This window comes from Sarcophilus harrisii, chromosome 3 (genome assembly GCF_902635505.1).
Source record: "Sarcophilus harrisii chromosome 3, mSarHar1.11, whole genome shotgun sequence".
Lineage (NCBI taxonomy): Eukaryota > Metazoa > Chordata > Mammalia > Dasyuromorphia > Dasyuridae > Sarcophilus > Sarcophilus harrisii.
The window spans coordinates 379,625,745-379,697,833 of record NC_045428.1 but is presented as its reverse complement, the minus strand read 5'-3'; the positions used below and the strand labels follow the sequence as shown (position 1 = coordinate 379,697,833).

General features: G+C 34.5%; 1 protein-coding gene across 2 annotated transcripts; it reads right to left on the bottom strand.

The window, feature by feature from the left end:
* Positions 1 to 39,294: 39,294 nt before the first annotated feature.
* Positions 39,295 to 61,409, bottom strand: SLC40A1 (solute carrier family 40 member 1). 2 transcript variants are annotated; one of them, XM_023499331.2, is made up of 9 exons: positions 60,993 to 61,409; positions 56,034 to 56,172; positions 55,201 to 55,268; positions 51,478 to 51,637; positions 49,616 to 49,731; positions 48,000 to 48,126; positions 44,324 to 44,569; positions 42,800 to 43,459; positions 40,678 to 40,991 (listed from the first exon to the last, which is right to left on the bottom strand). In XM_023499331.2, the coding sequence occupies exons 2-9, from the start codon at positions 56,074 to 56,076 to the stop codon at positions 40,678 to 40,680; spliced, it is 1,734 nt and encodes a 577-aa protein (XP_023355099.1). In that variant the 5' UTR covers positions 56,077 to 56,172; positions 60,993 to 61,409. The 2 variants fall into 2 exon arrangements, with proteins under 2 accessions (XP_003764089.1, XP_023355099.1); XM_003764041.4 differs by lacking the exon at positions 60,993 to 61,409 and having other exon boundaries at positions 39,295 to 40,991; positions 56,034 to 56,429.
* Positions 61,410 to 72,089: the final 10,680 nt, after the last annotated feature.

The following is a 72,089-nucleotide window of genomic DNA, read 5'->3' as shown; positions in this document are numbered from 1 at the left end:
TTCTCTTGTCGCACAAGAAAAATCAGATTCAGAAAGGTAAAAATAACCTAGAAAGAAAAACAAAAATGCAAGTAGTCCACTTTCTTTTCCCAGTGTTCTTTCTCTGGATGTAGGTGGTTCTGTCCATCATTGATCAATTGAAACTGAATTGGATCTTCTCATTGTCGAAGATATCCACTTCCATCAGAATATATCCTTATATACTATTGTTGTTGAAGTGCATAATGATCTCCTAGTTCTGCTAATTTCACTCAGCATCAGTTCATGTAAGTCTCTCCAAGCCTCTCTATATTCATCCTGCTGGTCATTTCTTTTTTTTTTTTTTTTATTTTAATAGCCTTTTATTTACAGGATACATACATGGGTAACTTTACAGCATTAACAATTGCCAAACCTCTTGTTCCAATTTTTCACCTCTTACCCCCCCCACCCCCTCCCCTAGATGGCAGGATGACCAGTAGATGTTAAATATATTAAAATATAAATTAGATACGCAATAAGTATACATGACCAAAACGTTATTTTGCTGTAGAAAAAGAATCAGACTCTGAAATATTGTACAATTAGCTTGTGAAGGAAATCAAAAATGCAGGTGTGCATAAATATAGGGATTGAGAATTCAATGTAATGGTTTTTAGTCATCTCCCAGAGTTCTTTTTCTGGGCATAGCTAGTTCAGTTCATTACTGCTCCATTAGAAATGATTTGGTTGATCTCGTTGCTGAGGATGGCCTGGTCCATCAGAACTGGTCATCATATAGTATTGTTGTTGAAGTATATAATGATCTCCTGGTCCTGCTCATTTCACTCAGCATCAGTTCGTGTAAGTCTCTCCAAGCCTCTCTGTATTCATCCTGCTGGTCCATTTCTTACAGAACAATAATATTCCATAACATTCATATACCACAATTTACCCAACCATTCTCCAATTGATGGGCATCTATTCATTTTCCAGTTTCTAGACACCAAGAAAAGGGCTGCCACAAACATTTTGGCACATACAGTCCCTTTCCCTTCAAAGGGTATATACAGTTTGATAACTTTTTGAGTATAGCTCCAAATTGTTCTCCAGAATGGTTGGATCCATTTACAACTCCACCAACAATGCATCAGTGTCCCAGTTTTCCCACATCCCCTCCAACATCTGTCACTATCTTTTCCTGTCATCTTAGCCAATCTGACAGGTGTGTAGTGTTATCTCAGAGTTGTTTTAATTTTCATTTCTTTGATTAATAGTGATTTGGAACACCCTTTCATATGATTAAAAATAGTTTCAATCTCATAATCTGAAAATTGTCTATTCAGAGTCAATTCTCTATATATTTTGGAAATGAGGCCTTTATCAGAACCTTTAACTATAAAAATATTTTCCCATTTTGTTTCTCTTCTAATCCTGTTTGCATTAGTTTTGTTTGTACAAAAGCTTTTAACTTGATATAATCAAAATTTTCTATTTTGTGATCAATAATGATCTGTAGTTCTTCTTTGGTCACAAATTCCTTCCTCCTCCACAAGTCTGAGAGGTAAATTATCCTGTGTTCTTCTAATTCACTTATAATCTTGTTCTTTATACCTAAATCATGAACCCATTTTGATCTTATCTTGGTGTACAGTGTTAAGTGTGGGTCCATGCCTAGTTTCTGCCGTACTAATTTCCAGTTTTCCCAGCAGTTTTTGTTAAATAGTGAATTCTATTCCAACTATTTTGGATCCAAAAGTTGGGATCTTTGGGTTTGTCAAATACCCGATTGCTATAGTTATTGACTATTTTGTCCTGTGAACCTAACCTATTCTAACTAGTCTATTTCTTAGCCAATACCAAATAGTTCTGGTGATCATACTTTGTAATATAGTTTTAGATCAGGTACAGTTGGGCTACCTTCATTTGATTTTTTTTTCATTAGTTCCCTTGAAATTCTTGACCTTTTGTTCTTCCATATAAATTTTGTTGTTATTTTTTTTAGGTCATTAAAATAGCTTCTTGGGAGTCTGATTGGTATAGCCCTAAATAAATAGATTAGTTTAGGGAGTATTGTCATCTTTATTATATTCACTCAGCCTATCCAAGAGCATTTAATATTTTTCCAATTATTTAAATCTGCCTTTATTTGTATGGAAAGTGTTTTGTAATTTTGCTCATATAATTCCTGACTTTCCTTTGGTAGATAAGATTCCCAAATATTTTATACTATCAACAGTTATTTTGAATGGAATTTCTCTTTGTATCTCTTGCTGTTGGATTTTGTTAGTGATGTATAAAAATGCTGAGGATTTATGTGGATTTATTTTGTGTCCTGAAACTTTGCTAAAGTTGTGAATTATTTGTAATAGCTTTTTAGTAGAATCTCTGGGCTTTTCTAAGTATACCATCATATCATCTGCAAAGGGTGATAATTTGGTTTTCTCATTACCTACTCTAATTCCTTTAATCTCTTTCTCAACTCTTATTGCCAAAGCTAGTGTTTCTAATACAATATTGAATAGTAATGGTGATAGTGGGCAACCTTGTTTCACTCATGGCTCTCCATTTAATTCTGCAGCATATCTGAAGTCATCCTTCAGTTCATAAACAGCGACACAGTGAATGATCTAAGAAACAAAGGGAAGAAGCAAAAAATGGTCTATTTTGCCTTCACAAAACAATCAATCTGGGAGAGGAAAAACCTCAAAGTTTCTGGCCAGAACAGAAACAAAAGCTACCAGAACCAAATAAGCAATATTGGGATCTATTATTGGCCAATCAGTATGGAATGGATGTTGCCTCAGAAAAACTGAGACCTAGAAAAGACCTTACTTTAAAAAGGCTAAGGTCCCCCACTCCAGGGGCCATCTCCAGTTGTCCTGATCAGTGTCTTTCCAGTAGACCTCAATGAGTCTGGAGGAGAGAGGGAGGCAGATGACTTTGCCCAGCCCTGTTCTCCCTTAAAATCCAATTCACTTGCAAGTCACATAGTCATCCTGATGTCATTGGTCCTCTTCAAGAATGAAAGATAAACAACCACAGTGATAGAGGGAGAATCCACCCATAACAATAAAGAAGAAAAACCTCTATACTTTGGTAGGATTGATAAAGAATAAAATACTCCCAAAGAAGAATTCCTAACATGGCAAACAGGCCCAAAAGCTTTAGATTGTGTTTACAATCTATAAAATAGGAAAGCATTATTCCCATTTTATAGAAGAAACTAAGGTAATAAAGTTATAGTATTAATAACCTAAATTTAAATTTTATTTCTACATTTACAAAATAGAGCCAGACAGCAGTCAAATAAAATTTTGAAGTGGAAAACCAATAAAAGGTAAGAATAAGACATTTTTTCCATTCAAAGACAACTCAGGAGGTCAAGAAGAGAGGTCTGTGATACAGAGATGGAGGTAGCACAGAGCCCAAGCAACAGCAGCCACATCAGAAAGCCCTTGCTGGGCAGCAGTCCCGAGGTGGTAAGGGGAGGTTGGACAACTGGTCTAAAATAAATTACAGGGAACTCTTTGCTGAATCTAGGGGCAGCTGGCACTGATTGGCAACGCAAAAAAAGCCTAAAGTTTGCAATAGTGTTTCCTCACCCCAGGAGAACAGAGCCCAACTTTAACATAAAGTTCAAAGTAAGAAATATTCTGGAAAAATGAGTAAAACAGCTTTTGCTAGTAGGAAGGACAGATATAAACTCAGAAGACAATATGAAAACAACTTCAAAAAAAAACTTCAAAGAAAAATCCTACTTGGACCCAAGCCCAACAATAATTCCTAGAAAAATAAAAGAAAGAGATAAGAGTTGTAGAAGTAAATTAGGAAAATAAAGGAGGGTGATGCAAGGAAATTATGAAAAGAAAATTAATAGTTTGGTAAAAGTAGTGCAAAAAATACTGAAAGGCTGGAGCAATATTTATTTTTCTTCAGCTAAAGTAAAAAAGTAAAAAAAAAGCAGAAGGTAGTAATCATGATCTCATGCAAAACAAAAGCAAAAAAAGACAATTAAAAGAAATAATCAGGGGAATTATATTTTGCTAAAAGGTACCATAAGTAATATCAAAATTTTTATAGCAAGTTTTATGACAAAGGTCTCATTTCTAAAATGTATAGGGAGTTGAGTTAAATTTATAAAAATATGGATAAGTTTTCTAAATGATAACTAGTCAAAAGATATGAAAATAGGAAATATTCAGAAGACATCAAATCAATCTACAATTATATGAAAAAATGCTCTAAGTCATTATTGATTGGAGAAATGCAAATTGATCCAAATCTGACCTATCACCTCACACCTATTAGAAATGAGAAATGCTGGAGAGGTTGTGAGAAAATAGATACACCAACAAATTGTTGGTGGAATTATGAACTGGTTCAATCATTCTGGAGAACAATTTGGAACAATTCCAAAAGGACAATAAAACTGTGTGTACCTTTTGACTCAACAATACCATTATTCAATCTGTACCTCAAAGAGATCAAAGAAAAACAAAAAGGACCTATCTTTACAAAAATATTTATTGCAGCTTTTTTTTGAAGTGGTAAAGTATTGGACACCAATATGGAAATAAGTTTAGAAGAGGTCCACATTTTTAACATATATTGGATTACTTGCTTTCTAGGGGAAGGGGGAGAGGGGAAGGAGTGACAAAAATTTGGATTTTGCAAGGATGAATGTTTAAAACTGTGCATATATTTTGAAAAATTAAAAAAAAGTTTAAAAGCTTAAAAAAAGAATTGGACACTGAGAAGATGCTTATCACTTGGAGAAAGGTTGAACAAGTTGTGACATATGATTGTGGTGGAGCACTACTATGCTTTAAGAAAAGTAGAGAGGAGTAGTTTCAGAAAAACATGGCAAAACATATATGAATTGATACATAATGAAGTGAAAAGAACCAGGAATTTTTTTATTGCAATGTTGCAATGATTATCAACTGTAAAAGATGTGGCTACTCTGTTCAATATATTGATCTAGAAAAAAAATCCAAAGGACTCTTGAAAAAAATTCTATCCACTGCCAGAGAGAGAGCTGTTAAACTCTGGATGCAAATTAGAAGTATAACTTCCTTGTTTGCTTTATTTTTAACTTTTTCTTGCAATATGGCTAGTATGGAAATATGTTTTGCATTATTTCACAGATATAATCAATATAATTTTGCTTGCTTTTTCAATGGACAGGGGAGATATGGGAAGGAGAAAGAATTTTGGAACTCAAAATTTAAAAAGGAAAATGTTTAGAAAACATAAAAATTTTAAAAACAACAACAAAAATATTGGCAAACTATTATCCTCAAAAAAACAAACAAACAAACAAAAAAAAACCTGAGAGGTGGATAAGTAAAGTAAAGTAGAGATGATGTAATAGTAGACATCATATTACAATAAGAAGAGTACTGTATTTTTCAGTGAAAGAACCAATTCTTGGTTCTCTTGCTTACTACTTAAATAAATCACTTTATTTCACTGGACCTCAGTTTCCTCATCTGTAACTGAGATGATTGACCTAAATAACTTCTGAGGTCTCTTCCATCATAATGTGATTTATGACACAGGTAATACATGAGCTGAACATAAATTATGCCATATCCTATAAATAACAAAGTCAATTGTGACTTTGAATGCTTATGCTTTCAAACTATATTCTCATTTTAAACTATTCTTTTGATAGACTAATAAAAGTCTCTTCTATCTCTTCTCAGTTTCCTTATCTCTAATTGAGGGACTTAAATTAAATGACCTATAAAGTCTCTTCCATCTCTAAGCCTAATGATTTTACACACTAAGATTCAGTAAGATTAAGTAATTTCTTCCTCATTGTATGGCTCGGAAATGAGCAGAGTTGAGACTCAGATCTAGATATTACAGACTTGATGCCTTTCCCCTGCACCAGAATGTTTTTCCAAAGTTAGCCTCAAAGAGAAGTTAACATCAAATAAATTGGTTCCTCTGAATGCAGATTAAATCTTACCTTTTAAAACTTTATTTTTCTCTTTTTCCCCCTGTGTTTACTTTTGTAATACAGTTAATATAGAAATGCGTTTTCTATGACTTCACATATATAATTGATGTCAAATTGTATGCTTTCTTAAGAAAGTAGGTAGGGAGAGGAAAGAGAGAATTTGGAATTCAAATTTTTTAATGAATGTTAAAAAATGTTTCACATGAAATTAGGAAATATTTCCCCGAATTAATAAAAATATATTTAAAAAGAAAAAAATGGGATGTTTCCTTATTGAAATGCTTCAGCTTTTTTTACAATTTCACAATAAATGCTGATCCAGTAAATAGTTTATGAACTCCAGCCATAAAGATATAGGTTTTTATTTTCTTTCCCCATATGCTTGAAAAGATTTTTCTTTTCAAAGAGAAGCCCTGAAGCTTAATTCAGATTTAAAGAAAGAAGCACTTCAACTAATATCCTTGGCAGAACTGGCATCTGTGGTTGGATAAAAACACAGAGTCCTGCCAATAAAGAGAGGGAGGCAGGGAGTTGAACTTTGCCTTACATTTCAGTCTAGGAATCTGCAAAACTTCTAAGGTTTTAATGTTATGTTTTCATTCCATCCAACCCACAAAAGGCATCAGATTTATAAGAGGTCTGAGAGAGTCACTTTTCTGACTGAATAGTCTCATTGCCTCAAAACAAGTATTGTTTGTGTGGCAACAAAGAGACTTTGCTCCTTCTGGTTCCCCTTTATAAAAATCAATTCCTTTATTACAAATGAAAAATCATCTCCAACCTCCATCTAGCACTTTATGGCTTACAAAGAGCTTTCACTTCCATTCTCTCATGTGACCTACACAATACCCCCTGTGAGATGGAAATTATTGTTTTCCCAATTTTTTGTTGTTCTTCTTGTTGTTTCTTATTTTATTTTTTCTCAATTATATGTAAATTTTTTAACATTTCTTTTTTTTTTTTTTTTAATTTGAGTTCCAAATTCTTTCCTTCCCTTCCTCTTTTCCCCAGTCCTTGACAAGGCAGGTAATTTGATATATGTTATGCATGTGAAGCCATGCAAAAAATTTTTCCAACTTAGCCTTGTTGCCAAAGAAAACAATGACAAGAAAGGAAGGGAGGAAGGGAGAAAGGGAGGGAGGAAGAGAGGGAGGAAGGAAAGAATGAAGGAAGGAAAGAAGGAAGGAAGGAAGAAAAGAAGGAAGGAAAGAAGGAAGGAAGGAAGGAAGGAAGGAAAAGAGGGATGAAGGAAGGAAGGGAAGAAGGAAAGGAGGGAGGAAGAAAGGAAAGAAAGAACAGAGGGAGGAAGAGAGGTGAAGGGAGGGAGAAGATACAGGGAGAGGTGGAGAGAGAGAGAAAAAAAGAAGATAGACTGAGAAAGAAAAAGAAGGAGATAGACTGACTCTTAGTGTACTCCTCATGTTTAATAAGTATGAGATTAGACATTGCACACTCCTAAACATTTTGTACTAGCTCTGACTTTACCACTGTCCTAGCAAAACTATTTCTATGATTGCAGTGATACATTACATTCACACTGAAAATGCTGAGTCACAGTGATATGATGTTGTCATGCAATGCTGTCCTTAAGGAATGAAGGAATCAGCTATGATGAAAGCCAAGAGATGTTTAACTAAGTAATGACCAATAATAGAACTCGATAACAGTCTATTAATGGTGAATAAACTATTCAACCCTTCACTTGGGCTCTACTGACTCACCTCAGCTTCTAATGAGACATACTAGAAATCTATTCATTAAAAAAAACTTTCTATTTTTTGTTGGCTGAAGGGACATTTCCAATCCAATCCAACCCAATCCAAAAAGCATTTGTTAAACAACCATCATATGCAAGGTATAGTATAAAGGATACTTTGATAAAATAAAAAATAGTTCCTATTTTTTATGTAAAATAGTTCTTATATGTAAAATAATGGTAATTCATTGAGGAACTTATGTTCTATTTGGAGAGATACATTATATAAAAAGAGATGACAATTTGAGGAGTATGATCTAACAACTAGGGAGATCAGAAAAGATGCTGATTTGTCCTTCATTCTCAAAGAGGACCATGACATTAGGGAGATGATGCCATGACTTGCAAGTGAATTGGATTTAAGTGAGGAAAGGCTGTGCAAGGTTACTTAGCTCACCCCCTTCCCACTCTCCCCCCAAGCCATTTGGGTCCAGTGGCAAGATATATATCAAGATGACAGGAGATGGTCCTGGATGAAATGGAAGAGGGAGATCCGGAAGAGCTTCCAGTAAAAGATAGCTGATTAACTGAGACCATGAAAAAAGCAAGGGAATTCTAAAAATGGAGAGGAAGGAATGCATACTCTAAACAACTGGAAATATGCTGTATCTAAAACATTGTAGGCTCACCTACCACAAATCAGTACTAGTCATCTTTTCAGCTACGTGAAGAAGTTCTCTACATAATGAAACTGGATTAATAACTCCTAGGAGATTTTTTAAAATGCAAAATAAATTTTGACTATTTCTTACTATATATATACTATTAGTATATATATATATATACATATACAAATATATACATACTATATATGTATATATATGTTATATAAATCTGGAAAATTTCAAATATGATTTGAAAGAATTATTCAGATTCATAGGGTCTTCATGTAAGGAAGTAAAACAAAAATGACTGTGAGCTGTCTCCCTCACCTGGCACCATGTGTCTGTGAACACATGAAATCTATTTCTTTTGTCTCTTTTGTATTTCTTTTTTCCTTATTGTAGGTGAATGACTGTCCTGAGATTTATGTGTCCAGGACAGTTGATGAGAAAAGAAGTTACATTAAAATCATCTAAAGTCACACAACAATTGGAGCCTTGGACGTAATGGTAACAGTATCCAAATCTGGTAAGAAACCAGCTCTTAAGTGTGACCTGTTTTTCCCAGGCAAGAAAAGAGCCAGAACATCTCAGTAAGAGAACAAATTATCCATCGATTATACCATATTTTGAAATGAGCTTTATGGCCTTCTTAAATTTAGGAAGAAAGGGATTCACAGGGTTTAGAGGCACCTTATCCAGGGTTGCAGGAGAAAAGTTTTTACAAACTAGTTAAGTTGGGTTCACTCTTCCCAGAGACTGAATGGGTATAAAGGGGAAGATGTACCTCCCTTGTTGGGGGGATATTTTGTATGTCTTATCTTTTTCTCCATTTTCTCAGTAAATATCCTTTTGTAAAATCTAATTGATACCAACTACTTAATTGATATTAGGGGAGTAAACTGGATGGCTGCATGTAAATGATAATTTTAGAAACTCCAATCAACCAGAAACACTGAAGTATGAAGCAGTCAGTCCCAAGTTTGTGGACATAAATAAGCAGCACATGACAGTCAGACAGTAGTCCTGGAGGGGATACTGGAAAGAGCTTTAGACATATCCTAATCCAATTCCTTTATTTTACAACTACAGAAATTGAAATCCAGAAACAAGTAAGTTGCCTTGGGAAAATCAAGTATTTGGCAATTAGAGGCAGGTGTTCTTTTTCCACAGTCCAGGCTTCCTCTCCTGCACCAGAGATGTCAAACTCACAAAATCAGATTAAAATGTAATTGGAAAATGTCTTAAAAATAAATAAAAATACAATACAACATAAATAACATTATTTTATGGTTTTCTAAGATGATAAGCTGTAGGAATCTTTCTGCTTGAGTTTAATTGGTTGGTTGGTTAGTGGTTGTCCTTCATGCTGGAAGAGGACCAAAATGTTATCATTATATTAGAGTGGAGTTACAGCGTGGGAGATTGTGCCTGATCAGACCAATACAAGATCAGAATGCCCTGCCACAGGTGAGACACAAATAGTTCATATGACACAAATCTGTTACCAGCCCCATTTACAACACTGGTTTCTGGAATTGTTTCTTTCTTTCTTTTTTATTTAATAGTATTTTTTCGATTATACTCATCTATGTAAGATTTTCAGCTCCAAATTCTACTCCCTCACTCCCTTTCTCCTTCCCCTCCCCAAGGCAGCAAGCAATCTGATATAGGTTATAAATCAACAAAGATTTATTAAACAGCTGCCCTGAGCAAAGCTCTATGTTAGGTACTAGAGTATAGAGGTGAAAAAGCCAAGAGTAAGTGTGAAGATGAAGTAGTTTAAAAAATTAAGTAGGAGAGATCACTTTCCATTGAGAGAATTGGGGAAGGCTTCATAGAAAAGCTAAGGGTGATTGAAGTGGACCTAAAATGTGGACCTTCTTTTAAAAAAAAGGAAATTATGGGATGTTAGGATCATAGTTTTTAGAGCTAGAAAGGGTTACAGAGGTCACGGGTTCTAATACTCTCATTTAATAGATGAGAAAAATGAGACACATAAAGGTAAAATGACCTATTCATTATAGTTAGTTAATACCATTCAAGTAGTTAGTGAAAGAGCCAGGATCTTGCAAATCATAGGTTTACAGTTAAAAGAGATAACAGAGATCATCCTAGATTCAGCCCTTCCATTTTACAGATGAGGAAACTGAAGCCCAGAGAAGTGAATTAATTTGCCCAAGATCATATAGTTAATAAATATCAGAGCTTGGATGCAAACCCAGGTCTGTTGACTTCAAATTACCAGGTTGAGAGTGGGAGGACAGCTATTTTGGGTATAAAGACATCTTTATAAATGTCCAAGGTCTGAGATTGGTAGCATTAGTAGTCCAGAGGTGTAATGTAAAATAACGGTAGAAACATAGGCTGAGGCTAGATGTATAAGATATTTGGTACTAGTAATAGCTATAAAAGAAAGATAAGATTTCTTTCTCCCATTTTTCTATTTCCATTCATACCCATTTCTCCTCTTCCCCTACCCCCCTCCATCTCAGGGAACTGGGTGGGTTATGCCACAGGAAGTTTTCTTACAAAGCAGTGGTGGTTTTTTCCTAGGACACAGCTAGATCAGGAAACAGCAGCAGCAGCAGTCAGGAAGTGCACTGTGCCTTCTTTTGGGTCAGTACTTCCTATCCTGCTGATATCTAGGGGCAGGAAAGTAGTCCATAAAAATGAGAGGAGGGGAACTGTTTTCCCAATGTCTGGTGGGTCCTCTTTTGTATCTCTAAAATTCCTATGGCTTCCCTAGGTAGGAGCAAGTGCTAGGTACAGCCCATAACTGAAAAAGGTATTCTATTGTGGGGCCATGTGTACATTTAAAATATCTGAAATTACACTGAGTCAAAACATATTAGAAATATGGCATAATGACATACTTTGTCCTTTCTGTTTCTAAGTTAAAATATCAAATTTCATGGTCTTCATCTATCCTAGAGTAACAAATTATAAGTGATTCCCATTTATTCTCCTGTCTGCCCAGGGTTCTTATTAAATGACTCTAAAAGAAAAAGACTTCCTGCCAGCCTTTTTATCTAATATCCCTTGTTTAGAATCACTGTGTTTAGATTTCTTAAAGGTAGCTGTTTGACACTGGAATCTAATTCAGGCTATGTGACCCTATATTCTCAGACAGTACTGTCCAATGAGTTCCCCTTTATAAATGAGGATGTGAATATAAATATAAATATTACTCAGAATACTGCTTTGAAATAACAACTATACTCCTATTAAAATCTATGATAGATTGATACCTAAGACTTACCTGTTTCTTGATTTGATACTTGAATAAATTCTACCAATTTCCCTTTCAGGACAGAACAAAATTAATTTGCAAGCAGGAGATGTGGTAGGTATATTTATTGTCTTTAACTGGGCTTCCATCTCTTAAGGATGGCCATTTCTTTTCCAAGACAGTTTTAGAATAGCCAGTCTTAGTATGTTGTAATAGCAATAATAACATTTCATCTTGACATATCCAGGAGGGACAAACTTAAGTGTTCAAGATATATACTCTTCAACTGGTTAAATTTAATGGGTACTAGAATGGTCTGCATTCTGTGTTTCTAGGTTTTTCCATTCTACCACATTTCCAGTTGAAAATCCTAATAGATCTCTTTACTTTACTTGTAGATATGGAGGAGAATTGGGAAGAATTATGAGACAGATGTATGGATGGAGACAAACTCCATTCCTCCTTCCTCTCTCCCTACTTGATTTAAATAGGGGAACTAAAATGTCAGAATATTGAAGCTGTTAGTAGAGGGGAAAATCCTAAAAGTCAAGTGGTCATCAAAAATACATGGGAACATAGGGTTACTATTTTCTGATTATTCAGAGTTCAGAATGTTAACAAAGAAGGTAGAATCAAGATTTTCCCTCTTGCGTGTGAGCACACACACACACACACACACACACACACATCACATCCTGAGTAGATCAATAAACATTTATTAAGCAGCTATTATGTGCCAGGTACTATACTAAATTCTGGAAATGCAAATATGAAAAAGAAAGGTAGTCCCTGCTCTCAAGAAGCTTATAATTTAAGGGAGGAAAACAACACACAAGAAGCTGAAGGGGAGGTGAGGAGGGAAGATACAGCCCTCCAGATACGATGAAGAAATCCAAAGAGAGCACCCAAGTAGGAAATGAAGAGATGGCTAACTGAGTGCCTTCCTCAAATGAAAGATGCGGGAGAAGTTCTCCACCCTCCAATCAGAGGAATCTTCAAGGGCAAAAGCACCTGATAAGGGATGATTCCACGACAGACAAATCTTACACATTGAAAAAGACCTTCAGGATCATTGAGTCTAACCTCATTTTCCAGATGAAGTTATTGAATCTTAGAGAGATTAAGATATACCCAATATATATTAGGGTAAGGATGTGGATCTGTGTCCTCCAATTCTAGATCCTCTATGCATTCCACTTTGCTTTAATTCCATTGTTGCAAACCTCATAAAAGGTGCTGACTTCTAATAGGATTAGAAGTCCAGAAGTAGAAGGCACCACAAATATTTAAGCAACTTCTGTGACCCCTTCCCAGGCAATTAACATAGAGAGACCAGAAATCTGGTAAGGGATAACAGACTCTAGATTTCATATAGTAAGGTGTTCTGGTAAATCCTGAGCAAGTGTCATAGGACCTTTCAAAAGTTCAAAGATCGATGGTGTGATCAGAGTTTGATTTGGATCCAGTAGAACCTTTAGTAAATGAGCACAGACCACGTGATATAATTGAGGTGAGTGGCACAGTGGTGACTTTAGGAACAATCAATGCAATAGAGGGTAAGAGGGCTAAACCTGGGAGCAGGAGGAGGCAGAATAGCCTTTGCCAACTGATGAGTCATCTTCTTGAGCACAAGGAAAACTGTGCTTTATTTTGCAGGCTACCATAAAGAGCTTTCTGTGTAATCATTAACAGCTGCATCCTGAGCATTATTTTAAGCCAATTTCAAGAGAGAGAGAGAGAGAGAGAGAAAAACAGAGAGAGACAGAGACAGAGAGAGAGAGACAAAGGTACAGAGAGACAGAGATAAAGAGAGATAGACAGACAGAGACAGAGACAGACAAAGACAGAGTCTGACAAACAGAAACAGAGAGAGAGAGAGCATGATCGAACATATTCTTTAATTTTATAACCTCTAAGGAAAAGAGATTGCTTTCTATAACCAGTAAATCTTCTGTGTAATTTTCACATGATCCTGTGTACTCTGCCTTCCTAGTGAAGATAGACAGGATCGTGAGAACTATTTCATTGTAATTTCTAGTCCTAAAATCTAATTACTAAGGCACATACATGGAGCAATCCAATTACTTTCTGCTGAAATACTAAAATAGGAGCAGAAGGCAGAAGCAAAACTCAAGACTATTTTATCGATATCCTCCTCCAAAATCTTGAAGTTTGTAAAATTTAATATATATCAAACTAATTATCAATGTCTTGCCATCTCTTTATCCTATAGTATCAGAGGCCATATTTCTTCTACTCCCCCTGAATTATAAAGACATATTTTCCAGCAGCAAAGCAAAGTAGGTCATCTACCAGAATCCTCCTCCTCCTCCTCCTCCTCTTCTTCTTCTTCTTCTTCTTCTTCTTCTTCTTCTTCTTCTTCTTCTTCTTCTTCTTCTTCTTCTTCACCTTCAAATAGTTTTTAAATAGTCTATATACTTTATCTTATTTGAGCATCTCAATAATCCTTCCAAATAGATAATAAGGTATTATGTATATATTTTTCAGATGTAGAAATTAAGGCTAAATAAAGTTTAAATTTTTCCCTAGGGTTCCATAGCTAGTAAATATTAAAACAAGACTTACTTTAGCTCAGGTCTTTTGACTTAAATCCAATGTTTTTTCTGCCAGACCATGCTGTTTTTGATAGTATATAACATTAAGTAATGGAATAGTATATACCATTAAATAATGTCAAACAAAGATATAAACAGGAAAAAGAGAGTCCCTGTTCTTAAGGAGCTCACATACTATTTAGGAGAAACAACACATATCTAAAAATCCAACAGTAGAGTATATGGAAAGGTCAGTAAATCCCACAACTTGTGGTCCAGGTATCCTTAGGTATATTAACATGGCAGATGGCAGTGCCCAGGCACCTGGATGGTGCAGTAACAGTATAGTAGGGAAAGCCTGAAGAACCTTAGTATTCTATTTGAGGAAAGATGTTAAAGCCTAGTAGTTTTTCATCTTGCTGGCTAGATTTCAGTCAGTATTTCCCATATCAGGCAATCTGACTTCCAGAACTGGTGGAGAATAACATGAAATCAGCCTGGAAAGATAAATTAGAATCAGTTTGTGAAGTGACTTATTTGCCAAATTAGGGACTCTGAATATTTTCCTGTACACCGAAGATTTTTAAGGAGAGGATCACAGGACAGAGTTATACCTTAGAAAGATTATTTTGGATTTTCATATAATCTATACTTATTAGGACTATGAGACTTTTGAAAATTAGCATTAACAAGGCAACTAAAAGATATGGGAGATGGAGCACCATACCTGGAGTCAGGACGATCTGAATTCAAATATAGCCTCAGCTACACTTATTAGCTTGGGCAAGTCACATAATTTCAATTGTCTCACCCAAGAAAATTAGCATTAGCTGACCAGGATGGCTGTCTGTCCCTGTAATCAATGAGTTTCCTCAGTTCCTTTTCAAAGATATAATTATCTTAAACTTGGATTTAAAAAAAAATAATGATACTAGATTATACTTATCATGACATAAATCATTTTAAATCACTTTATCTAATTGGATCCTTGTATCACCACCACCACCTACCACCTGCATCTTTCCAAAGCTTAGCTACCTTGCTGACAGCTAAGTGGCTCAATGGATAGATAGAACACTGGGCTTGAAGTTAGGAAACCTGAGTTCAAATTTAGCCTCAGACATCTACTAACGATGTGACCATAGTGACATCACTTAACCACTGTCTGCCACAGTTTTCTCAGCTGTAAAACAGAATAATAATACAACCTCATATGAGAAATACTAATTGAAATTTAGCCAGCAAGATGAAATACCTTCCAAAGTTATTGTGAGGATTAAATGAGATTATAAAGCATAGTGTCTGGTACATGGTAGGTGTTTAATAAATACTTATTTCTGGGGCAGCTAGATGATACAATGGACAGAACACTGCTCCAGAAATCAGAAGGACCCAAGTTCAAATTCAACTTACTAGCTGTGTGACCCTGGGCAAGTCACTTTACCCCAATTGCTTTGCAGAAAAAAACTTGTTTCTTTCCTTTTCCCCTTATTATGAGGCAAGTAAGCAAAAACTAATAAGGAACTAAAGCTCAGAAAGTTCTTGTGCAAGGTCACCCAATAAATAGAAGAATCAGAATTCTAACCCATTTCTATTGATGGCATGTTCAACACTTATCTTGTGGTTCAGTGGACCTGAAGTCAAGGAAATCTGAGTTCAAATCCAGTTTAAGATAATTGATACTTTTAATATTTTGGACAAGTTACTTAATTTCTCTTTGTTTCAGTTTCTCCATTTGTAAAACAGATAATAATAGTACCACAGGGTTGATGTAAGGATCAAATGAGATAATAATTATAAAGCACTTGGCACAGTGCCTGGGCACCTAGTAGGTGATACATAAATGCCAGCTATTATTATCTGCAAAGATCCTTTCTCATCACTGCAGCAGTAATAGATTAGTAATCCATTGGTGTAATATTTATGCAGAAACTGGTCATAAAAGGTCCCCCAAAAGATTGTTTTTTAAAGTCTTCATTTCATCACCATATATAGGTACTACTTTATTAGGAAAACTGGTTCACTAGGAAATTTTGTTTTTTCATGCAAGTCTGTGATTTCATCAGTTTGAGGAGATCCTTGGTAAGGAAATTCCCTCCACCAAAAACTTTTTTGCGTGAGTTTTTTAAAATAATTGTCTGAAGGCTCTAAAAAGTTAAATGACTTAACTAAATCACATAAACAGTACTAGCTAAAGGCAGAACTTGAACCCAGGTCTTCTTGTCCTTATGTCAGCTCACTAGACACGATCCCACTTTACCTTTTACATCTACAGTAGCTCTATTTTTGTAATTCTTATTTTTATGAGTATTGGCAAATATAATCAAATAAGCAGAACTTCCTCCAAAATCACAGAGAGGTAAATTGAAATTGACATTTATTACCAAACCAAGCTTTGTCTGTATACTTACCAGTCTAAGTGCCTTAGGCACCCAAAACAGGGAGGCACCTCTTGAATTACCAGGATATTTCCCAGAGTTTAAATTCCGAATTCAATAAAACACTGACATGAGAAGTGCAGGGACCATATGATGAAATGGAATTTTGCTGCTTTCTGATTTCCCCCAGTGCTATAGAGCAATCTAACAAAGCTGGCTGTAGTCATTTGCTGGGCATCAAGAGCATTATTTTGGATACACTGAGTCCAAATGGTCTGCACACATTCTTTGCCGGTAATGTAGGATAAAGTTAGCGTTATCTCTAACTTTATACCCAACACCTGTTCTCAGAAAAACCATTCATTTTATCCCCACCTATTATTTCAACCAAGAGTAGATATTACAATTGTCTCTATTTTCCAATGTTTACCAAGAGATTGGAACAGGAAAACCCATTTTTAATGATTTCATGCCAAGTAAGATGATCAATGAAAGAATAAAAAGGTCTTTAAGGAACCTATATTCATAATCATGTGTAGAAAAGGTTTTTTTAAAGGTTGTTAGTTGTGATTTTTGTTGTTATTAATTAAAGGATTTTTAGAAGACATATTGGACTCCAACCAATTTCTTTCTTTTCTAATTACATAATGGTTTCCCACATTCAAATATATAAACAGCTTGTTTTTAGAGTAGCATTTTATAGTTATAATGTGTTTTACATGCATCTTTTCCTTTATCTTCACAGGAACTCTGATAGAAAATAATACAGGTATTGTCATCTTTATTTTACTTGAAGAGGAAACTAAGTCTCAGAGAACTTATGTGTGCTTCACATAGCTACACTGTCATTCATTGTCATCAATATTCTCTTCTTTCTAGGTTTCTTTGACCCGAATCTATTCCTCCAATCTTAGTTCTCCCCCAACAAACCAGACCACCTTTTTAATCTCCTGTGTAGAGTAGTTCCAGGTTACCCCAGCTAAAGATAGGCTCCCCCAGGGTGTTGCCTTGGGTCCTCTTCTCTTCTCCCTCTACAACATTTCACTTACTGATTTCATCTGCTCTATTATCATATCTATGCTGACAATTCTCAAACGAACAAGCCCCAACTTCTTCAAGGAACTTCTGAAGCACTTCTCTACCTGCCTATTCAACATCTCAACTGAATGACGCATATAATAGCTAAAATCTCCAAAACAAAATTCATTATCTTTCTCCCCAAATCCTCTAACTTTCCAAATTTTCTTGTTACTGTCAAGGAACTGTTACTGTCATCTTCCCCCAGTCATCCAGGAGAACAACCTAAGTCCTCAACTCCTCATTCTTTCTCAATGACCTTATTTTCAATCTGTTGCCAAGCACTGTCAATTCTATTTTTATAATATCTCTTTTATAAATTCCCTTTTCTCCTCTGAGGTCCTTATATCTCATGCCTATTCTACTGATTCTGCCTGCCACTACAATTTATCATCCATTTAGCTTTCAAACTAATCTTCCTAAAACATAGGTGTGAGCATGTCACTGGTCCCCTTCTCCCAATTCTCTAAATTACAGTGACTCCCAATCACCTCCAAGATTAACTATAAAATCCTCTGTGTGGTATTCAAAATGCTTTTTAACTTGTCATACCTTCCCAGTTTTCTTTCAACTTATTTCCTTCAATGTAATCTATGATCTGATGACCCTGATCACCTTGCTGCTCTTCATACACGACATCTCCAGATAGCAGGCATTTTTACCTGATGCTCCTGATAGCTGGAATTCTTTCTCCCTTTACATTTCTACCTCTCAGCGTCTAAAAATCCCATCTAAAATGCAGCCTTCTGAGAAAACTTTCCTGAACTTCCTTTGTTGATTATTTCTATTATTTCTAACTGCTTATTCATATAGAGTTTCTGCATAGTAACTCCCCCATTAGACCATAAGGTCTTTGAAAACAAGGACTTTTTGCCTTTCTTTACATCTTCAACCTGGGATATAGTAGGTAGTTAATAAATGTTTATCAACTATTAATTACCAGATTCCTGATGACTCAAATCTACATCTCATGACCTCGTTTAACCTGTTGTCCAAAGACCTTTTGTTGTATTTCTGTTGGGAGGAGGAAGCAATGGAGACAATTTATTTTCTGAGTTTTACTTTAATTAGTAATGTAAAGCTGTTTGCTGAAGTAGAAATGACAGGAATCCTGGAAGGAAATGTCCATTACACATTACAATTTGTGATAAATACTCTTGATAGGATCTATGATGTGGGGTTTATTACCAAAGGATGGCAGGCAAAAGTTGGGGTTCAGTCATGTGAAGAACTCACAATGGCCATTCTCTTTGATAAAAGGTAGATTTATTTAGGAGAATAGGATACAGATAAAATGAAGATATACAATAGACACCAGGAATGATAAGTATGAAATAGAGAGTATATGGGAAAGCATATGAAAGACAAATTCTTCACAATTACCCAGTAGAAAGGGAGCACCCCATGGCTGGGGCATGCCCTTAGATGGCAGGCTAAATCCTGAAAGGGAATTAGCACTCTAAAAGAGTTAGTTATCTGTAATGAGGAGAAGTGGGGTTGGAAAGCATAGTGGAGCTAAGGGAGATGCCATGTCGCATCTGGGAAGGGGAAAGGGAAAGGCAGAGTGACACAGAGAACTGACCCAAAGGAGGGTAGTAGCCATGAGATGTCCCACAAGTGGATTTTATAGGTAAAATTTAATCTCAGGGACATGACTGGGATTTCTAACAGGGCGTGGCAAGGTGAAATTGTTTGAGAACTCTACAGAGGGTGGGACTCAGGAGTCTGACATAACTTGGATTTCAGACTGGACCACTTCTCCAAAGGATGAAGCTAAACTGATATTTATCAGAACCTTTGGCTGGCTTGCCTCAGGGATCAATTCTTTAGTTTCTCTTGTTCCAAAACAACATTCAGGATCTCTTCATTCCATACTCTTTTAATTTATTAAAGAAATCTTTTGAAAAGTGAGTTGGGGATCCCTAAACAGAAGGGGGTCTATCAGAGCAATGCTGAAGTTTTAGGGGCCAAATCTTGGCCCTACTACTTGTTAAGTAGTGTCCAGAACCTGGGAGTGAAATACCATGATCTATGGGACTGGAGTGTTACAGAGATGAACTGAACCCAAAATGTGGTGATATCATCGGGGCACAAAGTTATTTACGAGGGCACAATAGCAAAGATTAACACAAAGTCACTTTGCATCTTATTGGGGGCCCACTCAGACACTGGGTAGCACTTTGCTGGAGTCCATTCACCTCAACAATCAGTTTCCTGCCAAACAAATGGGCCCAAAGTTCTTTGGGATATGGGGCAATCTTCTGAAATTACTTCCTTCTGGGAATGGGTAGAGCTCATTTGGAGGTGACTGATATGAGTTGTCCAGCGAAGTTCTAAGTCAGATCCCTGAAGCTGGTCAATACAGTTGTCTAGGACTGATCATTTGAAGGTGAATTAATAAAGCCTAGAGAAAAACAAACCTGATAGGCAGAGGTTAGGGACAGTAGATTGCAAACAGCAAAAGGCTCTCTTGGGAGGACAAGGATACATGTACCAAAGTGTTTAAAAAATTGTCTTAAAATACTCTGTCACATTGCATGAGAATAGCAGCAGAGTCTCACAACGGGTTGCATCAATAACTAAATGTTAATAAGATACATCTCTAGTAACAGACAGATGTAGTTAACAAACAATATTTGCCTACCCAATGATGGAAAACAGTCATCTAATGACAACATGTTTTCAAATAGAAAGGAATATTTTAGACTTGCAACTTGTTTGTGGCCTTTAATGGTCATGGTCAGCTTAAAGCTTAAAGTTCACTTCCTCTGAATATAGAGATGTGCTATAAAAGAAAAAAGCAGGGACAGGACAAAACGTCCTTAGCTGTTTGACTTCAGAAGATATGAAAACCATAGATGAATTCCACCCCCTTACCAGACTCAGGAATAGGGGAAAATAATTCCTATAGAAAGGAATACAATTTTGAGGATCAAGTTAGAAGGATCTGACCTCAAGTAGAGCTCAAAAAGCCATCCTTCAAACTCCTTTTACCCAGATGAACAAACCTCCACCTTCTGAAATTCTATGGCATTTTTCTGGGAGGGTGAGTTTTCTGATTTATTGGTCTTCATTTATACCTGGATTCAAACTTGAGAAATAATATTATAATTCCCTCAATTTTTTACTCTCATATAGCCTAATCCCACATCAGAAGCTTTAGATCTAAAAAGAAAAAAAGCTTATCATCGTGTGTAAAACTATCTTAGGGTTGATATGTTGGAAGACAAGTAAATAATGAGATCATGATGCATTTAATAAATGTTAGCTAATTTGCTGAATGAATTTTGAAATAACCATTTTCAGAGAACTTGCAGTTAACCATAAATCTAACAAACTTCTTTTAGAATTTCCTCACTTTACTAAGCAGTAGAATCTTGATATAGCATCTTATATAAGTGATCTTTAGCATTATAGAAATGATTTTGCTCTTAAAATAACCACTACAGACTTGAAAAATAAAAATAAATATTCATTTATTAAAACATAAACATAGACTGAAAGTAGGTTTTAAAAATGTGCCAAGGATCCCATTTCCCAGGTAGCTTGGTAGAAGGCTAATATTAACTTTCATATAATGGATTGAGGAATGAGAAGCTGTCCTGTTGGGAAAATGTTTAAAGTTAAAGAAATTTCATCTAACCAGCAGGACTGGGCCCAAAGAAGGGCTGAGCACAAATGGGATTCTTTCCACATCCTCCAATAATCAGTGAAGTGGGAGAAAGGCTCAGGCCAGGTTAGAAGCAGCCACATCCAATGACAGAAGAGTGGATTACACCTTCATTTATAGTTATACCAACTGATCTAAAGTAAAACTATAACACAGTTTTCAATCCTAAATTGTAGATTACACATGTATTTTCTTTCTTGTATGGGAATGTCACATTCCATACCAAATTCATTCCCTAAGACTTATAACCTTAATAGTTGCTAGAAAGAACGGACAAACAGATCCAAAAATAAAATCCACCAGATAAAGTCTTCTCTATATCCTTCCATCGTAGACACAATAGGAACCAGTTTTCAGTTTTAAAATCATCAATTTCAAATAACTCAAGAAAATAATTTATCCCAGTACTACTTAGAAAAAACTAATGCACTCAGTTAACATCTACTGAGAAAATTCAGCTAACTTTTTTTTTTTTGGTTAAAGAAACAAGACAATTCTAAAATGTAATGTTCGGGCTAGCTTTCTGAAGGTCCTCTGGAAGGGCCTTGGTCTCAGCAGGGTAGACACCAGGAGGATGGACAAGAATAGAGTCCAAAGTCCTTATTGTCTCCTTCACAGTCTGTGTCTGTCACAGTCTGACCCAGTCTCAGTCTGACCCAATCTCCTCCAGCATTCTGACAGTCTGCCAGTCTCAACTAGTCTTGCCCCTGAGTCTGATTTTGTCCCCAGTTTAAATACCCTATTACAATTACATCATTACAACATACTGATTATGTATGAACTTAGAGAACCATTACATCACCCTGCTAAGTACTAAGTATATATGTGAACTAGAGAACAATCATCTCATCAATTCCACTGAATTAACATCTTGTTTCAAGTATACTTATCTAGAGTTCTGGCCTTCTACACTCAAATTCAGAACATAGGTGATAACTAAATAATTTTGAGTGAAAACTTCACAAAGTAAAGTAGGCATGTGTCCATCAGGGCTGACAGACCTTTAAAACAAAGCTCATAGTATTTTACAATTATACAATATACAATTTAGAAAGCAACATAACAGCCTAAACACATTTCATCCCATTAGGACATATAAACATATGACTCAGTTTTTGCTTACAATCAAATAAAATACAGATTAAAATTTTCAGTAAAAATACTTCAATGTTTGTACATGGGTTTCTAAGATCTTATACCAAAATAAAGAAATTCACAATTTGGCACACAATTGTTAATAGTAATTATCTCATACAATTTCAGAATCAGAATTCCAATTTAAACACACACAACTGTAAAATGTGGGATAGAAAATTGCCCTTTCAAGTCCATCTATCCAATTCAACCCTCTGCAATTATTAGGGTTGAAGGAAAAGAGGGTACAGGATGGCTGAGCTAATAATCCATATCTTTTGTGAGAGAGAGAGAGAGAGAGAGAGAGAGAGAGAGAGAGAGAGTTCCCATTTCTGGACTTTTAGGACCCTGGAGAAGAGGGTCAAAGAATTTTGGACCCAGGTATCCAGCTAGGAGTTTGTGGCTTAGTGATTAGCCTACCTTTCATGCCAGAAATACTGAAGAGTTATATATAAAAAAAAGGTCTGGATACCAGCATAAATTCCAAAAGAATTCAAGCTAGCCAAGACAGATTCCACAAACCTTTTTCTAAGGGAGAGAAACATGGAAAAATCCCATAAAAGGGGCTTTTTCTTTCTGCAGTTTTTCTTCAAACATTTCAGGACCACAGAAGGCTTTTAATTACCAGCCAAATCTCAGTTCTATAATTCCAGAAATGACCATTACTTATAAACTACTTTAGTTACAAAAGTTTACACCAGAAGAACCAGTTTTTTAGCAAAAGATACAATTTTGTTCCATCTTCCTCAGTTTAAGGAATCTTGAAGGGAAAGGGAAAAGATCTTAAGATACAAAAGCTTTCCAGATTTCCCCAAGTCACCTGGAGGCAATGTCTGTCTAGAGAGGATGGGTAAATAGCTTCTGAGGAGAAGCTGAAAGGGCCACACCTTTCTATAAACTTGGATCCCAAGAGGAGGATTTTAGGACTCCAAAGTTGGGGACACAGGAGATCCATATCTAGAGAGAAACTGAGATTGATTCCAGGATATAGGGAGAAGGTTTTGGGAAACTTGCTGTACATCGGAAAGGGTGGACATAATCACAAGCTGCAGAGATCTTTAATCAAGGCAGTGATCTAATCAGGACAGTCTTTGACAAGAAATCTCTTCTCAAGAGAGAGAAGCTTAACTTAATACAAAATCAGGTTAGTTTGAACTGCAAAAACAAGGCAAACTGACACAGATAGGCAGAAATGGGAGCACAGAGACAGAAACGATACAGAAAGAAACACTTTTTAATTTGAGATGGCCAGATATTAAACTAGTTGCTTTTACAATATTGAGAATGCAAACACTCCTAAAAACCCCCAACCACAATCCTACATTCTAATAGCCTCTCCCATTCCTATTCCATCCTCATAGCCAAGGACCACAGATCCATCATCTCAGAAAAGTGGGGTTCTCACCAGAAATGGCAAACAACTTGATTTGGGGCATACCCCCAATAAGTTCAACCACAAGCTCCCAGTTTTGCTAAGTGATCAATGAGCCTTGGAGGAGAAAAATACTGGACCCTCCCCAAAATCTCCACTACATGGAAGAATGGGATTTTAAATTGGGGGGGACCGCCTTACATTTAGATGAAGGAGAAGGCCAGTGAGTTTCAAAGCACCAGGTGTTTGCTTCGCTTCTGTTCACTCTTTTCTTAGTTGAGGAGCAGGAATAAAATGGCAGGAAAAAATGCACATCATTTTCCTTTTGTCAATAAGAAGCCCAAAGGCATTGAACACCAAATTGATATGATCTATTATGTAGGTGATGTAGACACCAGATGATGGTAGGCACCAAAAGTTAGGGTTCAGTCATGTGAAGAATTCACAATGGCCATTCTCTTTTTTTTATTTTTATTTTAAAACTTTTTATTTTCAAAACATGCATAGTTATTAACATTCACTCTTGCAAAAACATGTGTTTCAAATGTTTTTCCTTTCTTTCCCCCTACCCCCTTCCCTAGATGGTAAATAATCCAATATATGTTAAATGTATGCAATTCTTCTATATATTTTTATACAATTATCATACTGCGCAAGAAAAATCAGATCAAAAAGGGGGAAAATTCAAGCAAACAACAAAAAAGTGAAAATACTATGTTGTGATTTACACTCAGTCCCCACAGTCCTCTCTCTGGATGCAGACGGCTTTCTCCATTACAAGACCACTGGAATTGGCCTGAATCACCTCACGGTTTAAAAGAGCCATATCTATCAGAGTTGATCATCACATAATCTTATTGTTACTGTTTACAATGTTTTCTTGGCTCTGTTCCCTTCACTTAGCATCAGTTCATGTAAGTGTCTCCAGGACTCTCTGAAATCGTCTTGCTGATCATTTTTTATAAAACAATAATATTCCATAACATCCATATACCGTAACTTATTCAGCCTTTGTCCAACTGATGGGCATCCACTCAATTTCCAGTTTCTAACCTCTACAAAAAAAAGGCTGCTACAAACATTTTTATACATGTGGGTCCCTTTGCCTCCTTTAAGATCTCTTTGGGATACAGGCCCAATAGAAACACTGATGGATCAAAGGGTATGTGCAGTTTTATAGTCCTTTGGGCATAGTTCCAAATTTGCTCTTCAGAATGGTTAGATTCCTTCACAATTCCATCAACAATGTATCAGTATCCCAGGTTTCCCACATCCCCTCCAACATTAAATATTATCTTTTCCTGTCATTTTACCCACTCTGTGAAGTACTTCAGAGTTGTATTAATTTCCATTTCTCTAACCAATAGTGGTTTAGAACATTTTGTCATATGACTAGAAATTGGCCATTCTCTTTGGCATTTAGGAAAGAAGTTACAGACAAAATGAAGGGATACAATAGATACTGGGAATGGTAAATATGAAATAGAGTGGGAGAACATATGAAAAACAAGTTCCTCAGTGGAACTAGCAATTGCCTAGGAGAAAGGAAGCACCCCATGGGGTGGGGTATTCCCTTAACTGGCAGGCTAAATCCTGAAAGAGATTAAACACCCTAAAAAAGTTACTTAGCTGTAAAGAGGAAAAGTAGGGTTAAAAAGCATATTGGAGTTAGAGGAGATACCATGTTGGCATGGGGAGGGAGCAGTAAGTAGGAAGACATCCTGAGGCAGAGTGCTGGGGCAGACTGACCCAAAGGAGGATAGAAACCATGAGATGGCCCATAAGTAGATTTTATAGGGAAAATTTAACCATAGGGATATGACTGGGATTTCTGACAGGAAATGGCAAAGTGAGCCTCTTCAAGATTTCTACAGAGGGTGGATCTCAGGAATTTGATATAACTTGGATTTCAGACTGGACCATTTCCCCCAAGAGTGGGACCATGGAGCTAAATTGATCTCTATCAGAACCTTCTGCCTGCATGCCTCAGGGATCAATTCTTTAGTTTCTCTTGATACAAAATACCATCCAGGTTCTCATCATTCTGATATTTCAAAAAACATTACTGATCTTCATGAGATCTTGGATTTCATTAGTGAAAGCATTCCCTCTTTAGGGACAAATCAAGATTTTTCATGACTTCACATTCAATGTAGTCTTTGTCCATGTTCTTCAGTAGATGCTCCACAAGAGATCCATCAAACCTGCTGAAGCCTTTCCCAAGTCCTTTGCTATTTCTGAGAAAAATGAACAAAATCTAAAAAAACACTAAATTTGGAGAGGGAAGATTTCTACATTCAGTTAAAGGATAGGTAGGATGTTATGTTCTAGAATTCTACTTGAGAATTTGATGTAGGTAAAAGAAAGCTTTCGGGAATAAAATTCTCCTGAATTTTATTCAAACCCAAACAATTCCAAATAAGAAAATAAAGTGGAGCTATCTAAAAAGACTCTGATGTGATTTTCAGGGAATTCAGTGATCAATTTAAATTTTAAAAAGATGGAAATAAGGTCAAATAATTGAATATTTTATATTCTGAAAAATACTGTGTGAAATAGCAATTGTCCTGTAATGATTGAATGCGGATCACAGCATAATATTTTCACTTTTTTGTTGTTTGTTTGCTTTTTCTTTCTTTCTCTTTTTTTGCTATTTACATTCAATTTGAGTCACTCAGGACTGAATGACCCAATGGGGCTTGATAAGGTAGTGATCATTTGAAAGGGAATTTTGACTTTGGCTCCCTCCAACTTCATTCTATCCTTTTAAAAAGAAAACAACTATATCCATTCCCCAAAATTTCCTATCTAATCAGCACAATGTCTTGCATACATTAGAGAATCACTCAAAAATGTGTTAATTGAAAAAAAAAGCCTATTATTTGATCATTTAAAAGTTCCTTAAATAAGATATAGATTCTAGGGTAACCAAATTGATAGTGCCCAGCTACTAACCTTTCCCCTCTCCCAAATAGCTAGCCAAAATAAACTTCTTCAGTTACCACTTCCTTTTTTAAATGGAAATATGATAAATAGATATTTTGAGGCAGAATCTCCACATTACATTCAATATTTTGTAAACTGTTATAAATGCAGCTTCAAAAGATGGGAAAATTGCATTATTTTATTTGTGGGAAATCATAACTATGTGAGATAGTGACCTTTACCCAAATTAAAAATCAAAGACTATCAAGATAAAAAAAAGCCTATTATTTGATCATTTAAAAGTTCCTTAAATAAGATCTAGATTCTAGGGTAACCAAATTGATAGCGCCTAGCTATTAACCTTTCCCTTCTCCCAAATAGCTAGCCAAAATAAATTTCTTCAGTTATCTCTTCTTTTTTTAAATGAAAATATGATGCTACATACAAAACTACTCAGCTACATGTATTTATATATACACATAAGATATCTATATGCATATGTGCATCAACAAGGGTAGCCTGTGTAAATTTAATATCTATGAAAAAGTAGTGGAAAGTAGAATGTTTGCCAGCAGACAAGAAAAGACCAGTCAGACAGATTTACTCCTCCACCCACAGAATGTGCTTTAACATTGGCCAGAGCAAATCATAACAAATGGAGGTTCAGTCCTTGAGCCTGTTCTGCTTTCGCCAATTCCACTAGAGATGCCAACAAAGTAGAACAAGCTACTGGTGGCCAACTTGTTTTTGAAACAACCAATGTCACAAACTCAGCCAAATTTTCCCATCTTTTGAAGCTGCATTTATAGCAGTTTACAAAATATTGAATGTAATGTGGAGATTCTGCCTCAAAATAGCCATTTATCATATTGTGGGAGTTGTTTGAGCATTATTTTATTTGTGGGAAATCATAACTCTGTGAGATAGTGACCCTTACCCAAATTAAAAATCAAAGACTCTCAAGATAAAAAAAAAAAGTAATAAAAGGATTTATTACTATCTTGAGAGAAAGGTCAACATCTAACAGACAAGGTGTCAGTATAAGAGTGCAAAGCACAAACTGCAAAACACAAGATTTATAGACCAGAAGCCCCCTCCTCACCTTTTTTCCCATTGTCTGTAGGAGTCCACGCTCATATTCAAATATGGAAGTCTATGCCAGAAACAAAAGAACATTAGTAAATAACAAACTCTTTATTCAAATTTCCCTAGAGAACTGCTATAGAAGCAGATACTCTTGGATGAGAGAATTCTGTTACCAGAATTCCCAAAGCCATCATCGCCTTTAAAAAAAAAAAAAGTATTTAAATGATCAGTAGGATGATTTCAGAGAAGTCTTGAGAGACTTACATGAACTGATGCTAAGTGAAAGGAGCGGAATCAGGAGTATCATTGTACATGGCAATAACAAGATTATACAATGAACAATTCTGCTTCTTGTGGCTCTTTTCAGCAATGAGATGATCCAGGCCAGTTCCAATGATCTTGTGATGAAGATAGCAATCATTTGTGCTTTGGTCAGAAACCCTGAGGGTCTTCCCCTCTCAGATTCATTCATTCATTCATTCATTTTTTGACTAGATGAAAGAGAAGATTCTTTGCATCTTTGGCTTCCTAGCCTTAATCACTGAATGGATGTACCCTCAGTCAGACTGAGACCTGTTAAAGATCTTAGTTTAAAAAAGGTCTCCCTTTGCATCTCCAGTCATCCACTGGACTCAAATGGCTCTGGAGGGGAAAGTGAGGCAGGTTATCTTGCACAACCCTCCCTCACTGAAGTCCAATTCACTTACATGTTTTGGTATCACTTCCCTGATGTCATGGTTCTCTTCAAGAGGAAGGACAAACAACAATCTATCAAGTTAATCCAGCAAGAAGCTAATTAAAATAGGCTAAAAAGCAGGCTAAAAAATAATTAAAATAAATAGCAGCTAAGGGTGAACTGACACATTTTATGTGGCGGCAAAGTTAAGTAGAGTTACAACTGAAAATACAATACTTTTTGGGGGAGAGAAGGGGATCATATTCTGAAATATATCTGAAATAATTGACAATCTTGTTAATGTTGTTTTGTTAAAGTTATGTTCTAAGTGAAATGGGTGACTGTCATCCCACTAAGAATCTATGTTTTTCTTCCTGACAGAAAGAATAAATAAGATATGACAACAATGTGATCTGTTGCAGATTGGTGGCTTTTAAAATGCTTTTGTAAATAATAATGCATACTTCTGAATACATTTGAAAGCTGTCCAAAATTAAGTATTTGGGCCATAGAATACCTTGACAACCAAAAAATATTTCTATTTAACAGTACTCTTGCCAAAAATTATTCTACTGTGAGCATTTAACTTCCAATGCTGGGTTTTTTAAAGGTTATTTTATAATCTTCCAGATGGTACTTTTTTCTATCAATAGCAGTAAAAACTAAAGGCAGTAACAAGGGTAACTGTCCAATCATAATATCTTCTGTTCAAAGAATCTATTCAGTTGCAGGTGGACAATTCCATATGCCTTTATTTTTATAACATCTTAAGTAGTCCATCTGCCTGGCAGGGACAGCAAATGAGCCAATTCGGTTAATAGAACACCAGAGAAAGGAAAGCAGTGGCTAACAGTGGTGAAGGTTTCTTCTTTAGAGTCAGTAGTTCCTTCCCAATGTAAACCCTGCAGTCAAAGAACTGCTGTCTCTGTGGAATCAATCTGGAAACTGAAATAACTTCTAACCACAAAGACCAACAAGTCCTTGGAAGAGGTCAAAAACTCACTGTGTACTCTTGAAATATGTGCACAACATATTTTATTTAAATTTACAATCACCTTGGAAAAATATACATTATTAAGCTACTTTTGTTCTGACTAAATCCATAATTTCAACCAATTGTATCTTCTAAAACAAACAAAATCAGGCTAAACAAACAAAAGAGAAGTTTTGTGGCTTCTTTTTTTCCTTTCCCCCCCCCCTACTGTTATGTAATGTTTATACCATTAGCCTCTCAATTGGAGGGATGTTCCCTATATATGTGCTACAGACCTTCTGAAGAGCTACAAGTTATAAGGAAACATGTGATTAACTTTCAGACACTGCAGTTCTTTTTAGACTGGCCCCTGACCTTCCAAGGCTTAAAGTTAAAATAGTTAATCAAGCTTTTATTTGCAGAACTCTTATCCCCAAATCATGATTCTTCAGCGAAACATTAAAAGTTATTTTTCATGTTAAAAATAACCTTTTAAGGGGTGCCATTTTACAGATGGCTGCTTAAAATAGCTTTGGAAAATACTTGGAAAAATAAGGAAATGTATCTCCCTAAACTTGAGGGAACAAGTTTAGATTTTGTAGGGCAATGGCATTTATGGAAAAAAAATCCTTAAAGTGTATATGTACAGCACTTGTTAAGGATGGATTCATACACAAAATATGATTCTATCATTCTCAAAGCAATTAAACTCCCTATCTCTTACTAATCTACACTTTGAAAGAAAACATGCTTTCATTACCTCCACTTTGAAGCAGATGACAAAGCATCTTGACACTGAAGAGGAAGGCATACAGATAGTTTCTATTCTTCTCCCAGAATTCTCCCAGACCTACACTTTATCTCAAAAAGCAACGAAGTAGTTTAGTAGATTGAGCCCATGTTCAATTAGAGTAAGCACCATTGATTGTAAACAAAAATGTTTATGCCTGATTCTATCAATTTATCTCTATCTATTAGAAAATGGATAGTATATATCATCATTGGACTCTTGGAAAAATGGATGGTCAGTGTATAAATAGATGATAGTTCTTATAGCTTTGAAAGTTAGTTTTCTTTGTAGTGTTGTTATTGTTTAATTATTATGGTTGTATTCAATTCATTCTTTTTTTAAAATAATACCTTTATATTTTCAAAACATATGCAAAATAGTTTTCAACATTCACCCTTGCAAAACCTTGTGTTCCATATTTTTTTCTCTCTCCCTTCTCCTCTCCCTCTTCTCTAATCAGCTAGTAATCCAACATAAGTTAAATATGTTCAATTCTATACATATTTCCCAATTATCATGTTGCAAAAGAAAAGTCAGATCAAAAAAGGAGGAAAATGAGAAAGAAGACAAAAAGAAAGGAAGCAAACAATAATAAAGGTGAAAATACTATGTTGAATGAATACATTCAATTCCCACAGTCCTCTTTCTGGATGCGATTGACTCCATCACAAGTCTCTTGGAACTGGCCTGAATCATCTCATTGTGGCTACTGATAGTACTGACAATACTGAATACATATTGGAAATGACTCTTAGTTTTATATATTTGAATAAGTTCTTTATATTAGATATAAAGTTGTCATCAAAGAAACTTACTGCAATGATTTTTTCTAGTTACTTGTTTACCTTTTAATTTTTACTATTTTTAAATATTTTGTATAAAAATTTTAAAAATGTATATCATTGAAATTGTCTAATTTATCTTGTTTGATCCTCCCTCTTGCTTGTATAGTCATGAATTCTTTCCCTATTCAGATATCAGAAAGAGATTTGGTTCTTTGCTCATCTAATTTGTTTATTATGTGATCTTTTTATCCAGGCCATACATCCACTCAAAGTTTATGTTGGTATATGAGATGAGATATTGATTTAAACCCAATTTTCCCAGATTTCTATAGAGTTTTTGACAAACAGTGAATCCTTCCTCTAATAACTAAGGTCTTTGGGTTTATCTTTCCCTCTTTGGTTTTTCAGCGCCTATGTTTGTTTCTTTCTCCATGTAGGGTACCTAATCTGTAACACTGATTGATCTTTGTTTTTAAAACCAGCATCAAGTCATTTTAATGATCACTGCTTTATAATAAAGTTCGAGATCTTATACTAATAAATACTCTTTCTTCATTATTATTTTTGAGATTCTTGACCACTTATTCTCCCATATGAATTTTGTTAATTGTGTTTTCCAGCTCTATAAAATATTCTTTTGGTAACTTGATAATTTGATTAGTATAACCTTGAATAAATAAATTTATTTAGTATTATTATCAGTTATGTTGGCTTGACCAATATATCCAATAGTAATTAATGTTTCTCCACTGATTTAGGTCTGTTTGTCTTTATTAAAGTGTTTTGTAGTTGGATTCATACAGTTACTTGATAGATATATTTCCAAACATTTTATAGTTTATGTAGTTCTTTTGAATGAGTTGTTTCTTTTTAGCTTTTCTTGTGTTTTTTATACAAGAATGCTAATGATATATGTGGATTAATTTTATATTTTGAAATTTTGTTTCAATTAATTTTAATTTACTTAAAGATTCTCTAAATATGCCACCATATGATAATATTTTTATGTGATAATTATACAGTAATAATCATAACTAGAACTCATATGCTATGTTAAGGTTTACAAAGCACTTTTAATACTTCTTCAAGAATTCTAAGAAAGCATTTGTTTCTTATCCCCCTCACATAGTTCCCTTCAATTAACAAATATTTATACCTTCCTATGTTTCTTTTGGCACCTGCATTTCTGTTTCAAAAATTTACTCAGTTCAGATCTTTTTACCAGGAATATTTGGAAATCCTTTATTTCCAAGGATATAAAGTTCTTAGTTCTTAGGATAGGACTTAATTTTTCCAGGCAGGTTTCCTTGGTTATAAGCCTTTTTCTCTGGTTGTTTGTAACACTGTATTACAGTGAAGATACAAATACAATCAGAAAACTGGTGTCACACCTCACAATTATACATTCTAATATATTCTAATTTCTTTTGAAATTTTGTAAAGTATTCCTTACATTGAGTCATTTTCTCTTTGACTCATTTTAATTTTTCAGAGATGTCAGTTCTTGAGTAAAGTTCTAAAGTGTCAAACTTCTTTATCTATTTGTTATGATAACAAAACCTAGAAACAAAATTCATGCCCAATGATTGGGAATGATTGGTAAATTAAAGTAAAGGAATATCAAGGAATATCATTGATTGCTCCATAAGAAATAACAAATATGAGGAATTCAAAGAAATATTGCATGATTTATATAACAAGAAAGACCATGAGAAAAAATATACAAGTTGGATAGTAAGTTAATTAAGAAGGAATAAAAAGATTTCCTTATTACATTGAAAGCTCACTTGAGATTATATAACATAAATTTGCAGTAGACCCCAGCACAATTTTGAGATTTTCTCCAGTTTTGTTCAGTATATAAATTAGTTAGAAGACAGCAAAAGGGGGGGATGATTCAAGAATGTGACTCTGCAGGGAAAGTTATGATATGATAATGGGGCAAGGGACTTAGGAGAAGACACTTCAGAATTGAACTGATTCACCAAGAGGTCAAGATGGGGGAGGCAGGAGTGCAGGGGTGCAGGTCTGGCAAAGAACTGTGGGACCAAAGAATGAGAAATCACAATGTGGATAAAAAATGGGGTTTGGGATTATAAGGCAAAGGAGGAGGTAGAATGGCAATAGATTATGATCATATATAGGAAATTCAAAGTCCATGAATGTGGAAATGTTATATTTGTGGATGACAAATTCAGATAGGACCATTTTTGTGTGTGGCTGAGGTGTAGTGGAACAATCATGCAAAATGAGAATGTTGGAGGAGATATGCATGTCAATGTACTTTAGAATAGAAATTAAGGAGAAGAGACTGAACCAGCTACTAAAGTCTTTGAGGATAGACGAGTATCCAGGAAAGTAAGAGATGACAGCTACCAAAATTTTAATTGAGTAGTTCATGTGGATTGAGTAAACCCCAAAGGAGAGATTACTGATTGAAAGTGGTTGAAGAAAAATTTGAAGTGGCAACTGGGAACAAGGATTATTCCAGAATAACTGGAATAATCCTTCTTTCAACCAGTGATTCAGGAAGAATTAGTGAAGGTATATCCAATGATAAAAAGAAAGGCCAGGGACATTATTTCATCCTGAGGGTGTTAGGTATTAGGGAGATCCAAAAGATGGAAGGTATGGGAAAGGAAAAAAATTAAGATGAAAGTAACTTTGTTGCCTATGGAAAAGGCATTTTCAAAGAGCATCATAGAATAGCATTTCTCCACATTACCCATTTTAGAAAGAAGTCACAATAGAGAGAGAAACTTAAAATGAGGAAACTTAAAGAAAAAAAAAACTTTTTCTACTTCACAATTTTGTCTAGAAACAAGTAGCGTATAACATACATGCACAATACATACATTCATTTAAAAGTATCTTCCTTCCTGCCAGCAATGACAAGAGATTTAAAACATGGGTTTTAGTGGGTTTTTTTCTTTCAAAATGCTCATCAGTAGGTGATGAGTTGAGCATTTCTACTATTAACAACCACTGGCGGATCATTTCAACTGATTCCAGGAACAGCTGCACAAACATTTCCTGAATTGGGCAGTTTGCCTTTAGACTCCATTTCTCTGTTGAAAAGACTTTTTTTTTCCAGTCTACTTCTATACTTCAGACTTATATGGTTAGCCTAAGGAAAGTTGTTGCAAGATTTGCAAGTGGTCCCAGCTTAAATACAACTTTTTACAGTAAAAGAGACACGAATGACCTGCTTTCACTTTGCACTCAAGGAGAATATAAACGTGCAGGATTTTTTTATGTTAAACATAACAAATAACAAAATTTTTAAACAAATTGTTTTATCTGAGTTAAATATTATTTTAGGGAAAAGGAACTCTGTTTCTTGTTGTGGATTTGTGTTTCTTCAAGCAAAGTTTTTGTTTTTTAAAAGCAATAAATCAATCAACAAATATTTAGTGATTATGTACTATGTGACATAGTATGTACCTCCCTTTCCCCCAATATCATCATTTTTCTACCCAGGAAGATCAGGAAATCAAAGCTTAATGCCACACCAGGTCTGAAACCTCCTTCCTCCTGGCATTTCTATTTCAACACCATCTTCTTTGGGCGTCATCCACTATGGTTACCAAACTTCCATCACCTTCTATCTCACTATCCATGTATTATTTAATCACCAGCTCCCTAGGAGTAATTTATAATCTCTCCCATTCTCTCATTACCATTTTCTTCAATCCTACTTCACCTTTATTTCACTCCAACTCTCCCATTACATCTTACTTTTTGTTTGATAAACATGGACCTATTTTGACTCTCTACACTTACATATTGTTTTTCCAGTAGCAATGTATAGTTGTGAGAGTTTTGAATTGTGGTGCTGGTGAAGACTTTTAATAGTTTATTGGACAAGGAAGTGAAATCAGTGAATACTTACAAAAATTAATTCAGGCTATTCATTGGATGGTTAAATACTAAAGCTGAAGCTTAAGTATTTTGGCCACATAATAAAATAGGGTACACTGGAAAAGACCTTTATGTTGGGAAATATTGAAGGCAAAAGGAAAGGGGGTGACAAGAAGGGGGATATATAGTATCATGGAAACAATGAATATGAATTTGAACAGACTTCAAGAGATAGTGAAGGATGGGGGCTCACAAAATGTCAGACAGGACTAAATCACTGAACAGCACACTTACACATTGTTTCTCCAGACTGAATGCAAACTCTTTGAAAGAGCTTTTCATTCTTGGTTAAAAGATTTTTTTCAAATAAGCATAATGAAATACATTAAATGAAAATAGGCTGAACTAAAAAAAATAAAACACTATTAATTTTAAAACAAAGTTGAAATTAATTTAGTATTTTCTTTTCTACACTGGCTTGAATGTGTATGTGGATATATGAACCATAAAAGCATAAATCAAGAAAAGTGACTAATTTGAGCAATTAACTGAGTAATTCAAATAAATAAAATTACTCCACCTCAGCATATGAATATTACAGATGAAATTAGTTTAGAACAAAAATGATAATTTACTCATTTCCTTGTTGTGTGTTCAAAATCCCCCAAAACTTTAGCGTGTCAAATTCTACAAGACATCCAAAAAACACTTAAAAATAAGTCAACAAGATATGGTGAATTAGTATTTGAAAAAAAATATGCTAACACAAGCAGAAACATAAGCAAAAATTCTCGATGTTTTGTGGATAAGAAAATCAAGTAATATTCTTTATTTGAGGATGTCATCAGGGTAAGTCTTTTTAAAAAATGCACTCAAATATTAAGAATTTTCTATTATATAATTTGAAAGAATTCTGCCATACCAGACTTTGCTAAATATTCTATAAAATATAATTTCAAAGTATGAATTATTTTTATGCATATAAACATATATATGTGAAAATCCTTTTGCATGTGGGTACTTCAATGAATCTATGATCTGATTAAGATAGTTTAAAAAATTTAAATTCATTTTGGGAAAAATTATTCTTTCCAGAAATAAGTACATAATATAATCAAACGCCCTCTTAATTATGTGGAAACTTATACTAGACTTAAAAGTTAAATGATTATATGCTAATAAGAGTAGAGATTTCAAATAAGTGATCTAATCAATTATGAAGTATTCTGTACATTTATGTATAATATAATGTATAATAATACTGCTGCTATTAAGTTTTAAAGCCCTTTGAATTGTCATTACTAAAATCAAACTCATGAAGTAAAAATCTCCAGTTTCTAGCTTTCCTTCAAATCCCATCTAAAAGTCAACTTTTTGCAGAAAGCCTTTTCCTGATTTTTCTTAGTTCTATTACCTTCCCTCTGGTGATTATTTTCAATTTCTCCAGTATGTAGCATGTTTGCACATAATTATTTGATGTTGTCTCTCCCAACAAGCTGCGATCTTGAGAGAAGGAATGGGCTCCCCCAACTTCTTTTTTTTTTTCTAGCTTTTAGCATAGTTCCTGGCACATAGTAGGCACTTGATAAATGTTTATTGACTATTTTGAGATTTTATTAATTATATTATATTGAAATCTATATTTTCCTGACAAAATGAAACAAAGGAAAAGATTTACAAGAAAAGAAATGCAAACACACTAAGAGAAGTCAAATTGAAGTACTGTGAAAAAATTATTTGCACTTTGATCTACCATTTGTCCATTCTTTAGATAAAATACTGGCTCCTATCTTACCTTAGAAAAGTTGAGCAAGTCAAGTTTAAGAAATAAGTAATTTGCCTTTTAAAACATAATAATCTAAAGGCAGTTCTGATTTTTGCAATGTTTTGTTAAAAAAAAAAAAAACAACTTTTGTTGGCAGTCTAGCCTACTATCTAGGGCAAAGAAGGCTAGCAATGGGAATTAAGCAAACATATTGAGAATAAAGAATTCCAGAGTCATATTAACCACCATTTTGGAAAAAAAAAAGTTAAACATCACCATCTTGGTAAACTAGTAGAATGGCATTGTTAAGTAGATTTTTATATTATTGATAGGATAATTCTCATAGAATCCCAAAAAAAACATACATGGTGGAATTTTCACTGGCATCAATATTACAGTTGGCAAATGCAGAAATCATTGTCTCCCAAGTGACTCCTAATAAATTATTTGTAATATTATGATTGAATTTAAGCCAGTCAATAAAGATAAAGTGCTTATTATGTGCCGGGTACTGTACAAGTGCTAGATATATAAAAAGAGGTAAAGGACAGTCCTTGTCCTCCAAGAGCTTACAATCTAACAGGAAGATAACATGTAAATAATACCAGATAAATTGGAAATAATGAAGAAAAAAACCTAGAATTTAGATAGATTGTTAAAGGATTCCTACAGAAGCTAGAATTTTAGCTGAGACTTGAAGGAAGTCAAGAGTCAGAAATGAGGAGGAACAACACAGGAAAGATTGGGGTGGAGTAAGTTCTAAAGGACTTGAACACCAACAGGAAGATTTTGTTTGATCCTAGAGGTGAAAGGAAGCCTAAAGGGTCTAGTTCATTAGTAGTGGGGAAGGGGTGATATGGTCAAACAGGAAGCCACCAAACAGATTGGTGGCTAAATGAAGGATTGAAAACTTGCATAAGATTCCTACTTGTTCTGGTTACTCTACCTATTTTATGTACATTACCTCATAAATTAAAGTAAAATTTAACACCAAAGTAAAAAATATGTATTTCCCAATATCCCAAACCCACCTCCTCCACACAAGCTACACAAAAGACAGATTAATAAGGATTTTCTGGATGCACAATGTTTTTCCCTTTTCCTTTTTCTTTTTTGTAGAGTAGAAACAAGATCCAAATATAAGGAACAGTAGATGAGACACCGGACTTGGAGTCAGGTGTTAATCCCATTTAATGACACTTAGAATCTCTACTACTGGTTCACATAGTCCTGAGACTTCAAAGAGATGACAAATCTTGAATTATATAGCTGCCAGCTTTTCAAACTATTCCCATCACTCTTCTATCCTTCGAATTGAGGGGTTGCTATCTGGAAAGAATCTTAAAGGGTCTATTCCCCTCATTTTTGGTAATTTTTTTCTTTGCTAGTTTTTTGCCAGGTAATTGGGGTTAAGTGACTTGCCCAGGGTCACAGCTAGTAGTATTAAGTGTTTGAGTGCAGATTTGAACACAGGTCCTACTGGGTCCAGGGATGGAGCTCTATCCACTATACCATCTAGCTGCCCCATACTCCCTTAATTTTAAAGATAATCTGAGTTTCAGTTTCTTAGTCAGGCAAGGAACACTTCTGGGACTCAAACCCATGTGTTCCAATCTTACACTTTATTACATTATGTTGCTACTATTTCCAAAGTACAAAACCCACCAGATTATAAACTAGGTTCATAATAATTACTTCAAAACTCCCCTTACTCCCTCAATTTCATGGGGATAATCAAGGGTCTGCCAGTTGTAATTTAGTTCAATAATTTACTTAGACCAAAACATGGCATTGGAAAGCATGCTGGATTCAGAGAACATGGATTCAAATTCTGCAGTAGGACCAGAAGTGTTGTGAAAATTCAGAAAATAAAATATCAAAGGGAGAAAGTGACACAATGCCTGAAGCATCAAGAAAAATCAAGAAATGTAAGGACTAGGGGAAAAAGCCATTAGACTTGGCAATTAAGAGATCACTTTCAGTTGAAAGAAAAGGTTGCAGAATTAAGAAGAGAGTGAGAAGGAACTGGAACTATCAACTTAGAGACATTCTTCCAAAAGTAGTTGAGGCACAAAAACTAAGAGAGATGATCCTGAAGATAGCAGGGATGGATGAGTCAGGTGAAGGATTTTTGTTTTGTTTTTTAAGAGAGGGTAGACACTGGTATATTTATAGATAGTGGGAAAGCAGCCCGCAGAAAGGGAGGAACTGAAGATTAATAACAGAATAGGGATGATAGAGGGGACTATCTGCCTGGAGAAGTTGGGATGGAATTTGATCACTTATGCATCACCAACTTTGCGTTGGCAAGAAAAGCCTTTTTCCGTGAAGGAGGATGAAGGAGAAAGTAGCGGAAGGCATCTGAGTGACACAAGGAGGAAGTAAAAGGAGGAAGTTTGTGGCAAATGGCCTAATTATTTAGTGAACTATGAGGCAAAGTTCTTATGTTACTCACCAATGGATGTTGTCAAAAAAAATCATACCCTCTGAGCTATTCCACACTAGATTGGACAATCAACCATTTTCTTACTACCTAGGTTCCATCTAAGTTTGTCTAAGTGACCTTCGTGTGTCCATGCACATGAGCATAAAGTAGGTAAAAACAGAACCATCCCATTAAAATCTTATTATGAAATTGTAACTTTAAAAGTTCCTTCTGTAAAAAATTTGTTGCTAACAAAGCTAAAGCAAACACCCCATCAAAATGTTTAAGCAGAAGCATTTTGGAAACATTTTTATATAGAAATATTTATTACAAAGATTTTTTTTACAACAAAGTAAATCACATGGTCATATTGTAGGAAAATGAAAAAAGAAGGAAAAGCTTAAACATTAACACACATACACATACACACAAAGAAGAAAGTGCTCATAGCAACATATTGCAGTCTCCATGAAAGTGCATCAATGGCTAATGCCAAAGTACCAACTTGGTGCTGGCATATTCAATGATGACTGGTAAACCTCAGAAAGCAAAATTCAAAAGTCCTTTACATTTTTCTAAAGATATTTCAATGAAAAATATTTATGAACCCATTCTTGCTATGCAACTATTTTAAAATAGTTTCTGGCTACAAAAAAGGACAGAGAATTATTTTACTAAAAGCTGCTTAAAAGTAAGTCTGATGGTTTATAAAACAAAAACTTTTCCAGTTTACACTTCATACTTTATATAGATCTCACCAATTTTAAAACTCACCAGAATTATAGAGGTGATTTAATTCAGTGGCAGGAGTAAAATTCAAATATGTCCCTCTCGTGTTCATTTCTAGCTTCTAATTTATATAATCCAGTTATTGCCATATGAAAGACTACTTTTAGCATGCCTTGCATCTTTATGTTAAGGTGGTTATAATGCTATATTATAACTACATCTGCAGCTTATGTTAATCTGTTATATGAAGTGCTACATGTGTAATATATTTTGCTCTAGTCTATACCATGTGGTAATAATAAAAATAAATGTCTTCTCCCAAGTTCAACTAAAATATCCATGGCAAGAAAGTACTATATGAGTATCAAAACTTTTCACATCTCTCTCAAACCCTCAACCATCAATAGGATAATACTGAGACCAGGTTAACAAATTCTAATTTTAATGGCTGGAGGAGAAATTATTTTAATAACTACACCTAAATGATGGGAATAAGATATGAGGAACATGAGGCTAGTCTTACTCAAAAAAAAAAAAAAAAAAAAAAAAGAGTACAACTACCATTTCAGGAGCAAACATTGCATCTGAATTCTGAAGCAATCTACCTGATTGTTTACCTAACAATGGACATCTATTAAAAAGCAGCTATATTAAAGCAAAAACATTGTATTTCTATGCTAGGTTCTCTGAACCCTTAGGGCAAAAGTGGAGCTTCAGCATTACCAAATATCCCTCATATTTTACTTGGTGGAATATTTTTCTTAGTTGTTTAAATCCCTAGATACTAAGGGGACTCCTTAACTCCTATTTGCAAACTTTTAGTTTCTTTGAAGCTCATGCCTTAAGGCATAACTGTCATAAATTCAAAAGAAACATCTTGACCATTTATGGGTGCCCTAAAAGTAAGGACTGGTGCTACAATTCAGTAACAGAGATGGCAACAATTACCTAACTGTGTTACACAACAGACACATTACTTTCTGCTTCATTGGAGACTGTTTTTCTATCAGGACAACAAAGAAAGAGCTGATTTCCAAGAGTTTTCTGAGCAAATCGAAAATACATCATGTGGCCCGTTACCACAAAAGCGACTGAAATTAACACAAGTAAACCAAAAGCTTCAGGATTGGGTGCCAAGATGACCATGATGAAATGCACAAGGTCTAGAAGATAGTTCATAGAGTTCTGTACACCATTGATAATGCCTCGTTCCGACTCTATTACGTTTTCTTGCAGTAACTGTGTCACAGTCAAATCAAAGGCCCAAAGACCTGTAATGATAGTAATTTTAAAAAGAAAAAAAAAATTATTTCATTTTTTCCCATATTTAATTCATGATCACATTTTCAGGTTTCTAAAATAATACCTTACTAATATTTGTAAAATAAAGATTTAAAGATCTGCCCTTATTGTCTTCAGTTTATTCTTTTGAAAAGGATGGGGATAAGAATATTTTCACCATTTATCTTGCAGGGTTTTTTATAAGGAAAAACTTTCAAAGTTTAAAATGCCATATAAATTAATGATTCTTAAAGAATCATGAATTTAGAGCTAGAAAGGAGGTCAAAGATTATTGAAGCCAATTCCTTCATTGTTGTAAGAACTAAAATTCATAAAAGTTCCCAGAGATGTTCAATGTCTTATCCAAAATCAAACAGGTTGCAGAATTAGGGTACACACCTAAATTTTTGATCCTATAACAACTGCTTCATATAGTATAGTAGGAAGAACAATGAATTCATTTTCAGATGATCAAAGTTAAAATCTCAGATCTGCTATTTATCACCAGTGTAATTTTGGGCAAGCCAAAAAGTCTCTGAGTCTGTTTCTTCATCCATAAAATGAATTGAGGGTATGGGATTAGATGATTTATGTAGGATTAGATTTCAACTCTAAATCCAATGTTATTATTCCCTATAGAGCTTTAGCAGGTATTTTTGTTAATGACTTAATTCCTCAAGTTATTCAAAACAACTCAGTATTCTGCTATTGATTTATCAAATATAATATACAATATGGAAGAAAGTGTTTGAAATCCAATCAATTACACCATATTTAAAGATTACTAAAAATAATATAATTTTAAAAGAATGAATAAATGGCACATTTAAAAAAAAAGTTCTCTATACAACCTAATTGGTAAACTCTCTATTTCTATGATTTCTTCTTTTTTTGCAAGGCAGTTAGAATTAGGTGACTTAGCAGAGTCAAACAGTTAGTAAGTATTAAGTGTCTGCGGTCAAACTTGAACTCGGGTCCTCCTAACTCCCTAGCCAGTGCTCTATTTACCATGCAATCTAGCTGGCCCTATGCTTTATTCTTTAGAATAAATCTATCTTGACTGAATTTTGATGTTTCTGATAATTTAGGACATTTATTTCATGCCACAAAATGAATGCAATTTCATTTCAAGGAAAAAATCCAGAAAGTAACACTCTATTAGTTATATTTAAATTAGCTCTGTAAGTAATTCTTACTTTGTGAACCAGTATTTCCTTTTAGAGCTACCAAAAACAAAATAAAAACAAATAACAAAATAAGAGAGCCATTCTCATCTATGCTTTTTCTGAATAAATTCCAAAACACTGCCTTATTCTCATATAGCTGTATTGTGACACAACTGTATGTTAAAAAAAAAAAAAAAAACAAAAAAAAAAAAAAACACCCTATAACTTGTGTGGTATAACTTTGAAAGTTCTGGATTATCAAATAAAATTTTATTTTAAAATTTATTTTATACAAATAAAAGTGTAAGAAAGAGATCAACTGCCTATTTCCCTTTCTCAATCATTAAGTCCTCATTCAGAATTAATTCCAATGGAACAAGATAAGGAATGCTAGAGGTGGGGAAAGCACTTGTAAATATTAATTTGATTATAAATTTGTGGCTACCTGAATTAAGGTATCAGAATGAAGAATATTTTAAAATATCCTTAAACCCGAAGTATCTACTTATATTTAATAATACCTAAGTACACAAATTCTATGTCAAAAAGTATTTAAAGGAACATTATTCTTTATTCTTCTATACTTGAATTGTCTTCCTTAAGTGATCAATAAAAAAATAAAAATTTCTTACCAATTCTAGCAGCAATGACTCCAGCAAACAGTAGACTGACAGAGATTAAAGATACAGGTTTTGGACTCATCTCTGTATATATCTGAGTAGGATAAGACTCATTTAGTGAATTGTACATTCCAGTTGTGGAGAAAGTTTCATTTCTTTTTGTAGATACTACTGGGGAGAATTCCTTACTTGGTATTAATCTATTACGGATGTCTTCAAAGGGAGAAACTGATAAGTCCAAAGGACTTCCAGGCATGAAAACAGAGACCACACAGAGGGTCAAACAGGCCATCTGGGTTATTCCAGAGATCACACCCGTTCGAACCAGGCCACACTTTTCTCGTAGTCTGGTGAAAGCCACCGTTCCCATAATACCAGTGATGGCTGAGGCTGCCATGAGAAGACTGAGCACTGAGCCACTCAGGCCCTGAGTATAGGCATAGCCAGTAGTAATACAGTCAAAACCCAGTACAGTCATATAAAGAAAAGAAAGACCCATGCCAGCAAGAAATATTGGTTGATTGTAGTATGAGATCCATCCCTCACGGAAAGTACGAAAAGGCTCTGCTATCTGGGAAGCACAGCCAGGTTCTTTGTCATTCTCAAACTCATACTTCTTAGGATCTTTTTCACCCATTAGATGGGATCCTTCCTGGACATTTGACTCAATATCTGTTAATTTAAAAACAAGAAAGAAAGAAAGGAAGCACTGATGCTTAAGCATTTAACTTGAGAGAAAAACACAAGCCATTCAGTCTTTATCTTTTAAATATACATAAAAACATTGTAGTTTTTTTTTCCACTTTCCCTATTGCAAAGTGTTCTTTTATCATGTAATTAGAATAATTTTTATTATTTATATTTTATTTGTATTAAATAAATAATTTCAGTAATGATTTTAGTATTCTGATAAAAAAGCAACCCCCATATATAAACTTTCTAGAGAATTTTCTTTAAAAAAAAAAAAGTGCCATACCCACATTTTAATGACATCTTTTATATAATGACTACACTTATTCCTTCTTTCCTATTTTTGCCTCCTTTATTAGACAGTATTATCCTTGAGGGTAGGCAATGTCTTTTGCTTTTCACTACATCCTCAGTGTTTAGCACGGTACCTCACACATAATAAGTGCCTAAAAATGCTTGTGAGCTGACTGACTTCACAGAAATGCCTTTTTATAACCTCTTCAGTTTATTCCATCTGTTCTTATGTCAACTTCTCTCTAACTCCTCCTTAATACCCCACATCTCATTTGCTTCCCAATGGATCATCTCCATTAAGCCTCCTGTGTTTAGTAAAGAGATGGCTAAGCCTGACAAGATCCAAATGGATTAAAGAAAGTCTTCTTTATTCTCTCATTAATTAGGAAGTTTTATTTTTAACTTTAAGGGCCAAATGTATGGTTGGGGGGCTAGAAAGGAGATACAGATACTCTTAAAGTTTCCTAGGACATTGAGAAACTCTGAATATGTTCAAAGCCATCTAATTTGACTAACAGAATACAAAGATTTGATCATATTTTTTGAGAATACCTTTATGTAAATTCAGTTGTTTCAGTTCCGTTTCATCTGCTTTTGGAGAAGCTTTCAAAGCCAGAGCTGGAGTTTTTTGATAAACTTTCCAGAGTAAGAAGTACTCCACACACATAGACACCAAATTCCATCCAGAAATGAATCCACAGCCAATCACTGGAGAGCCAAATGTCATTATCTGACCGACAGCCATGGGAGCCAGAATATTAGTTAACTGATCAATTCTCCGGATTGTAGCATTCATATCTGAGGGGAAAATAATTTAATAATAGCTATTAAAGAAAAAAAACTTCTAAGAGAAATGGAAAAAGTCATGATATCAAGACTAGACCTAAACTCAAAAAAGTTTCTTTAAAAAAAAAATTATCTATGTAGTGTTTTAGCAGAAAATTTTATTGATTTTTTTATCAAGTTATAATAAAAATCCCTCAAATGTTTTTGTATACTTGGAAATGCATGCTTGCTGTATTTCAAAACTGAAATATTATAGTTCATTAAAAAAAGTCATTATATATGGAAGAAAACTTATGCCTGAAATCTACATGTCTTGTCATTTCCTACAATGCAGAGAATTAAAAAGATCCTGTGTGTTGTCCAGTGCCTTGAGAGAAAGGCACATGGTCAGAAAAAACTGCCTTTAATATTTTATCTATCCTTCTGCTAGTCAATTACCTTCTAGTCTAATTACCATTATATACAATAGCTATTGATAACAGAATAATTTTTTCCTAGTTTCCCTGGAGAAGCAAAGGTATTATTGATTTTTAAATGAGGCTAGTTTTGCAGTAACTTGATTGTCTGAAACATAATAGTCATTTAATAAATGTATACTGAATTGAGATTCCGTCTCTTATACTTTTAATGTGTGGACACAATCCATATGGCCAGAAAAAAAATGTCAAATTAAAACAAAAAAAAGAGGATACTTTGAGTGAAAAACTCTTTCATCTGAAAGTTTGACTACCATTAGTGTGAAGTAATTTAAATTCAACAGATAAGGTCATATGAATTCTGCCTCATTTTGTAATTATAAACAATTTTAATTTTCATTACTATTATGTGCTGATTATTTCCTGTACAACTATTAATTCTACCAAAATTGTATTTTCAAATAGAAAATCTTATCAATTAGCAAATTTCATTTTCTGAGGATTCTATTTTAATAGCTATTGAAAAAACTAAGTAATTACAATTAAAGATAAAGAAAATAAAATGAGAATCTTAAATACCAAGGATTCATTAAATAAATAACACATAGCACAAGTTACTTTTTGAATGTGAAATTATTTTTAACTAATAATAGTGGACAAATCAAACCTGATATTACATTGATTTCTTGGATGTATAGAATAGGAAAAGAAGCCCTTTAAAACTGTGCTTTGGAAAAGTAGGGGGATAAAATATGCTAAGATTTCAGCTAAGAAATAAATTTGCATGAAAGCAAATGGTTTTTGAAATATTCTTTTTGATATTTACAGATGATTTTAGTATTTTAAGAGACATGAAAAATGCACATAAAAGAGGTACTAATGATCAGCTATTTTAAGAAGGTAGACATGTGATGGCCAATAATTTACGTAGTTTAACAATTATTCATTTTTTTTTTAAAGGAAATAGCCTACAAATATATATAGAGAGAAAAATCAGTATTATGGGTCCTTAAAAGGAAAAAAAACTCAGAATGAGTCATACCTATCCTGCATTTCAGAAGGGCGAGGCTTTATCTTAGAGTGCAATATGTAAAATAGATATGATATGCTACGTGCTAACATTTGGTCATAAGAAGAAAGGTTAATGAGAAAATTAGAATCATTACTTTAGCTGCAAGTGGTACACAGGTAAAGTCTTCTGAACTGCATTCTCCTGTACTAAATTGTTGATAGGTTTGTACAGGTTCCTAAAGGCACTGTGGCATTACTATTCAAGTTATTATACTGCTACTTCTAAATACTCCCCTACTAAAGAAATGGCATCAAATCAAACTTGTTTTTTAGCCTTTAAGGTCTTGCATTAACTTTGGTACCTCTTTTACAATCTTATCTATTGTTATGAAGTAATGTGAATTTACTATTTGTCCTCTGGGTTACTGTTGTTCAGCAAATTCTGTGCCAACAACTTGTGTGATCCAACTTTTATATTCTTAAATTTTCCATACCTGTGTATTTCCTCCTATAAAATCTTAGTCAAAACTGAAATCTTCCAGAAAGCTTTTCTTATTAAAGGAGAGATCCAAGTGGAATAGGTGCCTCTAAGCTTCATTGGTACAGTCGATAAATATCCTCACTTTTCTCTACAATGATTCTTTTTAAGTCTCCTTAGTTCTTTTAAGTATTGGTCTACATTGCTTTGAATATGGAGCACACTTCTTTAAAATGAGAGCTCTTTGGTAGGAAAAGGAAAACATTATATAATATTTTATGTAAAAGATAACATGCATCACAGGAAATTCAATTTGGGAGTGAGGAATACAATGTATATAGATAAACCAATATTTTTTCATATCTACAATTAATGGTTACTTTAAACTTCTCCAGTAGGAATTGTATTGTGTCTAATTCTTTAGTATTTCAAAAAATAAGGACTATATAACTATCTACATATAGTAAGTTCCTGGTAAAAAAAAATTCCTCCTTACACTACAATAAGAATTTTGGGTTTTTTTGGTATTAAGTAAAAACATCTTTTTTCTTCAATCTGAGCAAAACATGATATCCTTGATTATGACTAGTGAATATTATTCATCTTTTTCAATCTTTTACTATTGTTAAGTGAACTGATGTGGAAATTCCCTCCACAACAGTGGATTAATTTTAGGCAGCTAGTTTACTAAGGCTCAAAAAGGTTAGCAGTCAGGTCATATAGCTAATAAGAGTGAGAGATGAACTTTGAACTCAGGTCCTCATGATTCTAAGTCTAGCACTCTAGTTTGGACTAGTGTGTAACCCTGCCTCTAGGGGACTGAACCTGTGCTTTTACTGGGATAAGGAACTATCATATGAGGAACTTCATCTATTAATGTAGGTCAGCACCTTCCTTCCATTTTATTGTAGTCCTTCTTACAGAAGAAGGGTCAAATGTACTTTCCCTGTACCACCAGAAAGAGATTATAATGTAATGGGAAACAATTACTAAAATAAATAGAAAATATTCCCCAAAAATAGAAAAAAATTCAAGTCAAGATATAGCCTGCAGAGATAGTAGCTCAATTTCTATTTAAATTTGATACCACTTCTGTAGATCAATGAAAGGTCAAGGGACTTGCCCAGAGTTACAACAGTGGTCAGATGGGAGACTTAAAGCCAGGTCTTCCTGGTTTTGAGGACAGCAAATCAACTTATTACTTGTTATCAGTTATAAGAAAAAAAATAACAATCAAATTAACAGAACTAAGAGAGTTAAAAAGAGGTGTTGTCACTCTCTTCTTGCTTTAAATATAATAAATACTCTTTATAAATTTATCATTATAGTACAAACCAATTTTGCTATTGTCAATTGGATTTGGCTACTGATATTAGAAATGTACTATGCTTTCCAACTGTTATTGTTAGAGAGTTTTTGCAACATAAAAAAAGTTTCCTTCTCAACACTGACTTAAGCATATTTCCTTAAATAACTTTTAAAAGAAGGGGAAGGGGGGGAGGAGTAGAGGAAGCAAACAAAAGCCACTATATTTTACCTGCTAATTTGCTTCTGTCATCCCCAGCAACAACAACAATCCAGTCTCTCTGAATCGTGATCCCAGTTGCAGTGCTGGCTAAATTTGCAATATTTGCAATAGTGATGATAAGGATATAACAAGAAGTCTGAAGAATCACAAAGGGGGAAAATAAGGGTTAAAATCCTTTAGGATAAGGATTTACAAATTTACAAATTATTCTTTGGTAACCTACTTAAGTAATTCAAATTTTAACATTCATTTGTAAGAAACCATTTTATTTTCAATATACACACAATGTAGTAGTTAGAGGTGCCCTAAGGTTGGAAAATACTTTGGAATTTAAGTATTTTCTTTATCTTGTCATTTATTTTACAGAAACTAAGTAAATGCTGAAATGTTCATAAAGATAATTTAAAGCAAAATAGCTAAAGACATATTTGTAGAGTGCGACCTTTCTAGACTTAGTTGAGACAACAAGGCTACTGAGGGGATCAAGCTCTGCCCTGGAATCTGGAAATCCAAATTTGACTTCAGATACTAGCTGTGTAGTTGACCTTTATTGCCTCTATGACCTGGGAAGAATTGCTTAATGCTCTTAGCCCTAATTTCAGTTGCAAAATTAAGGTGTTAACTACAATGAGGGATCCTAATGGGGATCTGTGAGTTTGAATGGGGAAAAAAATTACTTCTTTACTTTCACTAAAGTCTAATTGAAATTTAACATCTCCCCTAATTATAAATTTAAAAAGAAAACAATTCTGAAGATTCCATAGGCTTCAATAGATTAGTGCTAAAGGAATTCATGATATGAAAAAGGTGATGAATTTCTGGAATTGATGGCCATTGAGATCTGTATAGTTCTAGATTCTTGATCTCAAACTGAGTCCTATTAAAGATCTTAGCTTAAAAAGGCCAAGGCCTCCCATTGCATTCAGCACCACCTCCAGTAATCCTGATCTATATCTAGCCACTGGACTCAGAGGTTTTTGGAGGAGAAAGTGAGACAGGGGACTTCCTTCATTTAAATCCAATTCATTTGCATGGCATGGTATCACCTCACTAATGTCATGGTCCTATGGGAGAATGAAGGACAAACAATGATGGTGGGCAAGTCATTTAAACTGTCTGCCTCATTTTCCTCAATTGTAAAACTGGGGGTAATAATAGCACTTCTTTAACAGGCTTGTTGGGAGAATCAAATCAGATAATTTTTGTAAAACTGCTTAGTCTATTGCCTATGTAATATAAACATTTATTTTCTTTCCCCTTCCTACCACAGAAAGAAATCCATTCTTTCCTCATGGCCCAATTTCATTAAGTGACATTGGATCCTTTATTTTTCATAACACTCCATCCCTCTTTTCTCAGTGAATCTACCACCATAGGATCCCAATATGAATCATCCTTAAGAAATTGTTTAATTCAGTCCCCAAGTCATCATATCATGTGTGTCTGAGGGTTATAGTATTGGTTAAATCCCAATACCATTATAGTTCCTCATAAGCAATAGACAAATCTCAAATTAATAATAATGTGCCAAAATATTTTGAACAGAACTAAAAAAACACTCTTAAATCTTTTATTACTAGCACCTATTAATATCTTTTCATTAAAGTATTTAATTCAGAACTTACAAGAACCCATCCATTGTACAGGCTCAGAAGATCAGTTTTATGTAAGAAAACCATCATTAGGATGAAACCACATGTGATGACTGAAACATTCTGTACAATCAAAGAAGTCTGGGCCACTATAGTAAGGGAGAAAAAAATTACTTATTATACACAAAAGTAGTGAGAAGACAATGCCTAGTCTCACTTGGGGGTAAAAATTGCTTGAAGATATAAGTGCAGTAAGCAGTTTACATCTATATATACACAAAAAACCTTTTGATTTACTGAATTAAATACTATCTCAAATATTCCCTATACTTTCCCTATTCATACTTATTTATAGCTTATGCTACACCTAGAATTAGTCATCAACTATACCATCAACTGACGTCTACAAGACAAACGAAAAGAATTAGAAATCTCCAATTAGTATAGAATTAGAGAAGTCTAACATTTGAGTCTGAAAACCTGGATTAAGTCAATCAATAAACATGTTAAATCAAGAAACATTTATTAAGAGCCTATTGTGTGCTAGGTACAGTGCTAAATGCTGGGGATACAAAATGAGCTAAAAAACAGTTCTTGTCCTCAAGGAATTTACAGGCTTAAGGAAGCCTCATTGCTACTATGTGACCTCTGGCAACTCAATTAATATTTCTATTAATCTCAATCAATTAATTCACTTTGATTCAATTAATCTTATCTGAAGAATTTAAAAAATGCTTGCTTTGCATACCTCATAGAGCTATAGTAAAGGATAATGTTCTTTCATCTCTGTAAGCACTTGGGAAATACTATACTGTTATAGGAATAAAAAATAAAAAATAATTTCAAAAAATCTTCTTTACCTTACTCCTCAATTTTTACTTATAAAAAGACTAAAGCTCACTGGTGTTAAAAATTATGAGCTACCAAAAAAAGGCATACATTCTCTACCTTGTAACATTCAAAATAACTAGGAAAAAATAGAATACAGAACTGTCCTTTAGAGAGCTAGTTTGGAGACCAGAATTTAAAATTAACTTTACATTTCCCTAGTACCTATAACAATCTTGTTAGGCTTTCTTGGTTACAATTAAGTAAGTAATTCAGGAAATCTACTTTGGCCATTTACACTGCCTTGAAACTGTTCAATCCTCTGATTAATTTCTTGGCTGTGTGGAACTGTTTTCTTCAATTGTGCTATTTGGAGAAAAGTATTAAGAAGCAACATCTAAAAATAACATTCCAATACAATCTGGTCTATTTAAATATGAAATCTTACACTGATACAGACCTTTCAATTTTAAATTCTCTGAAATATTGCTATATGAAAACTATGACATTTTCATAAAGTTTGCCTACAAGATAGTTATATATCCTATCCCCTAGTCTTATAAATGGATTCCACTGCATTTCCAAGAGAAATCAAACCAAAGTTAAGCCAGCTTTTAATATTTAACATGGTTCTCAGAAAAGTGTCACTTGATGTTAATTATTAACATTTGGACTTTACCAGGAGCTAAAGGTATTTTTAAAAGTCCTTTATTTACTCCCTGAGCACAAATATAACAGGGATTTCTACATGGTCCAGGATCTAGGTCCCATGCTCCCAATAGAAATGCTGGTGTCAAAGGACATCAAGGTAGGTACTTAATAAATATTGGGTGGTTGAAGTACTTCATAACTCAACTACTCTCTGATTTGCTCATAACTGCCATTACAGAAGGAACATCTGAAGACTTTGTAGAAGGAAAGGATAGCTCTTTTTCTGACATAATATCTCTCATCAAAAATTAGATAATTTGCTCTTTCTTTCTTCTTCCCTTTATTCCATTTTAAATATAGATCAGACAAAAGTCTGTTTCCTTGAATTGAAAAGGGCTGGTTCAAAGAATACCTACCTTTAAGCCTGGGATTCTTATCTACCCAATCTCCAATGATGGCTCCCAGGATCAGAACAGAGCCTGCCACCACCAGCCCGTAGACAGCAGTTAAGAGCAGGCTGTTTCCATAGAGCTCAACCAGAAACAAAGATACTGCAAAATGCCACATCCGATCTCCCTTGAATAAAAAAAAAAAAAAAAAAAAAAAGAAGGAAATGGAAGAATTCATTAGTATTTTCAATTTCTAGACAATTATATACAGAAAGCTACTTTTCTATTGAAAGAGATTCTCCAGCTAAGGATCCCAAAGGAGACATCTTACCTATTCATATATCATTATCAGACTAATTAGAAACAGATACAAAGAAAGCAAAAGATAGTCCCTGCTCTTAAAGTGTTTACAGTTTAATAGGGAAGACAACATTCAAACAACAATTAATATATGGATAAATAGAAAATAATTTTGAAAAAGACTGAAGGCATTAGAATTAAGGGGGGATTGAGAAAGGTAGGAATTTATTAAGTCATAAGGCAGAAATGAGGAAGGGACACTGAAAAATTAAGAAATAATCTCAGTGGGAAAGCACTTAGCGGTAAGGAGCAAGAGTGGGTAGGTGTGGAGTTGGGAAAGGATTCATAAAAAAAAAATAATAACTCTTCTGACACACATTCTTGTCTCCCCAAATCAGCAGTTAACTTGATAGCATAATGGTCAAGAGTTAACAATTACCAATTCTGATAAGGACACAGAAGGCATTATCCCCCCAACAACTGAGAATTTACAATGAAAGCCTTGGATATGTAAAGAAAGACCACACTCACTCATCAGTCTAAAGAAAAGGATTGATTTAATCAGGAGCTATTTCCCCCTTATTCATCCATTTCTACTGCACAATTAAGTGGCATCACACTTTTGGATGCACCAAAACTGATGGAGGTGAAACCAAAACAACCCTGGATAAAATCAGACACACCATTGGTCAGATAGTATAAGCAAGCTGCAGAAGTACAATTAAATTGTAAGTAGGAACAGTGTTTTATTGAAAACAGTACACAATTGTGTGTGCTTCACGGTAATTTACACATAGTGGGCATTTATATAAGTGAAGTTTCCCCCCCCCCCCCCCCCAGGGTTCACTGAACAAACATCAGTCAGGAAAAGGCCAGTTTCCTCATCTGTAAGATTAAAGGTTTGTGTCTGATGATGTTAAGATCCTCCCTAACTCTTAAGATTCTATGATCCGATTTATTCTCTGTGATAATTTTACAAAGAAAAAAAATTAACAGGAAGAACTGCTAGATGCAGAAAGATAAGGTTAACAAGAGCCAATTTTGACATTAAATGGTCAGTAAAGGGCTTACATTTATATACAAACATATTTTCCATGCATGTGAGTTTTTTAAAACAAACTATTTTAGTAAAGCTTGTTGAAGAATAAGTGATTAAAACATTCAAGGGGTGAAAATTTTATTTTTTAAAGCACTGATTCCTACAGTTTCCCAATCCCCCTTAATTCTAGTATCTTCCCTCTTTTAATCTTTGCCTATTTATTTCATATATAACTTGTATGTACACAGATATTTGAATGTAGTCTCCTCCTTTAAATTGTAAACTCCTTGAGAATAGGGACTATCTTTTGCTTTCTTTCTATCTGCTTCTAGTTAATCTGATACTAATATGTAAATGGCTAAAATGTTCATGGAATTCAAATGTGCCTGAAACAGTATTAACTGAAAATAGATTGAAGAATTTAGATAAATTTACAGATGATTGAACTGGGATATACTGAGAAATCTTTGATTTTAAGCTCAGGTTAGGGAAGACAAGCATGTTATTTCATAACCTATACTAAATATCATTGTCAGAGATGAAATATCAGATAAATCAATGACGGGTCTTACACACTGAAATTGTTAGCATGTTCCTAATATACTATAAAAATACAAAAAAAAAAATTAAACCAAAATAACAAATGACAGAAGATTTCATCAAAATTAAGATCTGCTGTTAGAAATTCTTTTTGATGAATTTATCATAATGCTTATTTAGCCCCCAAATAAATTTAAAAAAAAAAAAAGAAAATTAAACATATACCCATGTATAAGCTGAGGGAGATCTCAGGCAACAATACTTTGTCATTATGCAAAAAAGTCATACTAATTGCATTTTAGCTGTGAAATCAGTAAGGACAGATAGCAAAGGTGATGTATAAGCTGAGGGAGATCTCAGGCAACAATACTTTGTCATTATGCAAAAAAGTCATACTAATTGCATTTTAGCTGTGAAATCAGTAAGGACAGGTCACAGAGAGATTAGCAAAGGTGAATTGAATAAAACATGAAAAATAATTTATCAACTATTCTATCCTGCTGTAAATGGATTTATACTCTGAATATAACAGAGCCTTGAAGAGAAGTTAATCATAGCACTGAACTATATGTAAACTTTTTTGGAAACCAAATTTATGAAGCAAAATACATATAAGCAAAAATTCATTCATCGAGGGAGATCAAATGTCTAAACCAGTACCTAGTTCTCTCTACAAAAATGACCACAAATACAAACCTCATGAGGTTTGCATCAGCAAATGGAATTCTTGTCTAACCTAAAGATATTTATTTTTTGTCTTATATCTTATCTACTCTTTGAATTAAAATCAATTCACAGTAACCACACTTTATTTACAGTTTATTTACAGTCATTCTCATCTGCCCAATCTTAGACATATGCTTGCTTTTTTTAAAAATAGCTACCAATAAATTGCTGTTAGATATTAGAGAGAATGAAGAAACTATTAAACTATTACATAAAAATTTGGGACATAAATTTTTCCCATTTCATTAGTGGGTCCAAGATGATCATATAAAACTTTGGAATTTAAATTTTTTTTTAATCATCCTTGGCTTCTTTCTCAAAATTCTCATCTCATTAAATATAACATGATGTATGAGTATGATGCACTCGGTTTTTTAAAAGAAGCAGCATTTATTAATGAAGAGATTCTTAAATCAATAATTAGGGACTGATCTACCTTCCTTGTGAAGCTGGCCAGTATAATTATTCTCATTTTGCTGATGACAGAACCAAAACATATAATTTTAATGTAGCACAGTTTTTGATGTTCAAGCATCTTACTTCATTGAATCACAAACTGGTTTGCTTCACAAATGGCAAGCAGCTAAAAACATAGCTGTTTTTAATCTCCCAAATATTCATTCTCATTGATTCTATTGCTTACCATTCTATTATTCTATTATTCAATTATTACATATATAACTGTAATTCTGGCAATCACTGCATGCCTTCTGTACAATCTCTAAGAGCCTATACTAGAAGCAAACTTCCACCAAAAAAAAAAAAAATGATCTTTTTCAAATAGTTTGAAAGAAAAGTTACAGCCAATCTTTACCTTTTAAAGGGAGAATCATCATTACCCTTTAAAACAATCTAGTAGTACACAGACACAGACATAGACATGACAAAAGTTTTTATCAATTTGGTTTTACATTTTGGATACCTGTATCCTATTCTAATATAATTCTATATAAAGCTAATATCACAGGTTTCAATTGAAAAATGGGAGGGTAAGAATGCTAATAAAAACATGAATGCTAATTAAGTAATTTAGCTCTTTAACACCACCACAAGTTAATTGGAAGTCAATTTAATGGTCACATGTCAGAAGGAAAGGAAAATTGTGTAACTTATGTAGCAATTATTACAGTACATTTTTTGCTTACCCAGGTGGATAGAGCATGACCAAAGTAGAGAAGACATTTTGCAGAGGTAATATAGTTTGTAAAGGATCCTGCAATGAAACAAAGGCAGAAAAAGGTGCATTTATCTTTGTGAAAAGATAATCTTTATTATTAATTTTATCAGATCTCAAGTGTTCAGTATTTTCTTTCTTTTAAAGTTATTTTGATTAAATCATTTCATGAAGTAAGTCCTATGTTTCTCACTAGGTATCTTTGAAATAAAGGAGACATTTTGTTTTTTTGACTATGAAGCCAATTAATTTGAATCCATATAATATTTGAGGAATTGCACAAAAAAGACAAATATTCCTTCAGTATATTTCTCTTCATCTTTTACCCAGAGCTACACACAATCTTTCCTACCCGATTCCCCAATCCATACTTGTGTCTATATATAAGGAGCCATAGGAAGAGAGCATGATTCCATAGCTTTAAGGAACTCTTGGATGAGGAAGTGTCTGCAATGCAGGGCAGTAACTTCTCTGCAAATTTCGATCCTAAAAAGTTCCCTAGAACACTCAGAACTTACATGACTTGCCTAGGGTAACACATATGGGATGAGTCAGAGGAAGGCTGGGGAATTCTTTCTTAGCTTCCAGACCACTGCCCCCTGAACTGCCTCTCTGGCATATTTATACAGTATACAAATAACTCCTCTTCGCTGACTTTTTAAACTATGGAATTCATAAATTCTTCCGCTCCCCATACAAAACTACCAAAACTCCTTGCAGTTAGCTACATCTTCACCCAACCTGCTTATCCACATTTACCCTTAAGTTAACTGACATAAAAAACAGCTGGTCATGCCCACTCACCACAGCATCCTCCACGAGTGTTTTGGTCATTTTTGTCGGTCATGACAACAGGAGTTTCTTATTGACTTTTCTTTGTCCTCTGCTGTTGCTGCTGCTAATGATGTTTTGAAATTTTTGTCGTTAACTGGAGTGCAAATAACTGGAGACAGCACCATCAAAAAAAAAAAAAAAAGCAAAGAAACAAAACAAATTCTCTAGAAAACTTTTTTTAAAAAATAATTTTTAAAAAAGGAAGGGGGGCAATCCGGGATTTCTCTTTTTTTCCCTTTCCAAACTTAGCTATCACTGTAGCTGAAGTTGGAAAGCTATAGCCTTATGGCTACAGGAGAGGGGCAGAAGGCTCCCGATGGCTGTTGGGGGGCCTCAAGAGAGGCTCCCAGCAGCTGAAGCTGTCATCCCAGAAAAGGGCCTCCACCCGAGCTCTTATACCGGGCCTGGGGGTGGAGCTTGGGCGGGCATTTGGCCAGCGCCCGCCCCACGTGAGCTCACCCCTGAGAGTGCGGGGCGCTGACAATCTAACTGCGGTGCATCCCTCTACGCCCTGTACTAGAGTCGCCTCCATGGCGACAGAATCTTCATTCTTAGCAATAAAAAGCTGCACTGAAATCACAGGATTTGGACCTCCGCACAAGAGACGTGGGAAGCCTGAGAACATTTTCGTGCGTGGGAATTCCAGTTGTCCGGGTTTTCTCGCGTGCAGAGAAAGAGGACGAAGAGAACCTAGGGCAAGGGGTGGGAGGGGATGGTAGTGCGCGAGCCTGGAAAGAAGGGGACGGGGGTGTGGGATAGAGGGAGGGGATGTGCTTGGTCTTGGACGTGGAGGCGCTCTCCGGTGAAGTTACTTGTGCATACTCTGTCCTAGCACTAGAGGGTGGGGGTACAACAGGTTGTATAATACTTTGTGAAAGTCTCGAATCATCAACGTGGGTTTTTCCAGTGAAGGAGAATCTCTTGTGGGGCCCATTTCATAAAAATAGCCTCACTGGTCATTCTTTTTTCTTCAACTTTCTGTGTGCCGTGATGCACATATATTGTGTTTAGCGAAATGTGATCACACACAGTATAAGGGGAAAGAATTAGGTTCAAATCCCAAGCTCTTTACGTAAGCTTACGTAAATCGCCGTCTCTTAATTTAGTTACCCAAACCGAAGGTTTCTATTTGTCTCTCTCTTCTTTACCTTTTCTCCTTCCTTCTTTCATTCCTTTTTTTCTTCCTTCCTTCTTTCCTTCCTTCTTTCCTTTCTCTCTTCCTTCCTCCCTCGTTTCCTCCCTCCCTCCCCTTCCTTTCTTCCTTCCTCCCCTTCCTTCCTTCCCTTTTTTCTTTCCTTCCTGTGTTCTTTCTTCCCTCCTTCTCTCCTTCCCTCCTTCTTTCCCTCCTTCCCTCCCTCCTTTCTTCTCTCCTTCCTTCCCTTCTTCCTTCTTTCCTTCCTTCCTTCCCACCTCCGTTTCTTCCTTTCTCCTTCCCTCCCTCCCTTTATTCCTCCCTCTTTTTTCTCCTTCCCTCTCTCTTTTCCTCTCTCCCTTCTTTCCTTCTTTCCTCTTCTTCTCCCTCCCTCCCTCCCTCCCTCCTTCCCTCCCTTTCTTCTTTCCTCTTTCTCCTCTTTCTCTTCCTCTGTATCTCTGTTTTTCATCTCTGTGTCTCTTCCTCCATCATATTCACATTCTAGCTTGCCTTCTACTTCTACATTAAGCCTTTTCAGATCCCTCTAACTACTAGTAGCCACTTTCTCTTTATTCTGTATATATTTATATATGTAAATATTGTCTCACCTCAAGTGATGTAAAATTTTTTTGTTTTTGTTTTTGTATCTCTAGCGCCTACCAACTATTGGCTACATAGTTGGGCTAGGGAATATGATTTCATTGGTATGGGGAATTCTCTTGTAAATGAACTCCATCTTTCAAAGCAAATCAGCACCCACACTGCAACATAAGTTGCCTAAAATGTCTTAGAGAGGTATGTAGAAAACCAAGAGATTAAGTGATGTACCCAGGGTCAAACAGCCAATACATATCAGGGGCAGGGCTGACTTCCAAGCCCTCTATGCATTTAAAAGCCTTTATGTCCAAGTGTCCAAAATAAGAAGCTTCATAAAAGTGTCTTGATTGATTGACAGCCAAATGAGAGAAATCGATTACAAAAGTGGTTTCAAACTCTCACTTTATAAGAATCCTTTACAACCCATCTTAATTCCAGTATCTTTCTTCCTTCTGTTAATTTACTAATTATCCTGTTAATTGCTTTGTATATATTTGTTTTCGTGTTGTCTGCCCATTTGGATTCTAAGTTCCTAAGCAACTTGAGGGCAGTAAATGACTTTTGTTTCTTTTTGTATCATTAGAGATTAGCTGTGTCTGGTATTTGTTGATGTTTAGTGATTTTTCAGTCATATGTGGTTCTTCATAACTCCATTTCAGGTTTTTGTGGCAAGTTTTCCATTTCCTTCTCCAGCTCATTTTACAGTTAAGAAAATTGAAACAAACAGGGTTAAGTGACTTGCCCAAGCAGAGCAATAAGTCTGAGGCCAGATTTGTACTTAGGAAGTTGAATCTTCTGGCTCCAGGCCTGACATTCTATCCACTATACCACCTAGCTTCCGGGCACTTTGTAGATTATTAATAAATGTTTGATTGACTGAAATTGCGATGAGGCCCATAATCTAATCCCTGAGGGCTGTCTATAGATTTAGTTTTAAAATGTAATATTGCCTAGGTTTCATTGTATTTTATTTCTTTTAAAAATTTTTCCCAATTACTTTTTAATCTGTTGTGGGGAAAGTAGGTTGTGAGTTACATGTGGCAATCTATATGACACCACTTAACTAGAGGACTTCTCAGGTCTTATGTAGTGCTTGTGGTCTAAATCTCTTAGGTCTTATTCTTGAGGCTGCAATCATGGTGATTCTCCTAAATTATCTGAGAATGAATTTTGAGAGATGGAAAAAAGGGATCATAAGTACTTTTCCCATCATCCTACTCTTCACAGACTTTTTCCTCTGCCTTTTTCCTTCCCTAACTTCACCTCTTTGTCCCTTATGTCAGTCTGCAAGCCCTGATTTTACAGATTCTTTCCCTGGGACCAAAATCCTTCAGCCCCTGGAGGGAGTCCTATCCACCTTCATTTTGCTACCCAGTCACAATAAAACCCCAAAAATGGATTCTTCATATTGGCCCTTGGGATAGAAGTGAGCCAAATAGTTGTGAAAGTAACAACTAGAAAGGTCACATTTAGTGCCTTACTGGGCTAGATGTGTATTGCTACAGGGTACAAGGGTGGAGCACATTTGGATTCAGTTAGGATGTGGTCTGGAGGATAGAGATAGGAGATTCACAGTTTAGTTACTTTACTTAACAACTGTTGTTTAACTTTCTAAGCCCTCTTTCTCCCCTCTTTATTCACAAACCCAGTTCTGTCTTCTCACTCCAAAAGAAATTTCCTTCTTCGATTGGTGAAGGCGCAGAATTATACTGATTTTGCTTTAAAGTATACATAGCTAACTTTATAGATATATTCAATACTCAGTCAATAGACATTTTATTTTTTAGCACATTGGTACCCAGCCCAAAAGATAGGAAGGAAAAAATAACCATCCATACCCTGAAGGAATTCATGCTCTAATGTGGGTAAGAAACAAAAAAATTAACTAAGTACCTACAAGATATTTACAGAATAGATGGGGAAGTCTGTAGTTGCTAGAGGACTGGGACAAGACGCCTGGAAAAGTTAGAATTTGATTTGAGCTGAGTCTTCAAGACAATCAGAGCAATTAGAAGGTAAAGGTAAAGAGGGAAGAGCATCCCAAAAATTGTTCACAGCCCATGCAAAGGCATGGGAAGGAAAATGGAGTGTCCTGCATCTCATAAAACTTAATTTGAGAATAGATTTTTTGTTTCATTATAGCTTTAGAGAAGTGGAAAAGATCATTTGGCCAGGGAAACTGATGAAAAAGGGCAACTAATGCCCTTCCATGATTTTTTTTAAAGGCCATTATTGCAGTTGGATTTTGTTTTCCAGGACTCAAATCAAAAGGGGATAATAACACTTTGTTGATTACAGCGTCTTTCTATTTCAAGGACCTCAAAGTATCGCATAAACATTAATTAATTCCTGCTATTATTATACTTCTCAGGAAGTTCTTTACTCATGTTTTAGTACTCATAAGTACTAAACTTTTAGGTGGTTGTATTAAAATTAAATGGCTTACATCAGAGTGAGAAAAGTTAGAACTGTAACTCATGGCAGTTCCTCTCAAAGAGAGAACTCAGAGATGGGGGGGAGAGGTGAATCTCCTGTTTTCTCATCATTACAAAATGGTCTTCAGGAGCAAAACTTGAAGAAGGGAAAGCAGGGAGCAGATCACAAGACTGGACCTTATGCAGCATTTAAGTTGGAAAAAATATTCTGGAAAAAAAGGAACCATAGCTGTATAATCAAACCCTGGGAAGTTGTTTAAAGCTTCATAATAGAAAAGTAAATGTCCTAGATATAAATGGGGGGGGGGGAATCACATACTAATTGTGGCATATAAAGAAGAAGGGACATGGAGATAAAAATTAGAAATAAGTTCCCTAAATTTGGTTAGATTACAAATGGCAAACCAGGAGTTCTAGACTCCCAGCATCTTTCTTTAATCATAAGACCAAGCTATGTCTCTCACAAATAAATGATGTAATAATTGAGAAACAGAGCTTCTGTTATCATTTTTTAAAAGCAGGTCTTTAAAATTAAGAGATTGGACTTGATAATCTCTAAAATCACTTCTGGTTATAAAGTTCTCTGATTTTATATATTATATATATATATATATAATATATAAAATCAGAGAATAATCAGAATATATGTATACATATTATATATATATATATATATATCCAAGGAAGAGAATAAAGTATATGTTCTAGTTATAAAATATTAACAAATACAATCCCACTTGGGGAAAAAATGTTTTTTTTACTTACCCCACCAAAGTACTCTGAATTTCTCCTGCTACATCCGATGGTCTCACCCTCACTGAAAGCACTGCAAAGAATACTCATCAGCACATTGCTTTGAAGAGAAGTAATATAGTTGTCATCATCTATTACAGGAAAAACTTAGATTCTAGAACTGTGATCTTTTTGGACGAAAAGCCTTTCAACTAGCCTATGAGATTTAAACCCATATTATAGGTATATCTTCTCCATGTCATAGGCATATTTCAAGCATGCACTTGATATTTTCTCAGTCATTTTCTGACATAACATTTTCTATGTCGAATCGTCCCTTGTAAAACATTAAGTAGCAAGCACCAATTTTCTAGGAAGATGTATTTTTATATATGTCCTTTTTCCACTAATCATGTTGCCTGACCTCCAAACATACCCCGTGCTGAAAGGCGTCTGCATGCATCTAGATAGACACATACACATAAGCACATACACACTTTATAGATAAGCTACAGTTTCCTGTTTGAAACTGAAATGAAGTCTGTATCCAGAAACTTCCAAGAGTCCAGGATCATCATGTGGCATTTTTCTGTAGTAATGTTTCTTAGGCCAGTTGTTGGTCCAATAATGGATTCATAAAGGCTAGAAGATAACTTGAGATCACTACTTATTTCATCACCCTTCTGCTTGACATAAAAATATCCAAGGAAATAGTCTTATTTTCTTTAAAGTTTTCAAAACAAAAAAAGGAAATGTACACAATCATCTTAAATTTATCCCTTTTTCTCAGAACTTTAAAACCTGAAAAGTATTTTTTTTTGTTGCGTCTAACCTAAATCTCTTGTGCTACAGTTAAAATCTATTACCTTTTAACCTGTCTTCAGCTTGGATCTTCAGTAGGCCTTCTGTTCCTCAGGACACAGTGGGTTTAGATTTTTATCAATGGTCTACTACCAAGTATTCAATCATTTTTATTACTATCTTCTGGATACTTCCCAATTTCATAATTCTCCTACAAGACTCCAAGTGATTATAATATCCAAGTAAAATTCAAGTAATGTGGACAATAACCTTGAAGTTCCTATTCCAATAGCCCTATTTTTCCTACCCCTCACTTGTTTTTTCAGCAACACTTTATTGATAATATTCACCTTTTAGTCATTCCATTCCATGTTTTATATTTACTTTTTTTTGGACCCTACTTCCAGGAAACAATTAAGAAAAGGTTTGACATTTTTAAATTAGAAATTTCAATAGTAAGGGGCTTAATGTTTTCTGAGGCATCCTCTCCACCTCAAATACAAAGAATATTTGAATAACTTGGTCAAAGACTTGTGATTCCCTCAGTATGGGAACGCCTTCCCCTAACATATAAATATAATAAAAAATATATAATTTGTAGTCCTACAGAATTATTTAAGCCCAGAAAAATCCATGCTATCATAGATCTAGAGCCTCAGTAGGTTATCTAGGTAAACTTTTTTCCAACCCCAAATCCATATTATAAATGAACCACAAAGGCTCAAGGAGGTTGTGATTTGCCCAAAATCACAAAGATAGTAAATATGAAAGATAAAATTAGAACCTGTGATTCCAGAGTCAATGTTCTTTCCACAATACCATCTGGACTGTTTTATCCATGGAAAGACAGTTAAAAAGTATCAGATTTTCCGAGTCTTAAGTCTAATATGTTCCATTACACTGCTTTGGTTTATATGGTATTCATACATTGCTGTGACCTTGTAGGCACTTAATAAATGCATGTTTCTTTCCTTCTTTCCTTGGCTATTCTCCATTCCAATCCATCTTCCACAATTAATTTTTATTAAACATATAAATGGCTATATGAACCTCACCCCCAAAAACCTATTCAAACTTCACTGACTCCCTATTAAATGTAGTATCAATTATAAACTTGTCTTTTAAAACATTTAAAATCCCTCACAAAAATGGTCTGACCTTGTCCTAACACAGAAGTGCTCCATTTCTCATCTCCATGTCTTTGCACTGACTGTCCCCCATGCCTCATTTCCACCTTCTATCCTTGGATTCCTTCAAGTCTTTGGGTCAAAAGCCATACTTTTATGTACAGCCTTTCCTAATTTCTCTATTCAATCCCCCAAACTATCTTGAATCAGTTCTGAATATCCAAGAAGTTAAGCCCTAATAGCTCGAAAATACAACAAAACTTTTGGAACATTATTATATACAGAAATTTGTATTTATTGTCTTCCCTGGCCTTATGTGAATTCATTAAGAGTTGTATTATTTTTGGATTCCTTTTACCTAAGAAAGTACCTGGTATATAGTAGGTATTTACTAACTGCTTTCTGGTTGATTGAAGTAAATATAATTACATGTAAAGTAAATACAAGGGAATTTGGGAGCATAGGTAGGAGCTATTAAGATAAGGAAAGGCATCCTGGAGGAAGTGATTTTTGAGTTGAGCTTTGAAAGAACCTAGAAATTATGCAAAAAGTACAGGGAAGAAGAGAAAAGCTTTCCAGCATGGAAGACAGCTTATAAAGATAGATAGATAGAATGTGGAACATCCTATTTAAGGGGCAGTTTGGCTTAACCAGAAAGTAAAGGACGACAAGTAATATATAACATATCTGAAAAAACAAACTAGAACCAGAGTGAGAAGGGCTTTAAATCTTAAACTTGCTAAATTTATGGTTGATTCCAGCAGGAATCTATAGCCAATGGCGCTTTTTTAGCAGGGCATTTACACAATCAGTCCTATGCCTTAAATTATCACATAAATGACTGAATGAAGTATGGAGTGGAGATAGAAGAATCTGAAGTCAATGAGGCCTAATTAGGAGGCTATTATTATATCCCAAAAGAGCAATTATAGAAAGAGCCTCAAATAGGTGGTGACTATGTGAATGAAGAGAATAGGGCAGATATGAGATAATTTGTGGAGACAGAATTCACAAGATGCGGAAATTGATTTTGTTCTTGAATGGATTATTACATGTATTGAATAAGAAACTAGTGTTATGGGAAAGGCCCTTCAAACCTCCTGGAAATGCCCTAACTCAATGATGAAATGAAAAAGCATTAACTAGAATTAATCATTACAACAAAGTCAACATAAACATGTCTGACCTTTTGATAAAATCAAAAATACAGTTTTAAAAGTCTCCTCCCAAGGACAGCTGACCCCTAAAGTTTTTTTTTTATTATTATTGCTATATCAGTTATAATGAATCATCAAACCAATAAGTACTCCCCATAACTAGGAAACAAGACATTTGGTTCGCTCATGTCTATTGCTCATGTTTAGTTTGTGCCTTTAAACCTGTAAGTGATTCTCAGCTGTTCTGATACTGGGCACAGCATAAGCCATGGGAATCTCATAAGCAGGGTAACGTCTCAAAGTCCCCTAATAACCACAGAAATCAATGGTTTGAGCACAATATCTAATTAGCTTTTAGAATTTTTGGCATGAAGCAATTGTCCATGTTATGCCCCAGAGGGGGCTGAACAGTTCTAGAAATAATAAGAATACATGGAATATGGTCTAATGAGATGCCACATTTTGCTACTTAAAATATATTGAGTTGTATGTGTGGCAGGAGGAAGCAAAATTTAGTGTTTTAGAAATTTTCATTTGTTTTCTTTGGGCTACATACAGGTGAATTATCTGAAACATTTTGCAATTAGCATGTTTAATAAAGTGTAAGTCTCAAAAATGTCTAAATGAATTTTTTCTGTATAGCCCCATAGTTTCTTGTTTCACACAATATTATTGAAATAAGGGGCATGTAGTAGTTAAAAGTAATTTCCCTTTAAAGAAGTAGCATGCCATAGTAGATATAAAGCTGGGTTTGGAATCTGGAAGACCTGGGTTTCAATACTACTTCCACACAGACTAGCTATGTGACTCTGGGCAAGTCATCTAACCTTAAGTAACTCTGAGATCATGAGTTGCCAAACAGCTACCAGAATGCACTGGTGCACTGAATTTCCTCTTCTGAAGTTCTCTAGACTAAGGAAATCACAAAGTCTAGTTTAAAAATTCTATCTTCTTTTCTGCAAGCTTTCTAAGGAAATGTACTTTTTCTTACCCAATATTCAAAAAGTATATGTAATGCTCAATTAGATACAAATTACTTTTTTGTTAAATGGTATAATATCATATATAATATGATATTACTTTTTTATATTTTTCTTTTGTATCAGAATGTTTTATGCCCTCTGACAGCTAGCCTTCAAAAACCTAGAGTTGGCTTCATGGTATGAAGCATTGGAGATACATTATAGACTGAAAAATGAAGATATTAGTATTTCACAGAAATAATATTTATCTTTCTGATGTGAGTAAACTAAAAATATAAAGAACTGAAAAAGGAAAACTATATATTGAAATACATTTATCGAAAAAAATTTTAAGTTCATAGATCCCAAGACAAGAACCTGTGCTCTGAGATTATAAACTGCAAAATCAGGGTCAATCTGCATTAATAGTATTTTCTTGTCAGAAATTTCCTTTACTGCCAAGTAAATCAAGGTTTAAGAAAACTCCTTAGAATACTTTAAATGGGTATACTGGCACATATGTAGATAAATGCATTATATATATATTATTTAAGTGAAAAGATGGAAGATGTTCCTAACAGTCAGATTTTCATTTATATTTGGTTACATTATTTCACCTCTAGAAAAAAATGAAATGTTTGTTTTTGCAACATATGCTTTCTATTGGATTCCATTGTGCTTTTCTGTTTACTGTCTACAAACTTACACAACCTGGAAAAATATTGACAAGTAACTTAGGTTGGGGCATTTGGCTTATTAATTATTCTGGTGCTTTTGCACTTGAATTAATTGTTTTTTGAATGATGGAGGGCTTTTACTTCAGCTATTATCTCAAATGCAATAGTGGATATTTAGAGTGTTGCTTCCTGAAGACCTTTTAACTTACGTAAGAAGAATTGATTTTTACTATGCACCTTTAAGCATTACTGAAGATAATCATATCCAAGGTTACAACTACAAATTGGTTGGGGGAAATGGGTTTTGGTTATCAATCCCGAATAATATTTTTTCCAACTTTAGGGATGCAACCATTTTGATGAGTCCAATGTTCCAGGACATCATTCTTTATCTGTAAATAATATTTCATAGAGTTTAACTGACCCTTAATTTGAAGTTAAGCACAAATCCCATCTCTGCCATTAATCATCTCTGTGACCTTGGGTGAGTAACTTCATTTCTTGAGCCTATTTCCTCATTAAATTATCTCTAAGGTTCTTTCTACCTCTAATGGATAGAAGGTTCCTTCTAGCTTTAATGGCTTTGTTTCTCCCTTCATTCCTACCCTTAGTCTTCTCATTTTCATTTGTTGCCAGTTAACAAGGTATATCTTCAGAAAAAAAGGTAGATCAACTAGGTCATTAGTTGGATCATTGGTTTGTTGAGCTGTGGCAAATACAGGAACACATAATTTCTTGTGGTCACAAAGTGTCTGCTTTTTGTTTTGTCTTGTTTTGTTTTGTTGCATCAGCACATGTAAGTTTTCCTTTGCATTAAAAGGATTTAGGCCTTGAAAAATATTAACGCAGTAGTGAGCAGTTGTATTAGAAAACATTATCGTGTTGACTAATTTTAAATTGCAATTGAAAAACATGTGGGCTACAATTACCATTTTAATGAACATGTAAGGTGTCATTAAATGCATTTAATAGCATCTTCTTGGTATCAATTAACTTGGAGACATAAACAATTTGCCTCTCATTGAATATATGCCATAGCTCCTTTAAGCTAAATGTCTGATGTTCATGATTAATTTTCTCCTATACCTTCACAGGGAAGACCCTTTAAGCTGAAGCTAATGTCAGAGATAGACTGCGTTAGTAAATGGCTTATAATTTGTTAAAATAGCCAATTCTAAATTTTTTTAAAAATTGTTTTTGTATGAGCATTTGACCTGCAAAAACAAGCTCATAATCATAAATTTTAAGTGATAAGAATATAGTGAGCTAGTGGTTAGATATTCATGAAATGATTTTTAATAAATTAGCATAAATTTATTAAACTGCTAATATTGTAGCTATACATGATGGTGCTACTTAACACAAGGAAAACTCACACATTTTCAAATTTTGGATTAATTACAGAAGAACAGCTTCTTAAAAACTTATATACTTTTAATGACTTTTGGCTTGCTCATATATTTTGCTTTGTACATACACAATGTCATTTATTCCCAAACTACTTTGCAAGTTACATTAAGCATATCAACAAGCCCTGTGGCCTGAACATCCCAGCTGTACTCCAACTGTGCCTTTTTGCCAAATGACTGTCTTTTATCTATCTGCAGCAGAAGGAGTCTTAAGACTTCATTTGTCGTTAGCTATCTCACTGAAAATCTCTTCCCTACACAGCACTGGAGTTTGGCATTAACTCCCCATGTGCCAACATGTTGACCATGTTGTATCAGAGAAAATTTTATTAAAAGAAAAGGAAGAATCAATATACAGCAAATGTACATAGATATAGGTATGTAGTACATATATACTACATATATATTGCAAAATATATTTAAAATACATGCATAAAGATATACAGATATTCAGCAATAGATATTATAGTCAACCCAAGTCTCAAAGATCCCATATGAAAATTTATCATTGTTACTTACAGTCCAGCACCAAGATCCTTCTCATACTGTCAAGGTATACCAACTCTCTGCTGGTGTTTATCACTTGGTCACTACCTAGTTTTTCTCACCTTGTTACCACACCCAGGGCACAGAAGGTCACAGGAAGCAGGATGGTACTCCTCAAAAGATTTTGTCCACTTACATAGGCACTCTTGACTTTTTCCTCACTAGATTTGTCTTGTCTACCACTGAATAAGGAATCAAAGAAACAGACCTGTTTTGTTAGGGTAACCTGCCTCACCCCCACCACTATGATCCTTGTCATTCTGCTCTAAAGAAACTGGTATCTTGTTCTCCAAAGAACTATACTTTGTTTTTCCAGGGACTCCTCTTTCATCTTATTTACTGCTCAGTTTGTTCCTATGAAATATTAGAATATACTATGGAATGAAAGACCCCCTTACAAACACTATGGAGTTATATATTTATATGGAGGAGAGGTCAGAATAATTGATACTTCTAGAATCTTAATCATGATACCATTGTGTAAATAGACTATGACAGATTTGTTCAACTGAAAATTAAAATTTAATCCAAGTATAAATCCAAAAATAAATAAATTTTGGAACTCTATGTGTAAAAGAGGTTAACCTCAACCAAAAATAACTTCCTGACTATTTACTAGTTGCATTTCTCTTATTAAAATAACTCCTTAGATATATTTTGAATAAACATGCAAATAATTGGTTTAAAATTTCTCTTGATAAAAACTGGGGGGAAAATTTATATACAAGGTTTTTGATAAAGGTCTCATTCTAAAATATATAGAGAACTGACTCAAATTTATTAGAATACAAGCTGTTCCCCCACTGATAAATTGTCAAAGAATAGGAACAATTTTCAGATGAAGAAATTAAAGCCATTTCTAGTCACATGAAAAAAATGCTCTAAATAACTATTGATTAAAGAAATGCAAATTAAGACATTCTAAGGTACCACTTCACATCTGATTGGCTAAGATGACAAAAAAGGATAATGATAAATGTTGGAGGGGATGTTGGAAAACTGGGACAGTACTATATTGTTGGTGGAGTTGTGAACTGCTCCAATCACTCTGGAAAAAACTATGGAACTATGACGAAAGGGCTATAAAACTGTGCATATTCTTTGATTCATCAGTGCCGCTACCAGATCTATATCCCAAAGAGATCATAAAAAAGTGAAAAGATCCCACATGTGCAAAAATGTTTGTAGCAGCCTTTTTTGTAGTGCCAAGGAACTGGAAACTGAGTGGATACCCATCAATTGCTGAATAAGTTATAGTATATTTAATGTACTGGAACATTATTGTTCTATAAGAAATGATCAACAGGATGATTTCAGAAAGGCCTGGAGAGACTTACATGAATCGATGCTAAATGAATAGAACCAAGAGAACATTGTACATAGCAACAACAAGATAATAGTGTGATGATCAACTGTAATAGACTTGGCTCTTTTCAACAATGAGGTGATTCAGGCTAATTCCAATAAACTTGGAATAAAGAGAGCCATCCACATCCAGAGAGAAATTGTGGAGACTGAATGTGGATCACAAAAGTATTTTTACCTCTGTTTTTGCTGTTTACTTGCTTTTTGTTTTCTTTCTTATTTTCACCCCTTTTGATCTGATTTTTCTTATGCAGCATGATAAATATGGAAATATGTTTAGAAGAACTGCACACACAAACTAGAAACTGAATGGATGCCCATCAGTTGTAGAATGGCTAAGTAAGTTATGGTATATGAATGTTATGGAATATTATTCCATATTATTATTCTATAAGAAATGATCAGCAGGATGATTTTAGAAAAGCCTGGAGAGACTTACATGAACTGATGCAAAATGAAGTGAGCAGAACCAGATCATTATACATGGCAACTACAAGATTATACAATGATCAATTCTGATGAACATGGCTTTCTTAAACAATGAGATGATTCAGGCCACTTTCAATAGTCTTGTGATAAAGAGAGCCATCTGCACTCAGAGAGAGGACTGTGGGAACTGATTATGGATCACAATATAGTATTTTCATTCTTTGTTGTTGTTTGCTTGCATTTTGTTTTCTTTCTCATTGTTTTCCTTTTTGATCTGATTTTCTTGTATAACATGAGATTTATGGAAATATATATAGAAGAAATTGCACATGTTTAATATATTAGATTATTTGCCTTCTAAGGGAGGAGGTAGGGAAAGGGAGGGAAAAATTTACAACATAAAATTTTATAAGGGTGAATGTTGAAAATTATCCATGTATATATTTTTAAAATAAAAAACTTTAATTAAAAAAGAATTGCACATGTTTAATCTATATTGGATTATTTGTTATTTAGGGGAAGGGAGCAGTAAGGAGAAAGGGAAAAAAATTTGGAACACAACATTTTGCAAAAATGAATGTTGATATTTAACATGTATTGAACTGCCTGCCATCTAGGGAGGGGATGGGGGGAAGGAGGGGAAGAGTTGGAACAGAAGGTTTTGCAAAGATCAATGTTAAAAAATTACCCATGTATTTGTTTTGTAAATAAAAAGCTATAGTAATTTAAAAAGAGTGAATGTTGAAAATTGCATATGTATTTTGAAAAGAAAAAGCTATTATAAAAAAAATGGGTCATGCCATATTAACATTATTTGCTTTTGTGACAAGCTTTCTAAATTGGTAGATCAGAGGAATGCTTTAGATACATTTTACCTATATTTTAACTAAATGGAGAAGAAAAAGAGATAATTAGATTCAGAATAGATTGGATGACTAAAAAAATTACTAATAATAACCAGTACTTAGGTAGCACTTCAAGTTTCATAAAGACCTTATATATCATCCCATTTGTTTCCTCACAATCCTGTGAGTAGGTGCAATGATTATCCTCATTTTTATGAGGAAAATGAGGTTAAAAGAATTGTTAAATAACTTCTTACAATCACAAAGCTAGTATATGAATAAGATAATATTTGAACTCAGATTTTTCTGACTCCAAGCCTACTCTAATTTTGTGCATCTCATGTTTCTTTTGGACTAATTCAATTCTGCTTTGCTCATACAGCACAGTGTCTTCTCTAATGAGGGCATGCTATGCTGGGGAGGGGGGGTTCTGTGCCAGTGTCATCTCCTACAATCAATTCTTAAGTTCTTAAGAAAGAACTTGAGAGTATCTGTGTATCACTTTTTCTGACCACCTTTTGATCACTTGTCCTGTGTGAGTTCTCCATAAAATAATTTTTTTGGCAAGTGTACATTTGGCATTCGAACCATCAGTAATTAATTTTAAAACAGTAATTAAGGTAAAAACACCAAATTTGCCACCAGTCTAGTGAATACCCTCATCACCTCATGCCTGGATTACAGCAATAACTTTCTTGTAGGGCTACTGGTTTCAATTCCCCACTGCAATCCATCTTCATTCATTCATTAAAGTGATTTTCCTAAAATGCAGGTCTGATTATGTCATGCATACACATTCCTCTGCCCAGCATCGCCTTCCCTCTACCCCATTCAATATACTCCAATGGCTCCCTTTTGCCTTGAGGAACAAATATAAAATGCTGTGTTTGGCATCCAAAGCCCTTCATAACCTATCTCCCTCCTATCTTTCCAGTTTTCCTTCACTTTAGTTTCTAATATATATTCTTCAGTTCAGTGACACTGGCTTCTTCCCTGTTCCATGAACAAGACACTCCATCTCTTTTGCTCTGTCCTCTGTGCCTGAAATGTTCTCCCTCCTTTGCTTGAATTACCTCCCTGGTTTCTTTTAAGTGCCAACCAAAATCCCTCTTTCTACAAAATGCCTTCCCCCCAATCCCTCAATCCCAGTGTTTTCCCTCTGTTAATTATTTTCTATTTATCTTGTATATAATTTACTTTATACAGTTTGCTTATGTGTTGTCTCCTCCATTAGATTGTAAGCTTCTTGAGGGCAGGTATTGTCTTTTGCCTCTTTTTGCATATCCAACATTTGGCACAAAGCCTAGAACATAGTAGGCAGTTGATAAATGCTTACCGATTGAGAGGACATAATGCTGAGAGGCAGAGATAATACTAGATAACAATGTCAGAATTCAAAAAGATTTTGCCCAGTTAGAGCACTGAGTTGAATATAGTTACGTACAATTTAATGGAGATAAATGTAAAGCATTACTTTTGGATTTAAAAAGTGACTTCATAAGCAGAAGCATGGGAAATCTTTTTTTTTTTTTTTGCTTTTTTTTTCATGAGTTTTCAATATTCCCTCTTGCAAAACATTGTGTTCCACAGTTTTCTCCTTCTCTTCCCACTTCCCCTAGACAACAAGTAATCTAATATAGATTAGACATGTATAATTCTTTTAAACATATTTCCACATTTATCATGCTGCACAAGAAAAATCAGAACAAAAAGGATAAAAATGAGAAAGAAAAAACAAGCAAGCAAACAACGACAACAAAAAGAAGTGAAAATACTATGTTGTGGTACACATTCAGTCTCTATAGTCCTCTC

Bases quoted from the DNA above. Each gene is read 5' to 3' on its own strand.
- SLC40A1 (XM_023499331.2), bottom strand. From the start codon at position 56,076: ATGACCGACAAAAATGACCAAAACACTCGTGGAGGATGCTGTG. The intron at 44,570-47,999 runs GTAAAATATAGT...TTTTCCCCTCAG, and splicing joins TGACAGAAGCAAATTAGCAG to ATATGAATGCTACAATCCGG. The intron at 40,992-42,799 runs GTAAGAAATTTT...CTATCATTACAG, and splicing joins AGTCATTGCTGCTAGAATTG to GTCTTTGGGCCTTTGATTTG.